General features: G+C 37.0%; 1 protein-coding gene, 1 non-coding gene and 1 pseudogene across 2 annotated transcripts; 2 read left to right on the forward strand and 1 right to left on the reverse strand.

Moving 5' to 3' along the window:
* Positions 1–10,729: 10,729 nt before the first annotated feature.
* LOC133691918 (uncharacterized) lies at positions 10,730–12,305 on the forward strand (the record flags this gene model as incomplete). The annotated part of the gene is made up of 1 exon (XM_062112542.1): positions 10,730–12,305. A coding segment is annotated over exon 1 (1,533 nt), but the record flags the coding sequence as incomplete, so codon positions are not given.
* A 6,543-nt stretch (positions 12,306–18,848) lies between these two features.
* LOC133691747 (uncharacterized) lies at positions 18,849–29,454 on the reverse strand (annotated as a pseudogene).
* A 32,231-nt stretch (positions 29,455–61,685) lies between these two features.
* Positions 61,686–61,789, forward strand: LOC133693055 (small nucleolar RNA R71). The gene has a single exon (XR_009842067.1). It is a non-coding gene; the product is annotated as a small nucleolar RNA R71 (small nucleolar RNA).
* Positions 61,790–72,089: the final 10,300 nt, after the last annotated feature.

A 72,089-nucleotide genomic window follows, 5' to 3' on the forward strand; every position in this document is an offset into this window, starting at 1 on the left:
CCACTAAAATTGAGAAGACAAAGGGAGGGTTGCTTAAGAAGAAAATTCTAGTTAAGTTGGTTCAATTCAAATAAGAACACCATTTGGTTATTGTGTCATAACTAGAGCTGTAAACCTTGAATTTAGACCTAGTTTATCTTGATGGAAAGCTAAGTGTTCCAATGTCGCGGTCACACAAATTAATTACCCTAACTTAAAACACAACACACAAGATAATATAGAGCAAGCAAGGGGTCCATCCCACGAGGAAGGTTCAAGTCAGATTTTTATGCTAGATGATATGCAATTTGGGGGGTTTGGAATTATCTAGGCTAAAGCAAAAGAAAACAGAAAACTATCAAGCGAAATTAAATAAAATCAGAAAATTATCAAGAGAACAAACCTTAGTCGTAAGCACACATCCACCTACAGAAATCAGAACTGATCATGGAAACGAAACATCAATTTATATTCTAAATATTTATCTCTTCTTAACATTGGTTAGTTAATGGATCCGCTGTATAACTAACCCTAACAAACAAACAACCAAAGTGTCCGCACTAGTAATTTAATTCAATGACATTCTTAAGAACTAGATAAGTTAATTAATCAAGAAAAGATAATTGTCTGCAGTCTATGTTTGATTTGATTGAATGTTCTCCCTAAGATTAATAACGTAGATCCGCCACAATTATTAATGTAAATCCCGAGAAAAAAAAAACCAAGGCTGGATTAAATTAAAGAAAATAAACTAAAATAAAAAGAAGTGGGGGCAAGAATGAATACACTTAAAGAAAATAGGGCCTAAATGCAAATAAGAATAATTATAGAGCATAAATATTCCTCTTCACACCAAAAACAGATTTGCAGCTACGTAAAGAAAGAAAAGAGGGAGTTTTTATATCTATTTTTACAAATCAAGAGAGAAACACCAAAATTTCAAAAAAAACCCATCCCAAATTGAGGGTTATAGGTAAAATAAACCCTGGTGGGAAAGGGAATAACAAGAAAAATTAAACAAGAAGAGAAGAGGGGAGGGTCGGCCGTCATTAGAAAGAAAAGGAGGGATCGAAGCCTTGATTCGCATCAGGTAGGATATTCTAAACCTGGTCTTATGAGTCATTTCAAGTCGATTATGAATTGATGCCTGGATGTTAATTTATATATTGAGTTCTTAGACTTGAATTGAGGAAAAAGTAAGAGTTGTTAAAGTAAAGAACTTCATGTGTTGTGTGTAAATGGAAAGGTTGATAAATCTGGACAGTTTCGTCTCTTGACCTTCAAAGAGATTTTGGGTAGGAGAATGAAGGAATTAGGATCAAATTCCTTCATAGAAATTATAGTTTTGGATGTTTGTTAATGAGCGATTTTGACTACCTTAGAGGCAGAACTGGGTTCTTCCCAGAACATAGAATTTGTAGCCTCATGTCTTACCTTTCCAACGCCATAAATTTCGCTTGAATCGGAGTTCTATAACTCCAGATATAGTTAAAAATCTGAGGAGAGGTCAGACAGTAACAGTTCAAAAATGGATAGTAACAGTTGGACAATAACAGTCCAAATGTTTGTTAATGATCGATTTTGACTACCTTAGAGACAGAACTGGGTTCTTCCCGAAACATAGAACTTGTAGACTCATGTCTTACCTTTCCAATGCCATAAATTTCGCTTGAATCGGAGTTCTATAACTCCAGATATAGTTAAAAATCTGAGGAGAGGTCAGACAATAACAGTTCAAAAATGGACAGTAACAGTTGGACAGTAATAGTCTAAATGTTTGTTAATGAGAAATTTTGACTACCTTAGAGGCAGAACTGGGTCTTCCTAAACATAGAACTTGTAGCCTCATGTCTTACCTTTCCAACGCCATAAATTTCGCTTGAATCGGAGTTCTATAACTCCAGATATAGTTAAAAATCTGAGGAGAGGTCAGACAGTAACAGTTCAAAAATGGACAGTAACAGTTGGACAATAACAGTCCAAGTGTTTGTTAATGAGAGATTTTGACTACCTTAGAGGCAGAACTGGGTTCTTCCTAAAACATAGAACTTGTAATCTCATGTCTTACCTTTCCAACGCCATAAATTTTGCTTGAATTGGAGTTCTATAACTCCATATATAGTTAAAAATCTGAGGAGAGGTCAGACAGTAACAATTCAAAAATGGACAGTAACAGTTGGACAGTAACAGTCCAAGTATTTGTTAATGAGAGATTTTGACTATCTTAGAGGTAGAACTGGGTTCTTCTCAAAACATAGAACTTGTAGCCTCATGTCTTAGCTTTCCAACGCCATAAATTTCGCTTGAATCGGAGTTCTATAACTCCAGATATAGTTAAAAATCTGAGGAGAGGTTAGACAGTAACAGTTCAAAAACGAGGCAGTAATAGTTGGACAATGATAGTCCAAATATAAAGAAAGGAATGATAACTAGGATTGAACAAAGAACAACAGTAATAATGAGTGAAATGAGAAAAATATAAAGTACTAAGAAATGACTAAAAGAAAGACTTATTGGTTGTTGATATGGTTATTATAAAACATATCCTTGAGTGAGGAAAATTTATGAGATAAACCTGTGATTTGCCGGAGGGACCATAGACGTGGTGCAACAGCAGCAGCAGGGGAGCACGAGTAGAGCTTCTATTGCAGGTAGGTGATTCACACCTATGCTTTCTAGTTAAATTCCATGATTTAATATATTTTGATGTGAAATGTGAATTACTGAATGTATGTGGATTCAAGGTGAAAAGTTGTTATGTGAATTGCCAAGTGATGAAATTATCACTGACACAGGAAATATGAGAAGTGTGATTTGAGGCATAAACTAGCATACATTGAGTGTATGTTAGGATCCCGGGTAAGGGGATCACCTTGTATTGGCTAGCATACATTTAGTGTATGTTAGGATCCCGGGTAAGGGGATCTCCATGTATTGGCTAACATACATTTAGTGTATGTTAGGATCCCGGGTAAGGGGATCACCATGTAATGGCCAGCATACATTTAGTGTATGTTAGGATTCCGGGTAAAGGGATCGCCTTATATCGACTCCTATGGGGTGGTGATGACGATACCAGTGAAATTGGTATCGGTAATGTGATAAGCAAAAGTAATCACGTTGATCTTATAAGGTCTAGAATGAAGGTTGATAGTGGCAGAGGGAATGATTTTTAATAGTTTGAATAAGGAAGAGATTTTAAAAAAAAAACCAGAAGGGAGAAGTAAATGAAATATGAATGCATGTTACCCTGTTGAAATTATTAGATATTCATATTGTTATATTTATGGTGATATTCACCTTGCAATAATATGTATTTTGTTTCAGGATCATCGCATGCACGATAGGAGTAGATCCTAGCTTATGTTCCCTTTTTGAAGTCTAAGTTCTAGGGAGTATACCCTTGTATTTTGTAAACATGAAAATGGTTGTATAACTTAATTTGTATAATAAATGTTTAAACTTGATTGGATGAATTTAACGTTGTAGTTTATATAACCATATTTCATGTCTATGTATTTATATTTATTTAAATTATCCATCCATAATGATATTTTTGTTATATCATGCATATCATAAATATTATGGTTGATAGGTGTGAGTATAATTGTGGAATTGAAACCCAAGTTGATTGGGTCGAGAATTAAGTTATGAGATGTGAACTGTTAGAAGTGTAAACAGGTTACATGTCAGTAATTTGGGACCTTCCGGTATAGGGGGGACTCCGTCAAAATTCCGGTAGATGTTAACACGAAGACCATGAATATGTATATATATATATATATATATATATATATATATATATATATATAATTAACTACTCTGTTTTTCTATTGAAATGAGATTGTGGTTTTATCCCAGAAATGGGGGATGTTACAATTAAACTCAATTGCTTCACAAGTTCATATACCACAACTCTGGTTTTGAAATCAAACTTAGCAATAGATTATCTACAATAATAACTTAGAGTCCGCTCTAGCAATTAAAATAAACAATCATAGGAAAAATAAGCATAGGAAAACAAACATATTTATCATATAAACAAAAAAGAAAAGGTAAAATAAATCTCACAGTTCTTGAAATTCGAAGGTTTCCGTGTCTTTACAACCAAGAAAAAGTGTTTAGCCTTGCATGTTTGTTGAACAACTAATCAAAAAGAAGGAAGAATGCATAATTTTGAATTTCTTAGAGGAGGGGGGGCATTTTTCTCCTCTTGGCTGGCTGCTCCCCTTCTCTTCTCTCATTCTTTTTATATCCTAGGAAACCCTAGTCTCTATTTTACAAAATAGTCCTCCCTTAAGTAGACAGTTTACATTTAAGTACTTCAATAACTATTTTCCTAAAAAAGAAGAAATAGCCTTGCATGAAATCTTCAAACTTTGACTTAGAGGAGCTAAATTGCTGAAATAAAAACTTGGATATCAGTTTAGATGCTTCGGAACGTAATTTGGACACGTTTCTTCACGAAACCTGTTTGCTGGCAGAATTCAGTTGTCATCTTTGAAAGAACATATCTCCCTCATATGACATCATTTTTGGATGAAATGTGGAGAGTTTATAAACCTTTGAGTCAGGAATCGAAAAAAATTGAGTTTGCATCAATTGGAATTCTGTAGCTCCAGATATTCAAGTTGGAATGGCCGAAGGTCAACACTGGCAGATTGCAAGATTTGATTTTGAAAGCTGTGATTTCCATGCTCTTCTTCATTTTATTTTCTTTCCTTAGATGTACAGAAAAGTATGGATGTTAACTTTTTAATGCCACTAGAATCACTTCATTTCGACCTCTAGAGCTCACGCTTTGCACAAAACATCGACTGAAGGTCAAATCTGCCAATTATCTTCAATTTACTCCTTTTTGCATCTTTCATCCAAAAGTGCTTTCAAAACATAAAACAAAGAATATTAAGGCATTTTATATATAAAACATAGGTAAAACACTAGTTAAATATGGGTGAAACTATCGAATAATATGGTTGCATCACCTATCATTCAACCTTCTGATTGATCATTGCCTTTTGAAATAATGTGTGATGTTAATGATTATGTAATGGGTGTTGTCTTGGGACAAAGAAAAGATAAGAAACCTTATGTGATTTACTAGGTAAGTAAAACTTTCAATAATGCTAAAATAAATTACACTACCACTGAAAAGGAATTACTTACAGTAGTTTTTGCATGTGAAAAATTTAGATCTTATCTTGTTAGCTCACCTATTATTTTTTTTAGTGATCATGCAACATTAAAATATCTTCTTTCTAAGAAGGATTTTAAGGCTATATTGGTACGATGGATTTTGTTACTTTAAGAATTCGATATCATAATTAAGGACAAGAAAGACACCAAATGTTGTCGCTGATCATTTGTCAAGATTGACAATAGAGTCAACATATGACATCACACCAAACAATGATTACTTTCCTGATAAATCTTTACTTTATGTTGCTACAATGCCTTGGTTTGCTAATATTGTCAATTTTCTTGTAATATGAAATTTGCTAGCTCATTGGAGTACCCAAGTGATGTAACCATATTATTCGATAGTTTCACCCACATTTACCTAATGTTTTGTCCATGTTTTATATATAAAATGCCTTGATATTCTTTGTTTTATGTTTTGAAGGCATTTTTGGATGAAAGATGCAAAAAGGAGTAAATTGGAGGTAATTGGCAGATTTTACGTTCAGTCGATGTTTTGTGCAGAGCGTGAGTTCTAGAGATCGAAATGAAGTGATTCTAGTGGCACTAAAAAGCTAACATCCATACCTTTCTGGAAATGTAATGCAAGAAAAATAAAAGGAGAAAAATCATGGAAATCACATCCTGCAAAGTCAAATCTCGCATTCTGCCAGTATTGACCTTTGGCCCTTCAAAATTTAATATCTGGAGCTACAGAAGTCCAATTGATGCAAACTCAATTTTCTTGGATTCCTAATTCAAAGACCTATCCACGATCAAAATGTCAGCCAAAAACGATGTCATATGAGGGAGATATGATTTTCCAAAGATGACAACTGAATTCTGCCAGCAAACAGGTTTCATGAAGAAACGAGTCCAAATTACATTCCGAAGCATCAAAACCGACATCCAAGTTTTAATTTCAGCAATTTAGCTCCTCAAGAACATCAATCCAGAATGTCAAGGAAGGCTGCCACCAACCTCAAGCCACCAACCTCAAACCACCAACCACAAACCAGCTGCCAGCCACCAGCCACCAGCCGCCAGCCGCCTTCACACCACCACCATCTCTTGATGTTCACACTTGAACTTTGATTTTTCTTACTTACAATTTGTGTATAAATAGGCAGCTAAGTTTATGCTATGAAGAGAGCCAAGAGAGAGGGAGAGAGAGTGCAGTAGAATCAAAGAAAGAAGGGTGGCAGCCATAAGAAAAGAAACACAAACTCTCCCCTCTACAACCCAAAAATCATGTATTCTTTCATCTTTAGGAGTAGTTGTTCAATAGATATGCAAGGCTAAGCTCGTTTTCTTGGTTGCAAGGACGCAAACACCTTCAGATTTCAAGAACTGTGAGATTTATTCTTCCATTTATTTTCAGTTTTTATTATGAATGTGTATGTTTGTTTTCCAATGCATAGTTTCTATGATTGTTTATCTTAATTGCTAGAGCGGACTCTAAGTTATTATTGTGAACAATCTATTGCTAAGTTTGATATCAAAACCGGAGTTGTGGTATATAAACTTGTGAAGCAACTAAGCTTGATAATTGTAGCGGAACTACGTTATTAAACTTAGGGAGAACATTCGATCAAAGCAACACAAGCTGACAACTTGGTTGTTAAGATTAATGAATTTATCTAGATCTTAAGGCTGCCATTGGATTAAATCATTAGTGCAGACACTGTGATTGTTTGTTGGTTAGGGTTAGTTATATGGCGGATCCGTTAATTAACTAACATTAAGAAAAGATAAAAAATTCAGAATATAAACTGAAGTTTCATTTCAAGGATCGGTTCTGATTTCTGTAGGTGGATGTGTGCTTGCGACCAAGGTTTGTTTTCTTGATATATTTCAGTTTTAATTGATTTTGTTTGCTAGTTTAATTGCTGCCATAGTTTAGATAATCACAAACCAAATCCCCCCAATTACATAACATACAACATAAAAATCTGACTTGAAACTTCCTCGTGGGATCGACCCCTTGCTTGCTCTATACTATCTTGTTTATTTTAAGCTAGGGTAATTAATTTGTGCGACCGTGACATCGCAACACCAAGACAAAAGAAAGTTTTTGAGCGAAGTGAAGCACTTTTATTGGGATGACCCTTACTTATTCAAGTATTGTCCTAATCAAATATTTTAAAGATGCATTTCTGATAATGAGGTAATATTTCAAAGGTTTTATGTTTTGTTTTGCTTGAGGACTAGCAAAATCTAAGTTGGGGGGTGTGATTGTGCATCAAAAGTATCATTAAGTCTCTTATTTTACATATGTATTTATTGTTTTTATTTGGGTTTTTTATAATAATTGATGTGCTTTTTAGTAATGAAGTTTCTTTTAATGTTTCGATAGGTTTTTGGAGCTTAAATGAATTATTTCAGAAAAGTCAACGTCGGAATTCGGAACAAAGAATTGAAGAGAAATTTAGTTGAAGATTGAAGCAAATCTTAGTTCAAATAAGTGCTCCAAATTTGCCCCAAAAATCAATTCTATTCCAATTCTAGAAAAGAATATCATATGATCTATTTCAATCCCAAACTTGCCTTATGTTGTGTGCAAACTTCAACCATCAAACACTCAAGGTTTCAATGTCAATCTTAGCCCAAATAAAAGGTATATTTGTATCCTTATTTGATGCTTAAATTCAACCCCAAATCAGCCCCAAAATCAGCCCCAAATCAGCTCCAAATCATCCTCCAAATCAGCCCAAACACAATCCATGATCCTATATGTCCACAAAACAAATAACATTGATTTATTTGGGTAATTCATTGATCCAAGAGGGCAAGAACATGGATGGAAAGCTGGAGGGGACATTGTGACATTATTTTGGGTCAAAAGAAGAAAGAGACAACTCATAAAGGAGGAAGAAAAACGTGCACCAAAGTGTTCTCCAAGCTGGCCTGGTTTGATTTTCCAGAAAACCTTTCGGTGTTTTGTCCATAACTTTTGACTCAGATGTCCAACTGAGCTGTTCTTTAATGATCTAGAAAGCTAACAGAATGTCCTATAAATATGTCTCTAATAGCCATCTCCAAAAGAGGCTTCGAAGAGGGTCGAATTGCTGTCCAAAGTTAGAGTCAGATTTGTGTCCGAATTTTTACTGAAATTGTGTTGTGTTCTTCTTTATAGATTTCGGTTCTTTAGCTTGTAAAACTCATTATTTCAGTTTGATTCAAGTTATTTTATGTTTATTAAAGTGTTATTATATATAATCATGGTTGGCTAATCTTCTTATTGGATCCAAATCAAGGATGATGGTGGTTGAGGTGAGTTCTTTAAGATATGAATGAATCTTAATGTCTATCTTTTCATTTTCTTCATGAATGTTTATTATTGCAAAGAAATTTTAGAAATCATTTAGGTAATGTTATAATCTTGAATTTTTATGCACAAACCTTAGTTTTGGTATAGAGATTGCTTGATTCAATGTCTTACTTAATATGAAAATACTTGTTCATTCTTAAGCAATAATCAATCTTCATCTTTTTAAACTTCATTGTAATATCTTCCGATCTAATATCACCATCGTTGATATTAGGTTGAGTTATCTTATATATGTTGAAGGAATCACCAATACATCACCATTAAAATTGATTTGGACCAAGACTTACTTTTTCTTGTCATTTAAAATCTATTTACACTTTTTCATCTTTGAAAACAAATCCATCAATCATTTTCAACCAAGTTATTGTTAATTTAATTTCTCTTGAGTTTGGTTTTGTTACCTAGCTTAATTTCCAGATCTAGCTCTCTGTGGATATGACCTCGATCTTACCGAGTTAATTGCTACATCGCACACTCGTGCACTTGCGAGTTAAAACAAGCCGATCATAAAAAGCGGTCAAGCAATTTTGGCGCCGTTGCCAAGGAGCTAGCAAGCAAAGGTAACAAATTTATATTTGATTATTGGAAAACAAAAAAAATACATAAAAATAAAAAATCAAATGGCTGGTTTTACCGCCTAAAAAAAAAAAATTTGACCTCAACTTTTGGGATATTGGATTGTGGACTGGACTATTAATTGTTGGATTTTGGTTGGTTCAACCATTTTTCTTTTATTGTCTATTCTAATTAGTTTCTAATATTTATTGTTTATATTATAAGGCTGGTTTTACCGCCTCTTGTTTATTTTATTTTATTTTGTTGTTTATTGTTGTTATTTTTCTTATATTTATTGTTTGAAGTGCTTGGCCGGTATTACCGCCTTTTTATTCATGCTTGTTATAATTATCTTTTAATGTTTATTGTTGTTAATATTGATTATTAGTTAGAGAGTGAATTTCTTAAATTTTTGTATTTTTATTTTTGAGCTATTACTTTATCTTTTACGTTTCATTTACTTTTATTTGCAATCTTTTTTTTCTTTTTCTTTTTCTTTTCCTTTCCTTTCGTATTCATATAATTGTTATATTATTGTTTTTTTTTTATCATGGCTAATGTTGAAGATGTAGAGGGTGAAGGGAGTGTTCAAGGTAATGGACCTCCACAATTCAATGATCAACCTAATTTTCGAACTCTTAGAGAGTATCTTCACCCGGCTAGACAAAGTACACCTTCATGTATTATCTTACCTCTTAACCAACAAGCTTTCAATTTGAAACCGGGCATGATTCAACTTCTTCCCACATTTCACGGTATGGATTCTGAAAATCCATACATACATATTAAGGACTTTGAAGAGGTATGTAATACTTTTATTGATAGAACATGCACCGAGGAAACCATTCGGCTTAAATTGTTCCCATTCTCTCTAAAGGATAAAGCCAAGCTTTGGCTAAACTCCTTGCGTCCTAGGTCTATAGGTACATGGAGAGAAATGCAAGCTGAATTTTTGAAAAAATACTTCCCCACTCATAGGACGGCAGCCTTACAACGTCAAATGATGAATTTTTCTTGTAGTCCAAATGAGTCATTTCACCAAGCTTGGGAAAGGTTCAAAGACTTGTTAAATGCATGCCCCCACCATGGCTTTGAGATGTGGAGGTTAGTGAGTTTCTTCTACGACTCTCTTACCGCAGATTTTAAAAAGCTAGTGTCAACCATGTGTAATGGTGAGTTTTATGACAAAGAACCAAGTGAAGCCTTTGATTTCTTTGATCAATTGGCTGAAAACACAAAGCAATGGGAGACTTCTCTCCCACTTCATGTTGAGTCTAGAAACACCATTTCTCATTCAAGTGGGAAGTTCCAATTGAAAGAGACTGATGACCTCAATGCTAGATTAGCCTCATTGGCTAGGAAAGTAGAGTCTCTTGAGATTAAAAAAGTGCATGTCATGAGTGAACAACAAGAGGAAAGTTGTGTTGTTTGTGAGAGCAAAGGGCATAGGACAACCGAGTGTCCTACCATTCCAGCCTTCAAGGAAGTGTTATATGGCCAAACTTCTTATTCAAGTAATGGTAGAAAGCCATTTTCAAACCAAGTAGGCAATCCCTACTCTGAGACCTACAATCCTGGATGGAAGAACCACCCAAATTTTGGATGGAGAAATGAGGGCCCTTCAGTACCTCAAACATTTCAACCTCCACCCCAACCATTTCATGCTCCCACAAATAATACATACCAACCACCTCATAAGAGATCCCTAGAGGATACTCTTCAACAATTCATGCAAACACAAGGAGGAATCAACAACCAAGCTTATAAATTTCAAGACCAGACCAATAGGACCTTAGATGACATTCGAAGTCAACTAACCAAGTTGACTCAATCACTAAGCATTCAAGAGAAGGGAAAGATCCCAGCTCAACCAATGCCAAATCCTAGAGGTCAGGTACACATGAGTGAATCCTCATCTAGTGAACCTTCAAACCATGAACAAGTCCAAGCCATCACTACCCTTAGAAGTGGAAAGATTGTTGACAAAGCTATAGGTTTTGGGATTCCTAGAAGTATTGTGGAGGAGGAATCTAGGGAAAGTGAAGAGGAAATCAAAACACAAGTGACAAATGAGAGCTTGAGTGACAAAGAAGGTGAGATAAATGAGAAAGAGATGAGTGAGAAAGGAGATGATTCAAGCAAAATTGGAGTCAAAGTGAGTGATTTAGAATTTGTTCCTAGAGCACCATTTCCACAAAGGTTAGGGAAACCTAAACATGATCTTATGAACTCGGAAATCTATGAATTGTTCAAACAAGTGAAAGTCAACATTCCACTCCTTGATGCAATTAAACAAGTCCCCTCTTATGCAAAGTTCCTCAAGGACTTATGCACAGTCAAAAGGAGATTGAATGTGAAAGAAAGAGCCTTTCTAACTGAACATGCTAGTGCCATCATCCAGTTTAAGGCCCCTCCCAAATACAAAGATCCTGGTTGTCCTACCATTTCATGCATTATTGGAAATCATAAGATAGACCAAGCTTTGTTGGATTTAGGAGCAAGTGTGAATTTAATACCCTACACTGTTTACGAACAGTTAGGTTTAGGAGAAATCAAGCCTACTCGAATCACCCTTCAATTAGCTGATAGGTCAATCAAGATTCCCAGGGGTATTGTTGAGGATGTGTTGGTCCAAGTAGATAAATTCTACTTTCCTGTTGATTTTGTAGTGTTCGACACTGCACCAATTCAAGGTTCTAATGCTCCCATCCCAGTCATCTTAGGTAGACCTTTCCTAGCTACATCCAATGCTTTAATCAACTGTAGGAATGGGGTGATGAAATTGTCTTTTGGGAACATGACTGTGGAGATGAACATATTCAATGTCTCTAAACAAATTGGTGAACATGAGGACATTAGAGAGGTAGATTTGATCCAAACAGTTTGTCAAGAACACTTTGAGAGAGAGTGGATCAATGATCCATTGGAGAGAACTTTAATTCATGATGAAAGATTTTGTTCTTTGGAATGTGTTGATGAGGAAGTAAGAGAACTCGAGACTTATTTAAATCCAATGCCTATTATGTCAATAGGTCAATGGACCCCATCGTTTGAGCCTTTGATTTCACCCCAAGTGAAAGCTGAGGCATCTCTTGTCCAACCTTATAAACCAGAAAGGAAGCCTTTACCGAGTGATCTTAAGTATGCATTTCTAGGGGAAGATGAATCATATCCTATTGTGATTTCATCAAAACTTAGCATAGAGCAGGAACAAGAACTTTTGAGAGTGGTGAGAAAACACAAAAAAGCAATTGGGTGGACTATTACTACTTGAAAGGAATTAGCACTCTTTTATGTACACATAGAATCTATCTTGAAGAAGAGGCTAAAACTGTGAGGCAAATGCAAAGACGATTGAACCCAAACATGAAAGAAGTAGTAAGATGTGAAGTGCTTAAGCTACTTGATGCGGGTATCATTTACCCCATTGTAAACTCAAAATGGGTTAGTCCAACCCAAGTTGTCCCAAAAAAATATGGAGTCACGGTAGTGAAAAATATAAATAATGAGCTAGTACCAACTAGAATCCAAACTGGATGGCGTATGTGCATTGATTATCGTAAGTTGAACATGGTGACTAAGAAGGACCATTTTCCGCTTCCATTTTTAGACCAAGTGCTTGAAAGAGTAGCCGGAAGAGCTTTCTATTGTTTTCTTGATGGATACTCAGGTTACAACCAAATTGAGGTTTCTTTAGAAGACCAAGAAAAAACCACTTTCACTTGTCCTTTTGGTACCTATGCTTATAGAAGAATGCCTTTTGGCTTGTGTAATGCACCAGCCAGTTTTCAAAGGTGTATGATGAGTATCTTTAGTGACATGGTGGAAAATTTTTTGGAAGTTTTCATGGATGATTTTTCAGTTTATGGGGATTCTTATGAGTTGTGTCTAATGCATTTAGAAAAAGTTCTTGAAAGGTGTGAAGAGAGCAATCTTATACTCAATTGGGAGAAGTGTCATTTATGGTGACACATGGCATTGTCTTAGGTCACATTGTCTCTTCAAAAGGGATAGAGGTAGATAAGTCAAAGGTTGAAGTCATTCAAAAATTACCTACCCCTCGGAGTGTGAAAGATGTGAGATCCTTTTTAGGACACGCTGGTTTTTACCGAAGATTCATTCATTCTTTTAGTACCATTGCCAAACCATTGTGTAACTTGTTGTCACAAGATGTTCAATTTGATTGGACATCAAAATGTCAAGAAGCATTTGAAAAGCTTAAAGGGTTGTTGACCACTGCACCAATCATGCAAGCTCCTGATTGGTCTTTACCATTTGAACTGATGTGTGATGCTAGTGATTTTGCGGTAGGGGCTGTTTTAGGGCAAAGAAAAGATAAGAAACCTCATGTCATTTATTATGCTAGCAAGACTTTGAATGATGCTCAATTGAATTACATTACAACTGAAAAAGAACTTTTAGCTGTGGTCTTTGCATTGGACAAGTTTTGGTCTTATTTGGTTGGATCTCTTGTTATTGTTTTCACTGATCATGCAGCATTGAAATACTTGCTCACAAAACAAGATGCCAAGCCACGTTTGATTCGATGGATCCTCCTACTCCAAGAGTTTAACCTTGAAATTCGAGATAAAAAGGGAGTAGAGAATGTAGTGGCTGATCATTTGTCCCGTCTTTCAAGCTATGAGACCATAATTGATGAATCTCCAATAAATGAATTCTTTGCTGATGAAAATTTATTTTGTGCAGGTACTGTTTCCTACATTGGCTCTCCATGGTATGCCGACATAGCAAATTACCTAGCCACAAGTCAGATTCCTTCTCATTGGTCTAAACTTGAGAAACAAAAATTCTTGCGCAACGTGCGTACCTTTTTTTGGGATGACCCCTACCTATTTAAATACTGCCCTGACCAAATTGTGAGGCGGTGCATTCCTGATCATAAAATTCCAAGTGTCATTAATTTTTGTCATGCATTAGCCTGTGGTGGGCATTTCTCTTCCAAGAAAACCATTGCCAAGATCTTGCAGTGTGGTTTTTATTGGCCCACCATGTTCAAAGATGTGCATGCCTTCTGTGTTGCATGTGACCGATGCCAATGACTAGGTAACCTTACTAGGCGTAACATGATGCCCCTAAACCCCATTCTTGTTTTGGAAATATTTGATTGTTGGGGGATTGATTTCATGGGACCTTTTCCAAGTTCATTTGGTTACCAATTCATCCTTGTAGCTGTTGATTATGTGTCTAAATAGGTGGAGGCCATTGCATCTCGAACTAATGACCATCGAGTTGTGATCAAATTCTTGAAAGAAAACATTTTCTCTCGTTTTGGCATGCCCCGAGCTATGATTAGTGATGGTGGTAAGCATTTTTGTAACAAGCCCGTTGGGATTTTGATGAGAAAATATGGTGTAATTCACAAGGTCAGTACCCCCTATCATCCACAAACTAGTGGCCAAGCTGAGTTGGCAAATAGGGAGATCAAGAACATTCTAGAGAAAACAGTCAATTCAAACCGTAAAGATTGGTCACTACGACTAGTTGATGCTTTGTGGGCATATCGCACTGCTTACAAGACCTCTTTAGGAATGTCTCCTTATAGGCTAGTTTATGGAAAGCCTTGTCATCTCCCTGTTGAGATTGAGCACCGTGCATATTGGGCCATCCGACAATTCAATGATAATGAAAACGAGGTTGGCAAAAATAGAAAGCTTCAATTGGATGAATTAGATGAACTGAGAAATGATGCATTTGAAAATGCAAAAATTTCAAAACATAAGATGAAAACCTTGCATGATAAACATATTATTAGAAAATCCTTCAATGTTGGTCAAAAGATTCTCTTGTATAATTCACGATTACATCTCTTTCCTGGGAAGTTGAGGACAAAATGGATTGGTCCATTTGTGATTAAATCCATATCTGAGCATGGTGCATTTGAGGTAGAAAATCCTAAGAATGGAAATGTTTTCAAAGTAAATGGTCATCGATTGAAACCTTATCTTGAAAACTTTGTGGCTGAAGTTGAGACATTGGATCTTGAAGATCCAATACCATTGTAGTGTCAGAAGTAATGAGTTTTTATTTTTATTTTTTCATTTTTATTTTTATTTTTTTTCTCTTTCTTCCATCTCTTATATTTTCTTGTTCATGCATTAGGGACAATGCATTATTTTAAGTTGGGGGGTGTGAGGTTCTTTATTTTCAAAAAAAAAATCAATCTTTTCTTTTAGTTGTGATATGCAGGTAAAAAAAAAATCAAGCAAGAAGTCAGCTCATGTCCAAATCAATCAGACATTCATCCATGAGAACAAAAGGGGAGTAACAGTTTTCTAATCTTTATACTTTTCTTCTCTTTCCTTTTTTTTTACATTGAGGATAATGTAAAACTTAATTTTAGATATTTGATTAGGTTGAATGCTTGAGATGACCATGCTTGTTAGAAAAAAAAAATCACATTCGTATGTGAACGAGTCTTGTTTAGGATCAACATTACATTTTTTGGATTCATTATTGTGTTGAACATTCCATGCTTTAATTTGGGATGGATAATATCTTAAAAAGCAAGATATAGCATACTTTTTTTTAAAATTATTGAAGTACATCTTTCCTTGTAAAAGTTGTGTGAGTTGTGTGATTATGCATGAAAGATGAGTGTGATGCTTTACTTGTGATTATCCCTTTTGATCTAGTCCTAAACAAGGTTTAAGTAAATAGAGTAATCAATATTACACAAATGTGTACAAAGTTCTATCTACTCCAATGTTTTGAGTTGCTCAGTAACCAGGGGTATTCATCACAAATGTTTATCTTTACGTCAAACGGCAGCTTGAAATATGAGTATGCAAAGCACTTTAAGTTTGTGACTTTGTGAGTAACCGGGTGCATTCATCACAAATATTTGTATTCGCATCAAAAGGGAAGTGACCACACAACAATAACTCCTTTGTGATATTCATATAAACATTCATGACAATTTACATTCAGTATAATACAACAATAGATCCTTTGTAGTCCTCATACGACTATTGGTGATAGTTAATGTTCAGTATAATACAACAATAGATCATTCGTAATACTCATATAAATATTTATAACAATTTAGCATTTTATATAACATAATAATAACTCCTTCGTAATATTCATATAAACATTCGTGACAATTTACATTCAGTGTAATACAACAATAGATTCTTTATAGTACTCATACAACTATTCGTGATAGTTAATGTTAAGTACAATACAACAATAGATCCTTCGTAATACTCATACGATCATTCATGACAGTTTAGCATTCTATATAGCACAATAATAGATCCTTCGTAATAAATTCACTTTAGAAACTCATGTTACGCTAGAAGGGGGTGGAGATCACCTACTTGTTCCTCTTATAGGGTGCCCTTACCCGGTCGAAGGTCCATTCCCGATCACACCACCTAACACATCAATGGTCATAAATCAACACATCTGTATTCTGAAATCACATGACTCATCACCATACATTTTTCAAGAATCCACATGTTCACACAATGCAATCATTTTAGTCATTGGACCAATTCAGATACGTAAATTTGCTGTAGAAATTAGTTAGCAAAAACTGGTTTGCTAGTGACATAGATTCACCAGCGAATTGATTCGCTGAAACTTAGAATCATCAGTGAAACTGGTTCGCTGGTGATGCCATAATTCGGCAGTGAAAATGAATTTGCTGCTGATTGACACAATCAAAGAGTTGATGTCTTATCCCAAGTGCAGGAGTGTCAAAGTAATAAAAAAAACCCGACAAGACCGAGGTCGATCCACAGGGAGGTCAACTATATAAATTATATATAATTTAACAAAGAGTTAAAGAGATCTTTGAGATGTGAGATTAATGTGAGGATTAAACCATGACAAAAACAATTGTCAAGGTTAAAGGATCCACTAATGGTATTTCAAATAAGTATAGTATAAACTCTTTTTATTACTCAACTAGAAACCACACATAAAGGACGTTCTAATCAGATGATTTATCATTGATAGCTCATTATAGATTATTAACATGACCATATTAATTATCTTATTTAAGTAACACCAATATTTATAAATTTTATCAGGTATTCATGATGCTAACTTATGTTAACAACAAATCAAGTTACTTTCATAACAACAATGTCGGCCGACGACTATGAAGGATCAAACATTTACTGTACCAAGTGTTATATAATACAAATCTAGATTAACCATTTAACAAGTAAGGTATTAAGAATTGGTAAGATAGAAATGATAAGACATGTTAATAACAAACTTTCTTGGATATAAGCATTGAAGTCCATGTTAAGTTTATATTATACTTATTATAACACCATTAGTGAAACCTTTTCACCTTAACATAATTAACTTATCTAGACATAATGAAGAAGAAGAACATAAATAAACAAGATAAGAACATAATTATGATATAAGTTAACTAAGAGTAGTAAAGGAAATTAAAAGTATGAACAAGAGATTAATGAAAATAAAACATGAAATAAAACTTGAACATTACAAAGAGAGAAAGCAAGCAAGAAAATGATCTTGATCTGAAAACCAAGATGCATAAATGTATGGAAAATGAATCTTTTTATAGGCTAAAAAGAACTATTCATTTGGTAATTAACTATTGAATTAGTGGCCAACTAACGACTTAGTGGACTTAGTGGTTTAGGTATGAATTTGTTTTTTGGATGAAATGTCATTGCTACGATCCAAATTTGGCAAAGTGTTCTTCATGAAAGTTGTAGGAATCTGTCTCATCTTTCCAGCTTTCCATATAAAGAAGAATGAGCTCGTTTTGACTTCTAAAACTCGAGATATGGACTGAACACTGAACAATATTTAGGCTGCAGGACAGATTCAGACTTCTCTTTTATTGCTAAGATGTGAACTTCAAAACGACATATTTGAGTCTTGGACTCTTCATGAATATTTTAGGCCTATGTTTTAGCTTTCTATCCATATAAACCAAACAAAAATCCAAAATATATAGCTCTAGATATGATCCAATGACGGAATGGTGTTTCAGTTTGAATTGAACCAGCATCTCTTCTCTAAGTCTAGCCCTTCCTTTGTCCTTTTATTTTCAATAGTTAATCACATCAATCAATCCTTTAAATTATGAGATTTGCTTGCATTTAAAATGAGCATTGACCATAAATTAAAGTTATCTTATACTATCAGACTTGTTATTATAAAACATGCTTAAGTCAGGGAATTTAATGATACTAAAAGTGCAATATGATTATATAAAACCTTAATGAAAATGCACTTTTAAATACTAATCACACCCCTAACCAGCTTATTACTAGTCTCTAGTAATTAAAGCATTAAAGTAGAAAAAACAAATTACAAAATCCAGAAAGCAAGGCATTCATCATTTAACTTACATTAATCTATTCAAACAAACAAACTCTCATTAAATTTATATATTTACTTCATGCTTTTTAATCAAGATATTAATAAATCTTCATTTTGTACTCAATATATCAAAACATAGTTATGGGGCTTTTCTTGGAAGAATTCAAAATTTTGTTCTAATGTTTAAGGTTAACTTCCTTGGGTTGAGATTTTTATCTTTTTTTTTTATAATAATTTATAACACAATGTATCTTCAACCCATGTAATGAGCTTTAGGCTAATGACTCCCAGACTAGTTGGTCTTAGGGCATTAGGTGTTGAGACACCTCTTAGAGCTTAGTAGCTTGGGTTGCTGACACGACCAAAAGATTTGATGTCTTCTCCCAAGTGTAGGAATGTCGAAGTAATAAATAACTCGGCAAGACCATCAAATGACTTGGAATTGCCTCTATCCATTTTGAAATATAATCTACTGCGACTAATATGTACACAAAACCAAATAATGGAGGAAATGAATCCATGAAATCTATACCCCAACAGTCAAAGATCTCAATGACAAGAATAGGATTTAAAGGCATCATGTGACATTTTGAAATAGATCCCAACTTTTGATAATTTTCACAAGTCTTGTAGAATGCATGTGAGTCCTTGAACATTGTGGGCCAGTAAAATCCACTTTGTAAGATTTTTGCAGTTGTCTTTCTTGATGAGAAATGACCCCACATGCCTTAAAATGACAAAATTTAATAACACTACTTACCTTATTGTCAAGAATGCATCCTTAAAATATTTGATCAAGATAATATTTGAATAAATAAGGGTCATCCCAATAAAAATTCTTCACTTTGTTCAAGAACTTTCTTTTGTCTTGGGTACTCCACTGAGCTGGCAAATGTTCTGAAACAAGAAAATTAAAAATATTAGTAAATCAAGGCATTGTAGAGACGGAAAGTAAAGATTCATCAGGAAAGTAGTCATTGATTGGTGTGATGTCAGATCTCGAATTTGTTGTCAATCTTGACAAATGATCTGGGACAACATTTTCGGTGCCTTTCTTGTCTTTGATTGTGATATCAAATTCTTGAAGTAACAAAATCCACCCAACTAATCTAGCCTTGGAATCTTTCTTAGAAAGAAGAAAGACCTGAATTTTTCACATGCAAATTGTAACAACCCGATTTTTCAGGCCCAAAACAATAGTAATTTTTTTTTATATATATATACCTAACACACATGGTGCCGGAAATCAGCGAACCTGATCCCTCACATCATCAAGATACAATCCATACAATCAACATTTCATTTAAAAGTGAATCTTACATAAACACGTAATATTATGGTTGCATGATTAGAAGTTCATATTAAAAATATACATACATAGACATGAGTTTGCATTCCTATCCTACTAATAGCCATTACAAATTTAAACAAAAGGATCTAATAAAAGTTAAACATTTAGTACATTGATTCCTACAAAATACATTGTGATTTAGAATGCATCTACATGATTCCTTGCAAAAGTAGGTTGCCGTGTATCGGGTTTCCTAGACGTCTCGTTGGTGTGACGTCCTTGCAGCAGTACAAAACATTTAAGAGAATGTAATTACTTAATAATAATAATAATAATGGTAACTAAACGGTCTGGCAGTTAAATGAAGCATTAACATTTATAATTTCTTCATGTACTTGGTATAAATAGCTTGTAGTACATATAGATGCACCAATTTTTGGCAATCAACCATAATCCTAAACCCGGCTATCCTCTTAAGGCATCATTTGCTGAGGTTAACCGTTCACTCACCCCGGTCATCCACTTCGGATGCCATTAGCCAAAGCTAATCAATCGTTCATCCCGGTCATCCGTTCGGATGCAATTAGTCGAAGCTAATCATTTGTCCCGACCATCCATTCAGATGCCATTAGCCGAAGCTAATCATTCTTTATCCCTGCCAAAGCAAATCAATCATTCGTCCCGGTCATCCGTTCGGATGCCATTAGCCGAAGCTAATCATTTGTCCCGGTCATCCATTCAGATGCCATTAGCCGAAGCTAATCATTCTTTGTCCTAGCCATCCATTCGGATGCCATTAGCCAAAGCTAATCAATCGTTCGTCCCGGTCATCCATTCGGATGCCATTAGCCGAAGCTAATCATTCTTTGTCCCGGCCATCCATTCAGATGCCATTAGCCAAAGCTAATCAATCGTTCGTCCCGATCATCCATTCGGATGCCATTAGCCAAAGCTAATCATTCATTTCTCAACATTTAAGCGTCCGACAATCTAATATCGGTTCTAACACAATATGGTAATATTCATGTTAAAGTATTTCATTATTCAACATATGAAAAAGGAAGGTGCAAGTCACCTACCTGCTCCACCTGTGGGTTGTTCTTGTCTTGACGATGGTCCAATCCCGACCGCACCACCTAAAACATCAATGGTCACAAATCAGTACATTTGTATTTTTGAATCACATTCGTCACCACACTTATTTCAAGAGTTCATATGTTCACATTCAAGTGTTCCATATTTTACACCATCATACCATAAAGTTGTTACTAGCATTTAAGTCATTTCTGCCTAGGATGCTTATTGTAGAAATCGGCAGCGAGAACGGGTTTGTTGCAGGTTGCCCAATTCGGCAGCGACAACTGTTTCGCTGCTGGCGCCACAGTTTCGGCAGCGAATCACAATTTCACTGCAGCCAACTCAACTTCGGCAGCGATTTGCTGCAGACAACTCCACTTTGGCAGCGAATCGCAAGTTCGCTGCAGAACACGCCACTCGGCAGCGAATTGTTAACGCGCAGTAGACGACACAGTTTCGGCAGCGAATCACAATTCACTGCAGAACACACACACAATTCGGCAGCGAGTTTCATGACCCATACCTTTTGAATCTAACTAAGTTTGAGGAAGGTTTGACACTATTCTTCCTCTTCTCCTGCTGGTTCTCCTCCTTTTTCTTCCTCTCACGTTTTCTAGCCCTTTTTTTCCTTTACTCTAGGCAGTTGACCAATCTTCTCTTAAGGTCTCATCGTTCCCTCACACGTTCACAAAGCACTCTCTACTAGTTTGGTTTAGGTTTCTGTTATGAAAAAGGAAGGGAAGAACAACATGCAGCTGCTGTTTTTGGGAAGAGGATGGATCATCCTCTCTCTCCTCCTTGTATTTATTCTCCTCATGAAATGAGGTGGGTTGTTTGGGGTTGGTTTAGATGTATTCTTATCCTTGTTTTGGTCTATCTAAAACCGGTTTTACCCCTCCCTCCCAGCTCCTTAAGTTAATTAATTTTTTTTTAAACAAAAATTGTGTCGCTGCCGATGCAGAAATCGGCAGCGAAAACGGTGTCCCTGCCGATCATGAAATCGGCAGCCAAAACTGCGTCGCTGCTGATCACGAAATCGGCAGCGAAAACTGTATCGCTGCCGATCACGAAATCGGCAATGAAAACCGCGTCGCTGCCGATCCAGAAATCGGCAGCAAAAACTGCTTCGCTGCCAATGAAGAAATCAGCAGCAAAAACTGCGTCGCTAAAGATGTAGAAATCAGCAGCGAAAACAGCGTCGCTGCCGATCAGGAAATCGGCAGCGAAAACTGCGTCGCTGCCGATGCAGAAATCGGCAGTGAAAACTGCATCGTCAATTCATATATGTGTGTGTGTGTGTGTGTGTGTGTGTGTGTGTGTGTGTGTATACATTTCTCTTAGGTGTTTACATTCTCCCCCCTTAACATTTATTTCGTCCTCGAAATTTAAGAGGTTTCACACTCCATACCTGGTAGTTCAAATAAATTGGGGTACTTTTTCCTCATCTCAGCCTCTCTCTCCTAAGTTTCCTCTTCTATTTGAGCATTTCGCCATAAGATTCTGACGATGGGGATCTTTTTGCTCCGTAGCTCCTTCACTTCCTGATCTAGTATCCTTATGGGCCTTAATTCTAGTGTTAAGTCTTCCTTGACTTCTACTGGAACTTGGGGTTGAACTCGGGCGGGGTCCACGTCAGCCTTCCTTAACAAGGAGACATGGAACACATCATGGACCTTGGCTAACTGTGGGGCAAGTCCACTTTGTAGGCTACTGGTCCTACTCGTTGTAAGATTTTGAAGGGTCCGATGAAGCGGGGAGTTAACTTCCCTTTCAATCCAAACCGTAACATGTTCTTCCATGGGGCTACCTTCAGGAACACCTGGTCCCTTGTACTGAACTCGAGAGGTCTTCTCCTCACATCAACATACTTCTTCTGTCTATCCTGAGCGGCTTTGATGCGATCCCTGATAGTTCTCACTTTCTCCGTGGTGACTTGGACCAACTCCACGCCATATAACTTCCGGTCCCCAATTTCCTCCCAACACAAAGGAGTTCTACACCTCCTACCATACAAGGCTTCATATGGGGCCATCCCTATTGTGGCTTGGTGACTATTGTTATACGTGAACTCCACCAATGTCATGTGTTCCTCCCGGTTTCCTCCAAATTCTAGCACACAGGCTCGTAATAGGTCTTCCAAGACTTGGATGACTCTTTCTAATTGGCCATCCGTTTGAGGGTGAAACACAGTGCTCATGTCCAATCTTGTCCCCAAGGCATGTTGTATGCTCGGCCAAAGTCGAGAGGTGAACCTGGGATCTCAATACGATACAATGGACACCGGAATCCCATGAAGCCGTACCACCTCATTTATGTAGATCTTGGCAAGCTTGTCCACCGAGTCGGTCATCTTTATAGGCAAGAATAGTGTGGATTTCATCAACCGATCTATGATGACCCATATCGCGTCATTTCCTTTCCTCCCTTTGGGAAATCCTGACACGAAATCCATGGTGATCATCTCCCACTTCCATTCTGGAATTTGTAATGGTTGTAATGGTCCCGCAGGCCTTTGGTCTTCAACCTTGACTTGTTGACATATCCCACACTTTGACACATACTCAGCTATTTCCCTTTTCATATTAGGCCACCAATAGAGGTGTTTCAGGTCTCGATACATCTTAGTGCTGCCAGGATGTATGGAGAACTTGGACTCATGTGCTTCTTGAAGAACCATTCGTTTGACTGTTTCGTCATTAGGCACGTACAACCGTTGTCCCATCATCAAGGATCCATCATCCGCTACTCAGAATTTCATTTCTACCGCGGCCTCCATATTCTTCCTAATCTTGGACCCAACCTTGTCATGGAATTGGGCATGTAGTATCTATTCCCGATACGTTGGTTGCACCAACAGTTGGGCTACTAACCCACCCCGACATTAATGTCCAAATCTACACCCATCTCTTTCAATTCCGCCAATTGCCGCTCCTTTCCCACTATTAACCTTCCCAGGGTGGCTTCAATTTTACGACTGAGGGCATCTACCACCACGTTTGCTTTCCCCGGGTGGTATTCTATGGTGCAATCATAATCCTTAATGAGCTCTATCCACCTTCTTTGTCGCATGTTCAACTCCTTTTGCGACATCAGATACTTTAGGCTCTTATGATCAGTAAAAATTTGGGTTTGAGACCCATTCAAATAGTGTCTCCATATCCTTAAGGCAAATACTACGGCAACCAACTCCAGGTCATGCACCGGGTAGTTCACCTCATGAGTCTTTAACTGTCTTGATGCATAGGCAATCACCTTCCCATGTTGCATCAGAACACACCCCAATCCCTTCTCCGAAGCATCACTATATACCACAAAACCCTCGGTCCCTGAGGGAAGGGTTAACACTGGAGTAGTGGTGAGCCTCCTCTTCAATTCTTGGAAGCTTTTCTCACATTCTTCCGACCACACCCATTTCTTATCCTTCCTAGTTAGCTGGGTCAAAGGGGTTGCAATCAGGGAAAAACCTTTGATAAACCTCCGATAGTATCCTGCAAATAGGACCGGTGCTCCCCAAGGAGAATTGTTGTGCCGTATGAACCCTTTGTCTAACAATTCTTGTAATTGAGTCTTTAACTCGTTCAGTTCTGCTAGAGCCATCCAGTAAGGTTGTTGGGCTATGGGTGGGACTCCAGGAAAAGTGTCTATAGACACCTCTACCTCTCGCTCCGGGGGTAGCCTCGGTAGTTCTTCGAGAAACACATCTGGGAATTCCTTCACCACAGGAATATCCTTCAGTCGTGGATCTTCATCATCAGAGTTTAAGATGTATGGGAGGTATCCTATACATCCCTTTCTTAAAAGTTTTTGGGCTGTTACCATCGATATTAAGGCAATCGGTTTGAGAATTCTCTCTCCTTCAAAAATCATTCTCTCACCCTTAGGGGTTTGGAAAGTAACAGTTTTAGCATAACAATCTATTAGAGCCTTGTATTTACTCAACCAATTCATGCCTAGGATTATGTCAAAATCATGCAACTCTAAGGGAATCAAGTCTACTTCTGTTTCATACCCAGATAGACTAACCCTCACATCCACATACATAATATTTGTTTCAACCATGTTTCCCATTGGAGTTCCAATTAAGAATCCCTTCTCTACTATTTCTACCCCCTTTCTCAGTTTAGCGACAATTCTCTTAGTAATGAATGAGTGGGTGGCACCCGGATCAAACAACACATGCACATTAAAATCATTCAATAGTAGTGTACCTGCCACCACATCCGATGCAGCCCTGACCTCCTCCTGTGTCAGGTGGAAGACCCTCCCCGGGGTCCGATCATTTTGTGCTTTCGGTCTCCCTCGACTAGAGTTTGCTCCTGATTGAGAAGATCTCACTGGCCTATTCACGGTGACTGACTGTTGATGGCTCTGACTGGGCTGCCTCTAGCTTTGTACCTGTCCAGTGTTCCTTTTAGGGCAGTCCCTCTTGAAATGACCTCTTCCACCACAGTAATGACATCCTTGACTCAAATATTGGCAATTCCTTCACCTATGACCTTCTCCTCTGCACACAAAGCATCGCCCAGGGGAAACTGTGCAGTCCCCGGGGTGTTTTTGTCCACATTTTATACAAAAAGGATAGTCAACACCCTTGCGGTCATCGATCCCAGTTGAAGAGTTTTCCCTTGAGTGTGACTGTTCCACCATCACTCTCCCACTTAACTGTTGGTGGGGCGGTAACATGAAACTCCCCTTTTTCCTGTACTGCTCAAACACTCCACTTTTTCCTTTCTTCGGGAGTGGTGGTTTGCCGCTGAAATAGTCCCCATCTCTCCTTTTGCCTATACCCTGATGAAATGAGGTGGGTTGTTTGGGGTTGGTTTAGATGTATTCTTATCCTTATTTTGGTCTATCTAAAACCGGTTTTACCCCTCCCTCCCAGCTCCTTAAGTTAATTAATTTTTTTTAAAACAAAAATTGCGTCGCTGCCGATCAGGAAATCGGCAACGAAAATTGCGTCGCTGCCGATCAGGAAATCGGCAGCGAAAATTGCGTCGCTGCCGATGCAGAAATCGGCAGCGAAAACTGCGTCGTCAATATATATATATTTTCTCTCTTAGGTGTTTACACAAATACTACTGCAAGTAATTCTTTTTTAGTGGTGGTGTAATTTATTTGAGCACTATTTAAAGTTTTACTTGCATGGTAAATCACATAAGATTTCTTATCTTTTCTTTGTCCTAAGACAACACCCACGACATAATCACTAGTGTCACACATTATTTCAAAAGGAAATGACCAATCAGGAGGTTCAATGATAGGAGCAGAAGTAAGCAAGTTTTTAAGTTTAACAAAGGCTTCTTCACAATGTTCAATCAATTCAAAAATATTATCTTTTGTTAGAAGGTTACTCAAGGGCTAAGATATTACACTAAAATCTTTGATAAACCTTCTATAAAAACCAGCATGTCCTAAGAATGATCTAACATCTTTAATAGATTTTGGTGTGGTAAATTAGCAATTAACTCGATTTTAGATTTGTCAACCTCAATTCCTTTTGATGAAACAATGTGACCAAGGACAATGCCGTTTGCTACCATAAAGTGACATTTTTCCCAATTTAGTACAAGGTTCTTCTTTTCACACCTACTCAAAACCTTTTCTAAGTTAGTCAAACAATCATCAAATGAATTGCCAAAAACAGGAAAATCATCCATAAAAATTTCAAGAAAATGTTCAACCATATCACTAAATATACTGAGCATGCATCTTTGAAATGTGGCTGGTGCATTACATAATCCAAAAGGCATCCTTCGATATGCAAAAGTACTAAATGGACATGTGAAAGTAGTCTTCTCTTTATCTTCCAATGCAATTTCAATTTGGTTGTAACCTAAATAACCATCTAGGAAACAATAAAATTCATGACCTGTAACTCTTTCTAGGACTTGATCCATGAAAGGTAAAGGGAAATGATATTTTCTAGTCATCGAATTAAGTTTCCTATAGTCAATGCACATGCGCCAACCAGTAATAGTCCTAGTTGGAATTAACTCATTTTTCTCATTTGTTATCACAGTGACTGCAGACTTCTTGGGTACAACTTGAGTAAGACTTACCCATTTACTGTCAGAAATAGGATAAATGATTCCATTATCTAGAAGCTTAATGACTGCATTTTTCATTTATCAGCTTAATGATTCCTTTGTTGCATTTATCTAGAGGGTTTAGCATTTTCCTCCAAATAAATCCTGTGTTTGTAAATCAAAGGACTAATTCCTTTTATGTCAGCTATGGTCAATCCTAATGCATTTTTGTGCATTTTCAGAGTTTGTAATAACTTACCTTCTTGATGTGCATTAAGTTTACAAGAGATTATCACCGGAAAAGTTTCATTTTCTCCTAAAAATGAGTATTTGAGATTGAATGGTAACGACTTCAAATCAGGTTTTGATGGTTGAACACTTGAAGGTATGGACTCAATTGATCGTGGTGGCAATTCCTTAATTTTTGGTCTCCAACTATTTGCCTTTGATTCTTCCTGAAAATAAACCATTTGCAAATCGTCAGATTCATCAATCTTTTTTTTTTTTATCAAATGTAAGTATTGTATAGATAAAAAAGGAGCAAGGCAAGCTTGCAGTACAAGCTGGAAACCAGCAGAACATTACATGAACCAGCAAAGGGAACAGACTCCCTTGAACAAACCTTAGCAAACACAAAAGGCGAGTGCTGGGGAACATTCTCCCCAGCACAAGCCAACCCGAGAAAGGGAATAGAATCCCATAAACCAAAGCATGAACAGCCCCATGTAGGGCAAATAGAAATCAAAAGGCCTATGAGAACACGCTCCCACTAAGCCGAACAAGAAGCAAAATACAACCAACAACAAAACAGCAGCAAGACAGCCTTGACCATTGTCTTCAGACCAAAAGCATAGAGCAACTGAAGCCCCATGACTAGGCACACAACCAAGGGGAGCAGCAACGGAAACAAACCTCATCAACAAACTGGCCATCCGCTTATGACAGAGAGGCCAGCCAAACCAACAGGCCTCGGCCATCATAGTAGCAGGCAAGAAAGATCCAGCAGAATGAGCAGCAACAACCTGCAACCCAAACCAGCAAGACGAAATATCACAGTAACAGGTAGAACAATGACTGCACCAACAGAAAGACAGGCCTACAAAGGCACCACCAGAACAGCATCCAAGCTACCCCAACAAGCAGCCCGAAACCAAAACAGGCTTCCCAGAAGGGAAAACTCCCATAAAGCTCAGGACCCAGCAGTCAGAAACCAGAGGCAACAAGCCAACAATAAAATGTAAAGCCAGCAAACAGAACCAACAGAGGGAAACAGTCTTTAACCAACTGAAGGAAACTGAAAAGGAACCAAACCGAGAGGCTATAGACAGGGTTCAAATAACCCAAAACAGCAAAGCAATACAACACAGCATAAACTGCAACATATAAGATATGCCTATGAAGGTAGCCAGATTCATCAATCTTAGTTTCACTGGAAGTGGTTTGAAATTGATCATGAACTAATTTTTCAATAAAGTCCACTTCCTGTAAATCATTATCACCTCCAGGTTGCTTGCAAATGTTAAAAATATTCATCTCCAATGTTTCCAAATGATAGCTTCATCAGTCCATTCCTACAATTAATCAATGCATTAGAAGTTGCATGAAACGGACATCCTAAAAAAACAGGAAATGAATTACATGCTTCAACAGGTTGTGTATCCAAGACAATAAAATCCATAGGATAAATGAATTTATCAACTTGTACTCACACATCTTTAATTATTCTTCTAGGTACTTTTACAGATCTATCAGCAAGTAAAAGAGTTACAGAAGTTGGTTTTAACTCACCTAGATTGAGACTTTGAAAAACCGAACATGGAAGTAAATTCACACTAGCTCCAAGATCAAGTAAAGCTCTTTCAATTTTATGTTCTCTAATAAAGCATGAAATTGTAGGACACCTAGGGTCTTTATATTTCAAAGCATTATTGTTTTGAAGAATAACACATACTTGTTCGGCTAAAAAGACTTTCTTTTTCACATTCAGTTTTATCTTCACGGTGCATAAGTCTTTCAAAAATTTAGCATAAGAAGGTACCTGTTTAATAGCATCTAACAAAGGTATATTGATCCTTACCTGCTTGAAAGTTTCAAAGATTTCAGAGTTGTGATTGACTTTCCTTTGTTTGGCCATGACATGAGGAAATGGAAGTGCTGGCGGGGAATCAGTCTTTTCTTTGCAATGTTCAGATTCAACCCTTTCCTTACCCTCAGAGATTGACTCATCATCTTTCTCTCAAGGTTCAAGAGTGGGTTTTTCAATAACCTTACCATTGCGAAGAGTGATGACTGATTTGACTTGATCTATGTGTTGGCTTACGGAACTGTGGTTGAGATGGAAACTTACCTTTCTCTTGAAAACTGAGAGCAGATGTGAACTTTGCAAAAGTATCTTTAAAATCTGTCATGCTTTGAGCAAGTTGAGTGTTGATTGTCTCTTGCTTTTCAATGAATGCATGCAATGTTTCCTCAAGATTTCTTCTAGGAGGTGGAGCATAAGAAGGTACATATTCATGAGAATTTTGGAAATTATGGTGTGCTTGAAACGATGGCTGTGAAGTTTGTGCATTACTCTTCCAACTGAAATTTAGGTGATTTCTCCAACCAGGGTTGTATGTTTGCGAGTATGGGTTATGATTGGGCCTTTAGAAACTGTTTAAAGCATGGGCTTGTTCATGGAGGCATTTCTTGAAAGAAGGCAAAGTTGGACAATCATTTGTTAAGTGTTCATTGGTTTCACATATTTGACATACAATTTCTTGAACATATTTTAATTGACCACTCTTTTTCAATTCTAGTGCCTCGACTTTTCTAGCTAAAGATGCAAATTTGACTTGGAGGTCATGATCTTCCCTAAGGTACATTCCTCCACTAGATGTATGAGGTTGAGTTTTACTTGGTGCCTTATAAGTGCCTGTAGTGTCCCAATTTTGAGCATTTTCAGCTAGCAAGTTTAGGTACTCCATTGCTTCATTAGGGTCTTTATCTTCAAAAGTTCCATTGCATATCAATTCCACAATTTGTCTATCTTTATGTGTTAACCCTTCATAACCAAACCATGATGAAGGCAAGTGTTAAGTAAATCTCGATACGTATCCTAACATTGGTAAAATATTTCTCCTAGTTTTTGAGTGAAAGTGGTGATTTGTCTTTTGAAAGAGTTTGTTTCGTGAGATGGAAAAAACTTCTTTAAAAATTATTGTTGCATTTCATCCTAAGCACAAATGGATCCTGACCTAAGATTTTATAGCCATGTTTTAGCTTTATCTTTTAATGAAAAAGGAAAACATTTTAATCTGATGGTATTCATGCTACAATTTAAGTCATTACAGGTGTTACAGACCTCCTCAAATTCTCTCAAATGCAAGTATGGATTTTCTAGATCTAAGCCATAAAAAGAAGGTAAAAGTTGAATAATGCCTGACTTAAAATTAAAATGAGATGCATCAGGGGGGGAAACTATGCATAAGGGTGCATTTGTTCTTGTGGGATTCATGTGGTCTCTAAGTGTTCTAACATGGTTATTCTCATTATGAAGCGATTGGTTATCTTCTTCGGCCATATTTTCTGAAAATGATGAGGATACCCTACAAACTCTACCACTTAATGTACGTGATCAAACTCTCATGCACGTGTAGGAAGAGAATAAAAAGAACAAAAGAAAAGAAAAGGAAACAAAACAAAACAAAACAAAAGAAACAAAAGTTAGATAAAATTAAAAGTGAAAAGAGAAAATAAAATAAATATTATAATTTATACAAGAATTTACCTCCCCGGCAACGACGCCAAAAACTTGACACGACCAAAAGATTTGATGTCTTCTTCCAAGTGTAGGAGTGTCAAAGTAATAAATAACTCGGCAAGACCGGGGTCGAACCACATGGAGGTTAACTGTATAAACTACAAATAAAATTATAAACAACAAATGAAAAGGAGTTGAAGAGAGCTTTAAGATGTGATATTGATGTAAGGATTTAAACAAATATAAAACAATTGTCAAGGTTAGAGGGTCCACTAATAGTATTTCAAATAAGTATAGTATAAACTCTTTTTATTACTCAACTGGAAACCACACACAAAAGAGGTTCTAATCAGATTATAAATTGTTAACATGATTACATTAGTTATCTTATTCGAATAATGCTACTACTTGTAAATGTTGTCAAGTATTCATGTTGTTAATTTATGTTAACAACAAATCAAGTTCCTTTCATAGCACAAGTGTTAGTTATACCATATAGTTAGGCTATGAAAGTGTCAGGTATTTGTTATACCAAGGGTTATACAACATAAATCTAGATTAACCATTTAACAAGCAAAGTATTAAGAGTGAATAAGATTACAAATACAAAACATGTTAGTATCAAACTTTAAAGTCCATATTGAGTTTATATTATACTTATTCTTACACCATTAGTTTACCTTTTTCACATTGACATGATAAACTTAGCTAAACATAATGAAAAAGAGAAACATAAATAAACAAGAGAAAAACATGATTATATAAGTATAGTAAAGGAAATGAAAGGCATAAACAAGAGATTAATGAAAGCAAAACTTAAGCATTACAAAAATATAAAGAAAGAGAGCAAGAACATGATCTTGATTTGAAAACCAAGATGCCTAAATGCATGGCAAATGCCTCCTTTTATAGGACAAAATTTGAAACTATTGATTTGATGACTAATTGTTGAGTGGGTGGCCACCTCTTGTCTTGGTGACAATCCTTATCTTCTTGTCTGAACAAAATGTCATTGCTATCGTCAGAATTTGAATAGATTGTCTGCATGAAAGTTCTAGGAAATTGTCTCAGTTTTCCAACAAAAAAAGAATTTGAACAGACTTCTCTTTTGATGCTAAGATTTGGACTTCCAAACAGTAGAATTGAGTCTTAGACTCTCCTAAATGTTTTAGGCCTATGTCTTAGCTTTTCTAGCCATATAAACCAAATTGAAATCCAAGATCTACAGCTCCAGATATGACCCAATGACTAAATAGTGTTTCAGTTTTGACTGAACCAACATCTCTTTTCTAAGTTTAGCCATATCTTTGTCTTCTCAATTTCAGTAGTTAAACTCGTCACTCAATCCCTTCATTTATGTGATAGACCTGCATTTAAGATGAACATTTACCATAAATTAAAGGTATCTTATAGTATTAGACATGATATTATAAAACATGCTCTAGTTAAGGAGTTATTGATACTTTAAGTGCAAAATGATGATATAAAACCTTGATAAAAAATGCACTTTTAAGTACTAATCAGTTGCAAATACTAAAACATAGATAGTGCAATGTTTGATTCCCTTAAGCTTTCTCCTCAACCCATATAACAAACACTAGGCCAATAGCTCCCAAGTCAGTTGACTTTAGGGTATTAGGCGTTAAAACACCCCTTTAGACTTAATTGCTTAGGTTAGGGAGACTACGAAATCAAACTTATCTACATTCTTATTTATTTATTTTATTATCATGGTTTCTTTTTACTATCCCTTTTCCCTTAGTTGTTACTTTTAACAAAAAAAACATAAATAATATAATAATTCAATGTGCAACCCACAATTATATGTTAAAGTGTGTGTGTGTGAAAATGAAGGTTTATGAATATTTGTTAAATGAGTATATGAGCATAATCAAGTGATAATAATGCGAGAATTTGTAAACCTAAATATTTCAAGAAATGTGTGATAGACCTTGTAATGAATATTTACTAAGATGCGTCTCAAGAGTCAATATAATTCCTTCTCACTCTGCCATCCTAATAACAATTATGTCAAATTAGTGTTTTTTTTAATGTTCAAACTACCCTCTCCCCTCTACCAAAACGAAACATTGTCCTTAATGTTATATGGTAGAAATATAGAGTATAAAAGACATTACCTAAAACAACAACTACCAACAAACTTGAAACACACTTAAACAAATATGAGACTTAACAAAACAAAATATTATGCTAAAAACCAAAAGACACAAGTTTTTACAAACGAAGGCTTAAATCCAATCTAAGCTTTGTACAGTTGTCCATGGTTGACCCGTGTATGCGACTCACAGAGGAATCAATTACAGGGAGGAAAGATTGTAGTTGATCAATCAATTGTTTAGCAATAGTAGCAGAGATTATGATTTGTCATGCCGAAGATGTTAGAAATTTTTGTTCCACAACATGATCAAGAAAAGACAATAAATTATCATAAAAACCATTAACATTTAACAAACTTATAGGTTTTTGGTGAATGTTTGGTTGGGCCCAAGATGAAATATGAAATATTTCTTCTAATATGCTTAGACCACCTAGTAAGGCAATGAAAGCGTCAGCATATTCAAACATTGTAGTCAATCGTTTAGACATTGAGAAGACATGTAGTTCCTCTCCAACTGTTTTTCTAATGAGATCCACTTTGGCTAAAGCTTCTGAAATGACACCCAAAACTTGAGTGCCTCCTAAAAATGCAGTTGTTGACACACTCCCCATTAACCCAAGGTTGCCTCCCCATATACTAAAGGAATCTTTCTCTTAACTAGTACTTGATCAAGATGATTTGCTGATTCTAAAAACTCCTTTTCTTTTCTAGTACTGGATCCACAAAAAACACAAATATTTTTAATTTGATGACTTGAAGAACATGCCATTTCTACACACTTCTATATCTCTTGAATGTATGGGTTGAGTAGAAATGAAGGGAGGGAAGAAAAGAATTTATAAATAGAAAATGGAAAATGTAATCATATTACCTATATGTAGGCTAGCTGGAGTCTCTCTCTCTTTTTTTTTCCAGAACACGTGTATGTACAAGTAGTTGTGATTGTGGCTCACATCTTCCCTTAGTTTTACGTCCAAGAATGGCTTAAACGCCCTCGATGGGTCGAGGATAGGCTTCCCATCCAGTTTTCTTAAAAACTGGCGAACATGGTCTTTTTTAGTCAAATTCCCAAGACTATGTCAAGCATGTTCTTTATGAAATTAGGGCCATAAATCATGAATTGCACGATGCACATCTCCACTAGAATGCATCTCAAGAGTTAATAGAAGATTATCTAAAGACTCTTTACTCAGGCCATCTTGAATGAATTGTATTTTATCTTTATAGTTTACAGATATCATTCCTAAAGAATGAAATTTTGCATTACAAGTCCATCTAGCACATCTGTGACAGACTTTCAGTCATTTTGCACGATGTTTCTTTGCAGAAGTGTTTTTACTTGTCCTAGGCATGTATGAAATAAAAGAATTAGAAGACTCACCTGATAATCAGACCTTTGCTTCAATTAGCCAGAGAATATCTTCAGGAATTCCATGGTTCATCAACAACCTCAATCTTTCACATCTAGCAAGATAAATTTGTGTAATCGTATTTTGAGGCAAAACAGGAATATACTTTTTCAGGTTTTCAAAAGTGGTGTCCATTTTTCAAATAAGAAGTGGAGAAGAGATGCAAAGAAAAGAGAAGGAATAAGGAATTGAACAAATATATAAACAAATATCAGTTATCATGGGAAACTGAAAGAACCAACTTAAGAGTCACGAAGTACCGTTATCTGCCATTTGATCGAGGTTGGAGAAAGACTAGCAAAACAAGAGTCACACCAAAAAGAAACACAAAACAATGTGAGAAAAAAACAAAATATTCAATCTTTATAAACAGGATAACCCAAACCAATAGACTCATCTTCACTAGAAAAATTATCAAAGTAAGCTTTCAAACGATGTCCATTTACCTTAAAAACATTGTCATTTGTCATTCTTTGGATTCTCAATATCAAAGACCCCATAAGGATACACATGTTTCACGATAAATGGACTGCTCCATCTTGATCTTAGCTTTCCAAGAAATAAGTGGAGTCGAGAATTATAAAGTAAAACTTTTTGACTAACATCATATGCTTTTCTCAAGATTCTCTTTTCATGAAACTTTTTTATTCTTGCTTTATGAATTTTTGAATTCTCATATGCATCATTTCTTATTTCCTCAAGCTCATTTATTTGTAACTTACGCAGCTGGCTAGCATCATCAAGGTTTGAATTGAAAGCTTTAATAGCCTAATAAGCTTTATGTTCAAATTCAACAGGCAAGTGACAAGGTTTTCCATAAACCAACCTATAAGGTGACATACCTAATGATGTTTTAAAAGCAGTTTGATAAGCCCAAAGTGCATCATTAAGTTTTAAAGATCAATTCTTCAGGTTAGGGTTCACTGCTTTTTCTAAGATATGTTTGATCTTCCTATTAGGAAGTTCTACCTGTTCACTTGTTTGAGGGTGATAAAGAGTGGCAACTTTGTGTGTGATTTCATATTTCTTCATTAAAGACTCAAATGGCTTGTTGCTGAAATGTGTTCTACCATCACTTATCATGGCTCGAGGGATTCCAAACCGACTCAAAATATTGTCTTTCAAAAACTTGATTACTGTTTTGTGATCATTGTTTCGACTTGGAATTGCCTTTATCCATTTTGAAACATAATCTACTGCGACTACTATGTACACAAAACCAAATGATGGAGGAAATGGACCCATGATATCTATACCCCAACAATCAAAGATTTCAATAACAAGAATAGGATTTAAAGGCATCATGTAATGTTTTGAAATAGATCCTAACTTTTGACAATTTTCACAAGTTTTGCAGAATGCATGCGTGTCCTTGAACATGTGGGCCAATAAAATCCACATTGTAAGATTTTTGCAGTCGTCTTCTTTGATGAAAAATGACCCCCACATGCCTCAGAATGACAAAATTTAATGACACTACTTACCTCATTGTTGGGAATGCATCTTCGAAATATTTGATCAAGACAATATTTGAATAAGGGTTGTTGTAACCCATTTTTGGGTCCCTACACAAAAATAAAAATAAAAATAAAAATAAAAATAAAATAATAATAAATAATAATAATAGATAAATATATAGCCGGAAGAAATTAGAAAATATATATATATATATATATATATATATATATATATAATAAAAGGCGGGGATGCTCAGAAAATGGTCAGAAAAATTGATTAAGGAAGTTAAAAATACAAAGATTGAAATTTTAACAGTATATTCTTGAATGATGAGAGCCCTGTTGGAAAAAAACGACGTCGTTTCATGCTTTAAAAAAGAAGAAGAAAGGGAGCAATCAGTGTCGTTTTGAGCGAAATTGTTCCTCTTTCTTCTTCCCCTGGACGTGCAGCAGGGGAAGAATGGAACTTTTGGTTTTTTCTCTTTAATTCTTCCTGCCTCTCTCTCCCCGCATGCTTCTGCCTAAAACCCAAAGCCCCACGCACGCCCCCTCATGATGAAAAATCATCGAGGACGTGCCCTGCAAACCCACGCCCGTTGGCTGCCTAGCTTGGCGCCGTGGCAGGGCAGGTTGGCGTCGCTCCCCACGCACAGCGATAGGGCAGTGATAGGGACGCCCCTGCTCCCCTTTGCCCTATAAATACCGCATTCAACGCCAACAGAGAAGAGGAGAAAACGAAGAGGAAAAGGACCGAAAAGAGAGTAATGAAATAGAGAGAGAAAGGAAAGATTAAGGGGAAGCTTGAGATGAGGGAGGAAAGATTATTTAAAAACAAAACCAAGAGGACAAAGAGAACCACTGGTAAATGAAACAGAGAAAGAAAGAACAAAAAAATAGAAGAGAGGGGAAGAGAAAGAATCTTTCTCTTCGCCACTTGAAACAGCAGCACCGCTGCTTGGAGCCGCTGTCCGTGAGCCACAACACCGCCACATCGCCAGCGAAGCAGCCAGACCAGCAACGTGTCGCCTCCTCCGCGCTCGGTAACTCTTCTTTCCCTGCCACTTTTAGTTAATTCTTGGCTTCGTCTCCTCCTGCATGCAGAAGGAAATATCGTTCTGCATGCAGGGGGATGGAGGGGAAAATAATTCCCCTCCATGTTTCTACCTTCCTGGGCCAGGCCGGTTCTGGCCCAGCCTTTATGTATGGGCCGGGTCCGGCCCATACCCGAAAAAGCAAAGTAACTGTTGGGCCGAGATCGGCCCAATCCTTTTGGGGCTGAGTCCGACCTAGTTAGTGCGCCGGCCCAGCCCAATCCACCTAGCATTATATATTATATATTATATTGTTTTAGTATTATTTATATATATAGATATATTACAAAAAAAATTAAAAAAAAATCTGAAAAATCCTTAAAAATTTTGTTGATTTTCCTGCATATTTTTATCAAAAAACTTTTAATATTAGTTTGTATTTTTATACCGTAAAGATACAAATCCAATATTAAAAATGTCTGGTTTTCGTCAAGATATCAAAAAATAAAAAAAAATAAAAATGTTTTGTTTTCATGCATACGGCCTAGTCTCTCCAAAATATATAGATATATATATATATATAAAAATCATCACATTATATTTTCATACAACATAGAAAAATTTCAAAAAAAAAGGGTTTTAGCATGCACTTTAGCTTTAATAACAAGTTTGTTAGAGCCATGAGAACTAGGCCAATATTTCAAATATTCTAAAAAAATCTTTTTGTCTTCTTTTAGTATCTGGATTACGAATTTATACGTAAAATGTATTCCTAATATTAAAAATATATTTTTCATATAGACGTTAGAACGGTTAGTTTTTTTACCCAATAAGATAAGGACCTCCTTACTGAGGAGGACTTTTCTTAAACCATAGACAGACCAACAACTAGAAATACGATAACACCTTAGCTTTTTATCAGACAATCAAATAATGCAGCTTATCTTAGGTAAGGTGTATTTGGGGTGCTAATACCTTCCCTTTATGCAACCAGTCCTCGTACCCGATCTCTAAGACCAGTTATGGTTCCTAGTGACCAAAATACTAGGTGGCTACTCCCATTCCATTTTTCACTAATAAAAGACAAGAATTTCTTGTCTCTCCATATTTGCCAGATAGAGATACATTTACATTTTAGATTTAAAGTGGACTTAGCTTTGTTTTTGTCTGATTTGTTTGTATTTTCGTGTGTTTATTGTTAATATGCCTTTCATGTTGTTATCTACTTATATGCTTTAAATATTTTACACCTACTGTTCATGCATTGAATAGAACTGTCTCATGCATCACATACTTTGATTTTTGAGAAGCACACACAAGCCTTAAGTTAGGTGGGGTATTAGCGATTTGCCCTATGACTATTGGTCAGGGTTCAAATGTATGAAACACCCAACTCATATCCGAGTGCCTGCTTGGTAATGGTGGGCATACGTGCCTTAACTGTTCCTTGCAACGCCTCCATACTGTCTTTATGAAGAACGTCACTGGCAGATATGAGACCCCTTCAAGACCAGATAGAAAACCTACCCGTTCTCACTTAGTAAATAGAGGTTGTCCTTAGGATGTGTATCCTACTTTCATTTGCATCAAGATCAATAATGTTAAACTCATCAATACAGGTTTTTGAGCTGAAATCATCTTTCTTTGTAAATGTGTTTTAGTAAGCTGCTATGATAAGTACTTGGCAAACCCTTCCTTACAGTAATCAGATCGACTCAGAAATCTTGCCTAAAGGATTAAAAAAGTCATGAATTAGCTCTAAAAAATACACATCACATGTGCATCATATTTTCATCACGCATTTTGTTTTTAATTTATCATATGCATTCCAGATCGTGAAACATAGGTCCCACATCTAAAGTCCATCACACCCGGTCCAGATCAAGGATGGAGAACGAAGAAAGAGTTCACTTAGAGTCACATTATCAGACCGAGTTGGAATCTGTAAAAAATGAAGTTGCTCGGCTGACTGATCTACTTGAGCAACTTTTAACAACTAAGAATGGAGAGGGAACATCAACACAACAACCTGAAGGAGCGTCAACAGCTCATATCCCTCAAGCATCTCAAAACCATGGGGCAAACTCGACCAATGAACAACATTTTATGCCTATCACCCCTATCCAGCCAACCCATGCTCCAATCACTGTTGACTTAACGGCAGAGGGAACCCCGGATAATAGGTCTCCCAGTTTGATAGACCAGGACAAACTGTTTGCTTTAGAAGAAAGATTAAGGGCAATTGAGGGTAATGACTGGTTTGACCCTATACGTGTAGCCAAAGTATGTCTGGTACCAAACATTGTGGTGCCAAAGGATTTTAGGATACCAGATTTCGTTAAGTACACCGGTTTGGAATGCCCAAACACTCACCTTCGATCCTACTGCAACAAAATGGCAAAAGTAATTCGTGATGATAAATTGCTTATCTATTTCTTTCAAGATAGCCTTGCAGGATCTGCTTTGAGCTAGTAAATGAGGTTAGACAGTGTTAGGATCAGGAGCTAGAGAGATTTGGTGGAGGCGTTCCTTAAGCAGTACAAGTTTAACCTAGAAATCACTCCGGATCAAACAAGTCTAATGTCAATGGAGAAAAGAAGCCAAGAGTCAGTAAGGGCATATGCGCAAAGGTGGAGGGATGGGGCAATGCATGTCCAACCCCCTTTAATAGAAATAGAAATGGTGACTTTATTTGCCAATACCTTCAAGGCACCATATTATGAGCATTTAATGGGTAGCTCATCTCAACATTTCTATGATGTTGTACACATAACGGAAAGAATAGAGCAAGGGATTAAAGCTGGACGCATAGTTGAGCCATCGCAGACGAAGGGTTTTATTGGAAGAAAAATGGAAGGTCACATTAACAACTTCGAAGGTGGGTCCAAGGGCAAGATAGAGGATTCATATAACCCATAAATACCTACCTCTCATGTTGCCCACATAAACTTTAACAAACCTTTTTCCTCTAATCGAGCAAATAACCAGTCAAACAACCACCAAAGACCAAACACAAGATACATTTCAGAACAACTACTGCCATTACCCATGCCTTTGAAGGACATGTATGCCAAACTATTAAGCATTGGACAAATAGCGCTTATCCCCACATTACCACTACAACCACCATTCCCCATCTGGTACAAACCCGAGTTGACTTGTGAGTACCATGCTGGTATTCCCGGGCATGGTCTTGAAACGTGCTACACCTTCAAGGAAAGGTTGTTGGAGCTCATCAAGATAGGATGGGTGTCATTTGAAGACACACCCAACGTCAATTCAAATCCATTGCCTAATTATATTGTAAGTAATAGTGGATAAAAGATTGGAAGACCTTGGTCAAGAATTGTCAGTAATGAAGAAGGTGAGATTGAAGGAGATGACAAGAAAACATAGGCGGGGAAGGAAGATGAAGCACTGCCACGACTGACTGTCCACACACTAGAAGAAGTCTCTACCAGGACCTTTGTGCGCAAGTTGGCTCAAGGTGAGAAGTTTCAGAACGGGGTGACCCAAGAAGCTCCCGTAGTTTTCAAAATGTAAACCAACTTTGTTTGCCTTAGCATGCTTTTGTCATTGCTTTTATTTGCTTTTATTTTCTCTAGTTGACAATCAAGGCTTGTGATGTCAGCTAGATTTTGCATTTGTCTTTGAGCCCACCTTTTCTTTAAATAAATGATGAGATTATGCGTTTTTTAAACAAGGTTGAGTGGTTACAAGGAAGGTATCATAAAACGGTCAAAAAATGAAATACAACCTTACCCCTAGATAGCATAATGAATTGCATAGATAAATGGTTAGGTGGTCACTCTATAATCACCTGTAAATTTCTTTCAAGTTAAGAACAAAGTTTATCAATCCTAACAATATACATTTTGAAATGAGAAAAATTCATTATCCCTTCACTCTCTAAAGAGTTTATCGTTGGTGGTCCCCTTTAAGCTGGAATGAATTTCTTCTTTATAAAAGCCCGGACTAGGACCACACCCTTATACTGGGGGCAATAAAAGATATTTTATGAAAAGTTTTACGTGATTTTAAAACGGGATGAGAGCCCGTAGATTTGAAAAAGATAAGTTAAAGCATGCGACAAAAGCATGACAAAGAAGGCAATGACAAATCCTAAATTTTGAAAAAAAAAGCTACTTGTAAAAAGTCGAAGACTTCTTCTCAAGGATATGATAGGTAAAACGAGGTAGCACGAAAAATGAATCCAGCATACGACTTCGAAGGCAAGCTCATGTCAAGAGAGAGTTTCATGAAATAAAAGAAGATGATGGGACCTATGTTTCAAAACCAGGTAAGAATGCATGCATGACATCTAATCATAAATCATTGCATGTATGTTTTTTTTTAATCGTTACAGGAGGAATCCTTAATGTAATCCAGCAAAATTGTAGACGGGGAAAGAATCATTGAGTTAATGGTGGCAAAGAATCACGTTTTTTTATTTTGGAACAATAATAAAATGAGAAGAACCTATTAGGAAATTTTCAAAATAAAATGAAAGGTTCAAACCCTGCCATCAGGAAGAACGACATCAACATCAGCTTTGGTTAAAGGGAATCGCCAGATGGGATTCCAGGTTAACCGAGCTACAAACATAGATTTTTGGTTCTGGTTAAAGGAGGTCACCAGAAGGGATCTCATGTTTCAGCTTTGGTCAAAGGAGGTCGCCAGAAGGGATCTCATATTTCAGCTTTGGTTAAAGGGAATCGTCAAATGGGATTCTAGGTTGACCGAGCTACAAATATAGTTTTTTGGTTTTGCTTAAAGGAGGTCGCCAGAAGGGATCTCGTACTTCAAATTTGGTTAAGGGAGGTTGCCAGAAGGGATCTCATATTTCAGCTTTGGTCAAAGGAGGTCGTCAGAAGGGATCTTATATTTCAGCTTTGGTTAAAGGGAATCGCCAGATGGGATTCCAGGTTGACTGAGCTACAAAAATAGATTTTTTTGGTTTTGGTTAAAGGAGGTCGCCAGAAGGGATCTCATGTTTTAGCTTTGGTCAAAGGAAGTCGCCAGAAGGGATCTCATATTTCAGCTTTGGTTAAAGGGAATCGCCAGATGGGATTCCAGGTTGATCTAGCTATAAATATAGTTTTTTGGTTTTGCTTAAAGGAGGTCGCCAGAAGGGATCTCATGTTAACCCAACCGTAACACAGATATTAGCTTTGGCTAAGGGAAATCGCCAGATGAGATTTCAGGTTGGCCAAACTATAAATATAGATTTTTTAATTAAAAGAGATTGCCAGAAGGGATCTCGGATGGAATTCCATGTTAATCAAACCGAAGTTAGAATTCAGAGGATCGCCAGATTGGGATCTCGAGATGACTAAGTTTTGATTTCATCATAGTTTTTGGGCTGAGGAGGATTGTCGTAAAGACAAAGTTTCAGATCGATCAAGCTTCGACAAGTTCAATTTTGGAAGTTCAATTTTGGTTTATCTTTATAAAACTTACTGCGCAAAACCCCTGCTCTGTAAGTATTATAAAGAGGGGGCATCTGTTGTAACCCATTTTTGGATCCCTACACAAAAATAAAAATAAAATAAAAATAAATAATAATAATAGATAAATATATAGCCGGAAAAAATTAGTATATATATATATAGGGGGCGAGGACGCTCAGAAAAATTGATTAAGGAGGTTAAAAATACAAAGATTGAAATTTTGATAGTATATTCTTGAATGATGAGAGCCCTGTTGGAAAAGAAAATTTAAATTTGAGGAGAAAAGCCCAAAATTGGATGTTTATGGACTTAATTGGATTTTAGTGAAGGTTTAATTGAATTTATAGAGGGTTTGATTGCAAGAAAAATTGTTTTTTAAGTCAATTTTAGCTTTCATTGGAAGCAATTAAAGTTCTGGGGGCAAATTATAATTTTTAAGAGTTGATTTGGTCAAATCAGGGGCTTAATTGCATAAATATTGAAGTTTAATGGCCAATTAGGGACCTAATTGAGGAAATCCAAAACCAAGGACAAAATTGGAAAAGGCGCGTAAATAGAGGGGCTGTAATTAACCAAATCAGGGGCCACATTGAAGAAATTGAAAGTTTATTGGTCAATTGAGGGTCAAATTGCATAAATTAGAGACCAAGGACCAAAGTGAAAAAGGCAGCCAACTATAAGGGTGGCGATTGAAGTTGACAGGGATGCAATTGAAATGAAAAAAAGATTAATTAAGGACTGATTTGGAAGTTGACATGTTGGCACCATATTTAAATGAAACGGCGCATTTTGTCCAAAACAACGCCGTTTCATGCTTTTCAAAAAAAAAAGGGAGCAACACAGTGTCGTTTTGAGCGACATTGTTCCTCTTTCTTCTTCCCTTGGGCGTGCAGCAGGGGAAGAATGGAACTTTTATTTTTTTCTCTTTAATTCTTCCTGCCTCTATCTCTCCCGCATGCTTCTGCCTAAAACCCAAAGCCCCACGCACGCCCCCTTATGATGAAAAATCAGCGAGGACGTGCCCTGCAAACCCACGCCCGTTGGCTGCCTAGCCTGGTGCCGTGGCAGGGCAGGTTGGCGTCGCTCCCCACGCACAGCGATAGGGTAGTGATAGGGACGCCCCTGCTCCCCTTTGCCCTATAAATACCGCACTCAAAGCCAACAGAGAAGGGGAGAAAACGAAGAGGAAAGGGACCGAAAAGAGAGTAACGAAATAGAGAGAGAAAGGAAAGATTAAGGGGAAGCTTAAGATGAGGGAGGAAAGATTTTTTAAAAACAAAACCAAGAGGACAAAGAGAACCACTGGTAAACGAAACAGAGAAAGAAAGAACAAAAAAATAGAGGAGAGGGGAAGAGTAAGAATCTCTCTCTCCGCCACTTGAAACAGCAGCACCGCTGCTTGGAGCCGCCGTTAGTGGGCCACGACACCGCCACCAGCCTCCACCGCAACATCGCTAGCGAAGCAGCTAGACCAGCAACGTGCCGCCTCCTCCGCGCCAGGTAACTCTTCTTTCCCTGCCGCTTTTAGTTAATTCTTGGTTTCGTCTCCTCCTACATGCAGAATGATATTTCGTTCTGCATGCAGGGGGATGGAGGGGAAAATAATTCCCCTCCATGTTTCTACCTTCCTGGGCCAGGCCGGTTCTGGCCTAGCCTTTATGTATGGGCCGGGTCCGGCCCATACCCGAAGAAGCAGAGTGAACTGTTGGGCCGAGAACGGCCCAATCCTTTTGGGGCTAAGTCCGACCCAGTTAGTGGGTCGGCCCAGCCCAGTCCACCTAGCATTATATATTATATATTATATTGTTTTTGTATTATTATATATATAGATATATTACAAAAAAAATTAAAAAAAATCTGAAAAATCCTTAAAAAATTTGTTGATTTTTCCTGCATATTTTTATCAAATTTTTTTTAATATTAGTTTATATTTTTATACCGTAAAGATACAAATCCAGTATTAAAAATGCTCGGTTTTCGTCAAGACATCAAAAAATAAAAAAAAATAAAAATGTTTTGATTTCATGCATACGGCCTAGTCTCTCCAAAATATATAGATATATATATATATAAAAATCATCACATCATATTTTCATACAACATAGAAAAATTTCAAAAAAAGGGGTTTTAGCATGCACTTTGGCTTTAATAACAAGTTTGTTAGAGCCATGAGAACTAGGCCAATATTTTAAATATTCTAAAAAAATCTTTTTGTCTTCTTTTAGTATATGGATTATGAATTTATACGTAAAATGTATTCCTGATATTAAAAATATATTTTTCATATAGACGTTAGAACGGTTAGTTTTTTTATCCGATAAGATAAGGACCTCCTTACTGAGGAGAACTTTTCTTAAACCATAGACAGACCAACAACTAAAAATACGATAACACCTTAGCTTTTTATCAGACAATCAAACAATGTAGCTTAGCTTAGGTAAGGCGTATTTGGGGTGCTAATACCTTCCTTTACGCAACCAGTCCCCGTACCCGATCTCTGAGACCAGTTAGGGTTTCTAGTGACCAAAATACTAGGTGGCGACTCCCATTCCATTTTTCACTAATAAAAGACAAGATTTTTTATCTTTCCATATTTGCCAGATAGAGATACGTTTACACTTTAGATTTCAAATGGAAACTTTCGCCGCGACGCTGCACACGTGCGACAAGGGTCATCCCAATAAAAGTTCTTCACTTCGTTCAAAAACTTTCTTTTGTCTTGAATATTCCAATGAGTTGGCAAATCTCTTGTTGCAAGAAAATTGACAATATTAGCAAACCAAGGCATTGTAGAAATAGAAAGTAAAGATTTATCAGGAAAGTAATCATTAATTGATGTCACGTCAGATGTGGAATCTACTGTCAATTTTGACAAATGATCCGCGACAAGATTTTTAGTGCCTTTCTTATCTTTGATTATGATGTCAAATTCTTAAAGTAACAAAATCCACTGTACCAATCTAGCCTTAGAATCCTTATTAGAAAGAAAATATTTCAATGCTGCATGATCACTGAAAACAACAACAGGTGAGCCAACAAGATAAGATCGAAATTTTTCACATGCAAATACTACTACAAGTAATTCCTTTTCAGTGGTAGTGTAATTCGTTTGTGCACTATTTAAAGTTTTACTTCCATAGTAAATCACATAAGGTTTCTTATCTTTTCTTTGTCCTAAAACAGCACCCACGACATAATCACTAGCATCACACATTATTTCAAAAGGTAATGACCAATCAGAAGGTTGAATGATAGTATCAGAAGTAAGCAAGTTTTTAAGTTTATCGAAGGCTTCTTCATAATGTTCAATCCATTCAAAAACATTATCCTTTGTTAGAAGGTTACACAATGGCTTAGTTATTACACTAAAATCTTTGATGAACCTTCTATAAAAACCAACATGTCCTAATGATGCAACCATATTATTTGATAGTTTCACCCACATTTAACTAGTGTTTTGCCTATGTTTTATATATAAAATGCCTTGATATTCTTTGTTTTATGTTTTGAAGGCAAGAAAATTAAATAAGAAAGAGCATGGAAATTGCAACCTTCAAAGTTAAATCTCACAATCTGCCAATGTTGACCTTCAACCATTCCAACTTGAATATCTGGAGCTATAGAAGTCCAATTGACACAAAATTAATTGTTATGGATTCCTAACTCAACAAACTATCAACGCTCCAAATGTCAGTCATAAATGATGTCATATGAGGGAGATATGATTTTTCAAAGATGACAACTGAATTCTGCTAACAAACAAGTTTTGTGAAGAAACGAGTCCAAATTACGTTCTGAAGCATTTAAACTGACATCCAAGTTTTTATTTTAGCAATTTAGCTCCTCTAAGTCAAAGCTTGAAGATTTCATCCAAGGCTATTTCTTTTTTTAGGAAAATAGTTATTGAACTACTTAAATGTAAATTGTCTACTTAAGGGAGGACTATTTTGTAAAATAGAGACTAGGGTTTCCTAGGATATAAAAAGAATGAGAGAAGAGAAGGGGGGCAGCCAGCCAAGAGGAGAAAAATGCCCCCCTCCTCTAAGAAATTCAAAATTATACATTCTTCCTTCTTTTTGATTAGTTGTTCAACAAACATGCAAGGCTAAACACTTTTTCTTGGTTGCAAGGACATGGAAACCTTCGGATTTCAAGAACTGTGAGATTTATTTTACCTTTTCTTTTTTGTTTATATGATGAATATATTTGTTCTTCTATGCTTATTTTTCATATGATTGTTTATTTTAATTGCTAGAGCGGACTCTAAGTTATTATTGTAGACAATCTATTGTTAAGTTTGATATCAAAACTGGAGTTGTGGTATATGAACTTGTGAAGCAACTGAGTTTAATAATTATGGCAGATCTACGTTATTAATCTTAGGGAGAATATTCAATCAAATCAAACATAGACTGCAGACAGTTATGCTTTCTTAATTAATCAACTTATCTAGTTTTTAAGGCTGCCATTGAATTAAATTATTAATGCAGACATTGTGGTTGTTTGATGGTTAGGGTTAGTTATACGATGGATCCGTTAACTAACTAATGTTAAGAAGAGATAAATATTCAGAATATAAATTGATGTTTCATTTCCATGATCAGTTCTGATTCCTATAGGTGGATGTGTGCTTGCAACCAAGGTATGCTCTCTTGATAATTTTTTGATTTTATTAAATTTCATTTGATAGTTTTCTCTTTTCTTTTGCTTTAGCCTATATAACATCCAAACTCCCCCAAATTGCATATCATCTAGCATAAAAATCAGACTTGAACCTTCCTCGTGGGATCGACCCCTTGCTTGTTCTATACTATCTTATGTGTTGTGTTTGAAGCTAGTATAATTAATTTGTGTGACTGCAACATAGCAACACCTAAGAATGATCTAACATCTTTAATAGATTTTGGTGTTGGCAAGTTAGCAATAAACTCAATTTTAGATTTGTCAACCTCAATTCCTGTTGATGAAACAATGTGACCAAGTACAATGTCGTTTGTTACCATAAAATGACATTTTTCCCAATTTAGCACAAGATTCTTCTCTTCACACCTGTTCAAAACCTTTTCCTAGTTAAACAATCATCAAATGAATAACTAAAAACAGAAAAATCATCCATAAAAATCTCTAGAAAATGTTCAACCATATCACTGAATATGCTAAGCATGCATCTTTGAAACGTGGTCAGTGCATTACATAATCCAAAAGGCATCATTTGATATGCAAAAGTACCAAATGGACATGTGAAAGTAGTTTTCTCTTGATCTTCAAATGCAATTTTAATTTGGTTGTAACCTGAATAACCATCTAAGAAACAATAAAATTCATTACCTGTGACTCTTTATAGGATTTGATCCATAAAAGGTAAAGGAAAATGATATTTTCTAGTCATTGAATTAAGTTTCCTATAGTCAATGCACATGCGTCAACCAGTAGTAGTCCTAGTTGGAATTAACTCATTTTTCTCATTTGTTATCACAATGACTCCAGACTTTTTAGGTACAACTTGGGTAGGACTTACCCATTTGCTGTCAGAAATAGGATAAATGATTCCATTATCTAGAAGTTTAATGACTTCATTCTTTACTACTTCTTTCATATTAGGATTAAGCCTTCGTTGCATTTCTCTAGAGGGTTTAGCATTTTTCTCCAAATAAATCCTGTTTGTGCAAATCAAAGGGCTAATTCCTTTTATGTCAGCTATGGTCCATCCCAATGCATTTTTGTGCATTTTCAGAGTTTGTAATAACTTATCTTCTTGATGAGCATTAAGTTTGGAAGAAATTATTACCGGAAAAGTTTCATTTTCTCCCAAAAATGAGTATTTGAGATTAAATGGTAACGACTTCAAATCAGGTTTTGGTGGTTGAACACTTGAAGGCATGGACTCAATTGATCGTGGTGGCAATTCTTCAATTTTTGGTCTCAAACTACTTGCCTTTGATTCTTCCTGAAAATAAACATTTTGCAAATCTTCAGATTCATTAAACTCAATTTCACTGGAAGTATTTTCAAATTGATCATAAACTAATTTTTTAATAAAATCTACTTCCTGTAAATCATTATCATCTCCACGTTGCTTGCAAATGTTAAAAACATTCATCTCCAATGTCATGTTTCCAAAACATAACTTCATCAATCCATTCGTATAATTAATCAATGCGTTCGAAGTTGTAAGAAACGGACATCCTAAAATAACTGGAATTGAATTACATACTTTAATAGGTTGTGTATCCAAGACAACAAAATCCACAAGATAAATGAAATTATCAACTTGTACTAACACATCTTCAACTATTCCTCTAGGCACCTTTACAGATCTATCAACAAGTAAAAGAGTTACAGAAGTTGGTTTTAACTCACCTAGATGGAGACTTTTAAAAACCGAATATGGAAGTAAATTCACACTAACTTCAAGATCAAGTAAAGCTCTTTCAATTTTATGTTCTCCAATAAAGCAAGAAATTGTAGGACAACCAAGTTTTTATATTTCAAAGCATTATTGTTCTGAAGAATGACAATTACTTGTTCGGCTAAAAAGGCTTTCATTTTCACATTTAGTTTTCTCTTCACGGTGCACAAGTCTTTCAAAAATTTAGCATAAGAAGGTACTTGTTTAATAGCATCCAACAAAGATATATTGATCCTTACCTGTTTAATATACCTTTGTTGGAATCTTTGAAACTTACTTTGAAATCTTTGAAACTTTCAAGCAAGTAAGGATCATTATACCTTTGTTGGATGTTATTAAACAGGTACCGTCTTATGCTAAATTTTTGAAAGATATGTGCACTGTGAAGAGAAAACTGAATGTGAAAAAGAAAGCCTTTTTAGCCGAACAAGTGTCATTCTTCAAAACAATAATGCTTTGAATTATAAAGACCCTAGTTGTCCTATAATTTCTTGCTTTATTGGAGAACATAAAATTGAAAAAGCTTTATTTGATGTTGGAGCTAGTGTGAATTTACTTCCATATTCGGTTTTTCAAAGTCTCAATCTAGGTGAGTTAAAACCAACTTCTGTAACTCTTTTACTTGCTGATAGATCTGTAAAAGTGCCTAAAGGAATAGTTGAAGATGTGTTTGTACAAGTTGATAAATTCATTTATCCTGTGGATTTTATTGTCTTGGATACACAACCTGTTGAAGCATGTAATTCATTTCCTGTTATTTTAGGAAGTCTGTTTCTTTCAACTTCTAATGCATTTTTTAATTGTAGGAATGGACTGATGAAGCTATCTTTTGGAAACATGACATTGGAGATGAATATTTTTAACATTTGCAAGCAACCTGAAGATAATGATTTACAGAAAGTAGATCTTATTCAAGAATCAGTTTATGATGAATTTGAATATACCTTGAGAGTAAAACTGAGTTTGATGAATCTGAAGAATTGCAAATGATTTATTCTCAGGAAGAAATCAAGGACAAGAAAGGAACCGACAATGTTGTCACACATCATTTGTCAAAATTGACAATAAAATTCGACATCTGACATCCCACCTATCGATGATTACTTTCCTAACGAATCCTTACTTTCTCTTAGTCTAATGCCTTGGTTTGCTAATCATATCAATTTTCTTACAACAGGAGATTTGCCAGCTCATTGGAGTACCCAAGACAAAAGAAAGTTTTTGAACGAAGTGAAGAACTTTTATTGGGATGACCCTTACTTATTTAATTATTGTCCTGATTAAATATTTCAAAGATGCATTTCGGACAATGAGGTAAGTAGTGTCATTAAACTTTGTCATTCTGAGGTATGTGGGAGTCATTTCTTGTAAAAAAAGATGACTGCAAAAATCTTACAATATGGATTCTATTGGCCCACCATGCTCAAAGACATACATATGTTCTGCAATGCTTGTGAAAATTATCAAAAGTCAGGATTTATTTCAAAACATAAGGAATCTTTAGATAATCTTCTATTGACTTTTGAGACGTATCCTGGTGGAGATGTGCATTGTGCAATTCATAATTTATAACCCAATTTTCATAAAGAACATGCTCGACATAGTATTGGGAATTAGACTATAAAAGATCTTGTTTGCCAGTTTTTAAGAAAACTGGATGGGAAGCCTATCCTCAACCCATAGAGAGTGTTTAAGTCGTTCTTGGATGTAAAACCAAGGGAAGATGTGAGCCACAATCACAACTACGATTTAAGCCTTAGTTTGTAAAAATTTGTGTCTTTTTGTTTTATTAATAGCATAATATATGTGTTTTGTTGTTTCTTATATTTGTTTAAATGTGTTTCAGGTTTGTCAGTGTTCGTTGTTTCAGGTGATGTCTTTTATATTCTATCTTTCCATCTTAGGACATTGAGGACAATGTCTCATTTTGGTTGGGGGGAAAGGGTAGTAGTTGACATTAAAAAAAAAAACTAACTTACTAACTGTTTTTGCTATTATTAAAACCATTTGACAAAACTATTATTAGGATGGTAGAGTAAGGAGGAATTTTATTGACTCTTGAGACGCATCTTAGTAAACATTATTACCAAGGTCTATTAGAATACTTCTTGAAATATTCAGATTTACAAACTCTCGCATTGTTATCACTTTATTTGCTTATATACTCATTTAACAAGTATTCTTAAACCTTCATTTTCACACACACACTTTAACATATGATTGTGGGTTGCATATTGGATTATTACATTATTTATATTCTTTTGTTAAAGGTAACAACTAAGGGAAAGGGATAGTATATAATTTGCAAAAAAAAAAACAAACAAATTGATAATATTGATGATAATAGAAACGTAGATAAGTTTGGTTCTGTAGCCTCCCTAACCTAAGCAATTAAGCCCGAAGGGGTGTTTTAACACCTAAAACCCTAAAGTCAACTCACTTGGGAGCTATTGGCCTAGTGGTTGTTACATGGCTTAAGGAGAAAAGCTTAAGGGAATCAAACATTACACTATCTACGTATCAGTATCAGCAACCTGAGTTACTAAGCTCGTAGGGGTGTCTCAACACCTAATGCCCTAAGACCAACTGGTCCGGGAGTCATTAGCCAAAAGCTCATTACATGGGTTAAAGATGCATTGTGTTTTAAGTTATATGTATATACATTTAAAAAAAAAGAAAAAAAAAGAATAAGAAAAAGAAAATAATCCCAATCTAAGAGAGTTAACCTTAGAAAAACATTAGGACATAATATTGTTTTCTTCCAATAAAAGCCCCATCATTTATGTTTTCATACATTGAGCACATTAAAAGAAGGTCTATCAATATCTTGTTTCAACAGTATGGAGCAAACATATAAATCGAATGAGAGTTTGTTTATTTGGATAGATTAATGGAAGTTGAATGATGAATACCTTGCTTTGTGGAACTTACAAATTGTTTTTCTATTTTAACACTTTGATTACTAAGGACTAGTAATAAGCTGGTTGAGGGGTGTGATTAGTACTTAAAAGTGCATTTTTATCAAGGTTTTATATCATCATTTTGCACTTGAAGTATCAATAACTCCTTAACTAGAGCATGTTTTATAATAACATGTCTGATAATATAAGATACCTTTAATTTGTGGTAAATGTTCATCTTAAATGCAGGCCTATCACATAAATAAAATGATTGATTGATAAGTTTAACTACTGAAATTGAGAAGACAAAGAGAGGGCTAAGCTTGGAATAGAGATGCTGGTTCAGTCCAAACTGGAACACCATTTCGTTATTGGATCATAAATGAAGTTGTATAACTTGGATTTAGGTGTGGTTTATATGTATGGAAAGTTAAGACATAGACCTAAAACGTTCATGAGGAGTCCAAGATTCAAAAGGACCGTTTTCAAGTTCAAAATGCAGCAACAACAGAGAAGTTGAAATCTATCCTGCAATCCAGATACTATTCAATGTTCAGCCCATATCTCGAGTTCTAGAAGTCCAAATGCACCAATTCTTTTTTTGTTGGAAAGCTGAGACAATTTCCCAAAACTTTCATGAAGACTATCTACTCAAATTCTGATGTTAGCAATGACATTTTTGACAGACAATAAGATAAGGATTGTTACCAAGTTAAGATGCAGTCACCCACTCAACAATTAGTCATCAAATCAATAGTTTTGAATTTTGGCATATAAAACGAGGCATTTGCCATGCATTTAGGCATCTTGGTTTTCATATCAAGATCATGTTCTTGCTCTCTCTTTATATTTTTGTAATGCTTAAGATTTGTTTATATTAATCTCTTATTTATGCTTTTCATTCCTTTCCTTTACTTAGTTAACTTATATCTTATTAATTTATGTTCTTATCTTGTTTATTTATGTTTCTCTCTTTCATTATGTTTAGCTAAGTTTATTATGTCAAGGTGAAAAGGTTACACTAATGGTGTAAGAATAAGTATAGTATAAACTCAACATGGACTTTAATGTTTGATACTAACATGTTTTGTATTTGTTATCTTGTTCACTTTTAATACTTTGCTTGTTAAATGGTTAATCTAGATTTATGTTGTATAACCCTTGGTACAACAAATACTTAGCACTTTCATAGCCCAACAGTATGGTATAATCGACACCTGTGCTAAGAAAGGAACTTGATTTGTTGTTAACATAAGTTATAATCATGAATACCTGACAACATTTACAAGTATTAGCATTATTCGAATAAGATAACTAATGTAATCATGTTTACAATTTATAATCCGATTGGAACCTCCTTTGTGTGTGGTTTCTAGTTGAGTAATAAAAAGAGTTTATACTATACTTGTTTGAAATACCATTAGTGGATCCTCTAACCTTGATAATTATTTATCCTTGTTTAATCATTATATCAATATCACATCTCAAAGCTCTCTTCAACTCATTTTCTCTTATTATCTATTTCTTTATTTGTAGTTTATACAGTTAATCTCCCCGTGGTTTGACTCCGGTCTTCTCGGGTTATTTATTACTTCGACACTCCTACACTTGGGAGAAGACATCAACTCTTTGGTCGTGTCAAAGAACAAGTACCCATTCCATGAATAGATAATTTGTTTGATCAGTTGAAGGGTGCTAAGGTTTTCTCTAAGATAGAATTGAGATCTAGATATCACTAGTTGAGAATTAAGGAACAATACAGACAAAAGACTGCATTTCAAACCCGCTATGGACATTATGAGTTTTTGGTGATGCCTTTTGAGTTAACTAATACTTCGGCCATATTTATGAACTTGATGAATCAGGTGTTTCGGTTGTACCTGGACCAATATGCAGGGGTAATTATTGATGATATCTTGGAGTATTCAATCTCTTACTTGGAGCATGAACAACATCTAAGGGTTGTTCTACAGACTGTAAGGGAGAATCAATTATATGAAAAGCTGGATAAGTGTGAGTTTTGGCTCAAAGTAGTATTTTTGAGGCCATGTAATATCCGCAGAAGGAATATTTATGGATCCAAGAAAGGTTGAGGCCGTGTTGAAATGGGAAAGGCCTATCAACGTGATAGAAATCCAGAGTTCTTGGGTTTTGCTAGGTATTATAGGAGGTTTATTGAGGGGTTCTCCACCATAGCATCACCTTTAACTAAGTTGACCTGCAAGGAAGTCAGGTTTGTTTGGTCAGAAGAGTGTGAAGCGAGCTTTCGAGAACTAAAGGAGAGACTCACTTCTGCTCCTACGCTAGCCCTTCGATCAGGAATAGAAGGGTTTGTGGTATATAGTGATGCCTAAGAAGAAGGGTCTAAGATGGGTGTTGATGCTCACGGGTGTGTGATTGCTTATGCATCAGGACAACTAAAGTCGCATGAGGTGAATTACCTAGTTCATGACCTAGAACTTGTAGCAATGGTGTTTGCCTTAAGAGTATGGAGACATTGTTTGTGTGGGTCACAAGTTTAAATCTTTACAAACCATAAAAGTTTGAAGTATTTGATGTCATCGAAGGAGTTAAATATGTGACAAAGAAGATGGGCAGAGTTAATAAAAGATTTCGATTGTGTGATTGACTACCATCTTGGTAAGGCTAATGTAGTAGCCGATGCATTGATTAGGAAGGGAAAAACAATGATGAATGATATGGAGATTAAGGAACAAGGAAGTATAGTGGAATTGAAGAAATTAGGCTTGCGGCTAAGTGTAGGGCCTGAAGGATCACTATTAGCTCAATTAAAGATCTGATATGTGCCTCGAGACAAGGTCTTGGTGGCTCAACAGGTAGATAAAAAAAGGTAAAGGATATTAAGGATAGTGTAAACCAGGTTATAGAGAAAGTGTAAACACCCAAAAGAATATATATATATATATATATATATATATATATATCTTGGTGGCTCAACAGGTAGATAAAAAAAGGTAAAGGATATTAAGGATAGTGTAAACCAGGTTATAGAGAAAGTGTAAACACCCAAAAGAATATATATATATATATATATATATATATATATATATATATATATATATATATATATATTGTTGGTTAATTTCGCAAGTGCACGAATCGTAACAAGTAATAAAGTGATGAGTAGAGTATCGTCCCACGAGGATTTGTAAAAATTACTACTAATTACCAAAGTCTTTTAAATTATGATCTATTTGAGGAATCGAATGAGATAGTTTATGAAACAAAAATTAATGATTAAAAAAAAAAACAAACAACCAAATAATTAAATATTAATAAATTCAATTGTACTGGTTCTAGGATTTCTGACTTACCGTAACTATGCTTATGTGAACTTTCTCGATTAAATTAATTACTCCTAATGTTGATAATCAGGTTTTCCTAATGTAAATATTAATCTCTCTCGAGCATCAATAAATTATTTCGACAAACAAATTTCATATACTCTATGAAAGTCCTAAACTTGTCGAAATTTATTAAGTACTGTAAAACCTGTATCGATTACAAAAGTTCCTAGGATATCTCTATCCTATAGATTTCTTAAGGTATTTCAAACAATAGCTAAAACAATTATCACTTCTCAGTTTCAAATTGAATTCTAAATCGTGCAGATGTTGGCCAAACACTCGCAAGCATTACACATAGAATGAAATACTCAACATCTTAATATAATAATTCAATCGAAGAATTTGTTCACATATTCATAGTAAGGTTACATCAAAAATCCCAGAATAAAAGTCTACTCCATAGTTAAATTAAAGAGAAACAAACTTGATACGATGAACATCACTCAAAAGCAGAGAATTTCAGTGGAAGAGATAGGTGTCCTCCCGGTCTTCAATATTTTTGCCTCTGTTCTTGTTGTTCCTGTTGGTGCCGCCTCCTCTATTTTTCTTTGCTATGTTCAGGGTTTCTAAGTGTCTCCCACATGTTTTTCAGACCCCTAAACTCTTCTTTTATACTGTGGCTTTTCTACCCCTGCAGTCATGAGGAAATTTCCTTTTTTGCATTGATTTCTCCTACCCAGACATTGCGGGCCAGATTTGAGGTAGGAAACGTGCGAATTCAAAGATCTTTATTTCTGGAGAAATTGTAGAGAATCAAATTTTCTTTCCAACGACACTGATCGTGCAATTTTTGGACCTCTGAGCGTTGAGATATGGGCTATAAACCGAAACAGTCTTTGCAGTGCAGGAATTTCGGGCTGGTTCAATCCTTGTTTTTCAACTCGCTTTTTGGGCTTCGAAACAACAAAACTGAGTTATATGTCCTTCATATGTTTTGTAGACCTTCATCTCAGCTATTTGAAAATGGTTACGAACATCCGGAACTAAATTGTATAGCTTCTTTACAGCACATAATGAATCACTGTTCAGTTTCACTGCCCGGCTCTGCCTGTTCAGTAACCTAAGATCTGAAAACATATTAATTTCCCACGAGGTCAATAGTTCAAAAAGAGATTCAAAATTCTAATTGTCTTGTGCAACATATCCAAAATATTTAAAAATCAAGCATGAATAGCAGAAAATATACATGCTAAAAATTCCCTTATCAAATACCCCCAAACTTGAATGTTTGCTTGTCCTCAAGCAAAAAGGAAACCATGAAAGCATAGTGCTAACAGCTCATGATAAGTTCAACTTTGACATTTAAAAGGCTCCATCATGCAGCATTCACTTCTTGACTTAGCTCATAGACAATATTAGATAATGGAAAACTAAGCATTCCTACTCTCTGTGCAGACCGTTGTACAAACTTCCAACTCATCCATGTGTTTCATGTTTTTAGCATCCTTGAACCGTGCACAGTCATTCTGCCTTTTTTTTGTTTTTGTTTTTTTTTGTTTTTTTTTTTGAACAAGGTAGCCAACTTTAGGAGTAATAACACACTTTTACTTGTCTTTTGACAAGGGTGACTTTTTTAAATTTATCACTTGTCTTTTGACGCGAATACAAATATTTGTGATGAATGCACCCGGTTACTTAACAGGTCATAAACTTAAAATGCTTTGCATACTCATATTTTAAGCTGCCGTTTGACGTAAAAGTAAACATTTGTGATGAATACTCCTAGTTACTAAGCAACTCAAAACATTGGAGTAGATACACATCATATACTTATTCATTCACTTTCATACTCATTATCACTCCTTGTTTTGATATTTTTCTTAGAGGGTAATAACAAAAAAGAACAGCACACTTATCTCTTATGCATAACTACACAATTCACCTGACTGTGCTGGAAAAGTGTACTTCAATAATTCAACAGAAAATAGTCATGCTTAATCCAACTTTATAAGATATTATCCACTCTAAGCCTAAAAATATCATGGATACATCATGAAGCACCTAAAAATGTCAAAGTTGGTCTTAAATGCATATCACTTTTCACCCTCTGTTTTCATGGTTCTAGTGTGCAGTGTCTTTCATAGTCAAAGCATGCAATGTCTCCCCCAAACTTAAATATCACATTGTCCTCAATGGAAAAACAAAGAATAGAAAGGCTTACGAATACTTCCTTTTGACTATGTGGGTATGAGTTTGTTGTTGCTCCTGGTTATTTGCTTGTATGATCAATCCCTGCACAACTCAATAAAACAAATAAGGTTTTTGTTTTTTTTTTGGTTTTTTTTTGGTTTTTTTTTGTTTTTTTTTTGTTTTTTTTGGGTTGCCTCCCAATCAGCGCTTAGTTATAGTCATTAGCTTGACTTTTCCATTTAGCTAAGATGAAGTGAGAGGGATATCATCCCTTTTTCCAATAGACTCTCCATTCCTATAATGCTTCAGACGCTGCCCATTCACTATGAATGTTCCCTTTTCATCATGAGTGACCTCTACTGCTCCATAAGGAAATACCTTCACAACCGTAAATGGTCCTGACCACCGTGATTTGAGGTTACCAGGAAACAATCGGAGCCGTGAATTGAAAAGTAATACCTGCTGACCAGGGACAAACTCCTTGCGTACAATATGTTTGTCATGCCATGCCTTGGTTCTTTCCTTGTATATCTTGGCATTCTCATAGGACTCATTACGAAATTCATCCATCTCATTAAGTTGCAGGATTCGTTTCTCACCTGCAACCTGCAGATCCATGTTCAGTTGTTTCATTGCCCAGTATGCCTTATGCTCTAATTCAACAGGAAGATGGCATGCTTTTCCAAAAACTAATCGATACGGAGACATTCCCAATGGTGTTTTGAATGCTGTCCGATATGCCCACAATGCATCATCTAGCTTTCGTGCCCAATCTTTCCGAGAATTACTTACTGTTTTCTCTAAGATTTGCTTCACCTCTCTATTTGATACCTCTGTTTGGCCATTTGTCTGAGGATGATAAGCTAATGCTCGTTTGTGTCTGACTCCATACTTAGATAGCAGTGCTTCAAACTGCTTGTTGCAAAAATGAGTTCCTTCATCACTGATGATGGCTCGAGGAGTACCAAATCTGGTAAAGATGTTCTTTCGTAGAAAATTAAGTACCACCTTGCCATCATTTGTAGGCGTTGCAATTGCCTCGATCCACTTTGATACATAATCCACTGCTAAGAGAATGTATTTGTTGTTATATGATGAAGGAAAAGGTCCCATGAAATCGATGCCCCAAACATCAAATAATTCAACTTCTAGGATATTCTGCAGTGGCATTTCATTTCGTCGTGATATATTCCTAGTATGCTGACATCTATCACAAGCAGTAACAAAAGCATGAGCATCTTTAAACATAGTGGGCCAATAAAAACCTGACTGCAGAACTTTGGCTGCAGTACGTTGGGTTCCAAAATGCCCCCCATATTCAAGTGAGTGGCAATGCTTCAATATGTTTGTCATTTCCTCTTCTGGAACGCACCTCCTGATGACTTGATCTGCACAATGCCGATAGAGTATCGGCTCCTCCCAGAAGTAGTGTTTGACTTCAGAAAAAAATTTCTTCTTTTGCTGGTAAGAAAAATCTGGTGGTATGATTTTACCTGCAAGAAAGTTGACATAATCTGCATACCAAGGAAAGAATTTGTTAGTGGAAATTGCTAAGAGTCTTTCATCAGGAAAACATTCATTTATAACCGTGAATTTAGGCTCCACCTGCTATGCCAATTCCAGCCTTGAAAGATGATCTGCCACCACGTTCTCAGTCCCCTTTTTATCTTTAATTTCGACATCAAATTCTTGCAGTAACAGGATCCAACGGATGAGTCTAGGCTTGGCATCTTTCTTAGACACTAGGTGTCTAATTGCAGCATGATCAGTATACACCAGCACTTTGTTTCCCATTAGGTAAGGCCGGAACTTATCAAATGCATAGACCACAGCAAGCAACTCTTTCTCAGTTGTGGCATAATTGAGCTGGGCATCGTTGAGTGTTCTGCTGGCATAGTATATGGTGTGAAACACATTATTTTTTCGTTGCCCCAGTACTACTCCAACTGCATAATCACTTGCATCACACATAAGCTCAAATGGTTTCTCCCAATCCGGTGCAATTACAATTGGAGCTGTCACTAACTTCTTTTTCAACAACATAAAGGCTGTCTTGCATTCCTCATCAAACTGAAACTTTGTGTCTTTTAGCAGCAGACTGCATAACGGTTTGGATATTTTAGAGAAGTCTTTGATGAACCTCCTATAAAATCCCGCATGACCAAGGAAACTCCTAACCCCTTTTACTGTAGTTGGTGGCAAAAGCTTGTCTATTGCTTCAATTTTAGCTCTGTCTACCTCTATTCCTTTTTCTGAAATCCGGTGCCCCAATACTATACCTTCCTTTACCATGAAGTGACATTTTTCCCAGTTCAATATCAAGTTTGTCTTTTCACAACGCTCCAAAACCAACGCCAACTTTGCAAGGCAGTCATCAAAAGAAGTTCCAAATACAGAAAAGTCATCCATGAAGATCTCAATGATTTGCTCCACCATATCTGAAAAAATAGCCATCATGCACCTCTGAAAGGTAGCTGGTGCATTACACAACCCAAAAGGCATTCTTCTGAAAGCAAAAGTACCATAAGGGCAGGTGAAAGTGGTCTTCTCCTGGTCCTCAGGTGCGATGGCTATTTGGTTGTATCCTGAATAGCCATCTAGGAAACAGTAGTATTCATGCCCAGCTAACCTGTCCAGCATCTGATCAATGAATGGTAGGGGGAAGTGATCTTTGCGAGTTGCCTTGTTGAGCTTTCGATAATCCATGCAAATCCTCCATCCAGTTACCGGTCTAGTAGGTATCAAGTTGTTGTTTGCATCCTTTACCACTGTCATTCCTCCTTTCTTTGGCACAACTTGAACTGGGCTCACCCATGAGCTGTCAGAGATTGGATAAATAACACCAGCATCTAACCATTTCAAAACTTCTTTTCGGACTACCTCTTTCATGGTCGGGTTAAGCCTTCTCTGATGTTCTACTGTTGGCTTGACTTCATCCTCCAACAGAATTTTATGCATGCAAATAGAGGGACTGATGCCTTTGATATCTGCCAATACCCACCTGAGAGCTGCCTTATGTTTTCTCAACACCCTCAATAACTTTTCTTCCTCTGTTTTGGTCAGCTTTGCAGAGACTATCACAGGATAGGTGGAAGCTTCTCCAAGATATGCATACCGAAGGTGTTCTGGCAGAGGTTGCAATTCCAGAACCGGTGCTTGTTCACTGGTTGATTTTATTTTTGGTGCTGGTTGTCCCAAATCTTCAAAGTATCTTCTGCGGTTAGGTTCAAAAGAGTCCATCCAACATGTATATTCTGCTATTTCAGCATCCTCTTCCAGTACATTATTTACCAAACATGCTTCCAACGGGTCAGTTGGAAGCTTGACTTTGTCATTAATTAAAGAGTCCACCACTTGAATGCTGAAGCAACTCTCCCCCATATCTGGCTGTTTGATGGCTTTGAACACATTGAAAATCACCTCCTCTTCATTCACCCTTAACCGCAGCTCCCCTTTCTTCACATCAATTAACGCACCTCCAGTGGCCAAGAATGGCCGGCCAAGCAAGATAGGAATCTCATTATCCTCCTCCATATCCAGTATGATGAAGTCTGCTGGAAAGATGAACTTGCCCACTTTCACCAGTACGTCTTCAATTATTCCCCTTGGATGCTTCAATGACCTGTCAGCTAGCTGTAGTGTTACTGTGGTTGGCCTTGCTTCACCTAAACCAAGCTTCTTAAAAATAGATAAAGGCATGAGATTAATACTTGCACCTAAATCACATAAAGCTTTTTCAAATATAGAATTTCCAATGGAACACGGTATAGTAAAACTCCCTGGATCCTTAAGTTTAGGAGGCAGTTTCTTCTGCAAAATGGCACTGCATTCCTCAGTAAGAGCAACAGTCTCATATTCCTCTAGCTTTCTTTTGTTTGAGAGGATGTCCTTCAAAAATTTCACATAGCTTGGCATTTGTTCAAGAGCATCTGCAAAAGGAATGTTAATATGCAATTTTTTAAACACATCAAGAAATTTAGAAAATTGCTTATCAAGTTTATTCTTCTTGAGACGTTGTGGAAATGGAATTCTCTGCATTATTTCTTGTGTTGGTTCTGGCAGAGGATCAGATTTTTTTATATTTTGAAGTGGTTTGGCCACTTGCTCCTCCTCTTCTCTTCCTGCACTCTTGTTTCCAGCAGTCTGCTCCACCTCTTTTCCACTTCTTAAAGTTATGGCCTTGCATTGCTCCTTAGGATTAATTTCAGTTGTGCTTGGTAGATTTCCTTGTTGTCTACCTGTGAGCATGTTGGCTAACTGACCAACTTGAACCTCCAAATTTCGAATAGAAGCTGCTTGGTTCTGCAGATTAGTATTTGTTTCAGTCATGAATCTGCTGGTGTTGTTTGCTAATTGTGTCATAGCTTCTTCAAGTTTTGATTTCTCTTTCATGTGCTCATTTGAAGATGGCATGGCTGGATTCTTCATGACAGTTTGATTGTTCCAAGAAAAATTAGGATGATTTCTCCAACCGGGATTATATGTTGCACTGTAGGGGTTGTTCTGCCGGCTGTAGTTTGACACAAAATGAGCATGCTCTACTTGAGAGAATGAGTTCCCAACCTGACACTCTTCACTTGTGTGATTTCCATGGCAAAAATCACACGTTGTATGGATGGCATTTGCTGACAGTTGAGTGGTTTTCAGTTGCTGAGTTAGTGAATGGACTTGAGCTGTTAATGCCGTGATTGCATCAATTTCGTGCACCCCAACAGTCTTCTTCCGTATGCTTCTTTCATTTGGCCATTGGTAATTGTTCATAGCCATTTCTTCCAATAAGTTATAAGCATCATCCTGTGACTTACTCATGAAAGCTCCTCCTGAAGCTGCATCAATTAGTGTTCTTGTGGAGGCATTCAATCCATTGTAAAAATTCTGCACCTGCATCCACTTCGGTAGTCCATGGTGGGGGCATCGCCTGAGCAAATCCTTGTATCTCTCCCATGCCTCATACAATGGTTCACTCTCAAGTTGGGCGAAGTTAGCTATCTCAATGCGCATTTTTGCTGTCTTGGCTGGTGGAAAAAATTTAGCAAGGAATTTTTGAGCTAAATCTTCCCAGCTGATAACTGAATCTGCAGGCATGGAGTTTAACCAGTTCTTCGCTCTATCTCGCAGAGAAAATGGAAACAGTCTGAGACGAATGGCATCATCAGTAGCGCCATTATGCTTAAATGTGTCGCAAATTTCCAAGAAACTTGCAATATGGGCATTAGGATCATCATTTGGCAGCCCATAAAACTGAATTGAGGTCTGAATCATCTGCAGTATTGCTGGTTTGATCTCAAAATTATTGGCCTCAATCCTTGGTTTCCTGATAACAGAACGGATTCCTGTCACCTGTGGGAGAGCAAAATCTCTCAATGCCCGTGTGTCTTGCTCAGGATTTTCATTGTCTGCCATGATGCCTGAACTGTTTTGAGTCTCTCGCGTTTTCTTTCTTAATCCCCTTGCAGTTCTCTCAATCTCAGGATTATAAGGTAGCAACGGCTGGTTTTTGTTGCTTCTCATGCACTAGACAACACACCTAAAGAGCTGAAGACAAAAGGCAATCAAATTAGATCAAATTTAATTTATATTGATATTATTAGTAATTTTATCTAAAATCCCCGGCAACGGCGCCAAAAACTTGTTGGTTAATTTCGCAAGTGCACGAATCGTAACAAGTAATAAAGTGATGAGTAGAGTATCGTCCCACGAGGATTTGTAAAAATTACTACTAATTACCAAAGTCTTTTAAATTATGATCTATTTGAGGAATCGAATGAGATAGTTTATGAAACAAAAATTAATGATTAAAAAAAAAAACAAACAACCAAATAATTAAATATTAATAAATTCAATTGTACTGGTTCTAGGATTTCTGACTTACCGTAACTATGCTTATGTGAACTTTCTCGATTAAATTAATTACTCCTAATGTTGATAATCAGGTTTTCCTAATGTAAATATTAATCTCTCTCGAGCATCAATAAATTATTTCGACAAACAAATTTCATATACTCTATGAAAGTCCTGAACTTGTCGAAATTTATTAAGTACTGTAAAACCTGTATCGATTACAAAAGTTCCTAGGATATCTCTATCCTATAGATTTCTTAAGGTATTTCAAACAATAGCTAAAACAATTATCACTTCTCAGTTTCAAATTGAATTCTAAATCGTGCAGATGTTGGCCAAACACTCGCAAGCATTACACATAGAATGAAATACTCAACATCTTAATATAATAATTCAATCGAAGAATTTGTTCACATATTCATAGTAAGGTTACATCAAAAATCCCAGAATAAAAGTCTACTCCATAGTTAAATTAAAGAGAAACAAACTTGATACGATGAACATCACTCAAAAGCAGAGAATTTCAGTGGAAGAGATAGGTGTCCTCCCGGTCTTCAATATTTTTGCCTCTGTTCTTGTTGTTCCTGTTGGTGCCGCCTCCTCTATTTTTCTTTGCTATGTTCAGGGTTTCTAAGTGTCTCCCACACGTTTTTCAGACCCCCAAACTCTTCTTTTATACTGTGGCTTTTCTACCCCTGCAGTCATGAGGAAAATTTCCTTTTCTGTATTGATTTCTCCTACCCAGACATTGCGGGCCAGATTTGAGGTAGGAAACGTGCGAATTCAAAGATCTCTATTTCTTGAGAAATTGTAGAGAATCAAATTTTCTTTCCAACGACACTGATCGTGAAATTTTTGGACCTCTGAGCGTTGAGATATGGGCTATAAACCGAAACAGTCTTTGCAGTGCAGGAATTTCGGGCTGGTTCAATCCTTGTTTTTCAACTCGCTTTTTGGGCTTCGAAACAACAAAACTGAGTTATATGTCCTTCATATGTTTTGTAGACCTTCATCTCAGCTATTTGAAAATGGTTACGAACATCCGGAACTAAATTGTATAGCTTCTTTACAGCACATAATGAATCACTGTTCAGTTTCACTGCCCGACTCTGCCTGTTCAGTAACCTAAGATCTGAAAACACATTAATTTCCCACGAGGTCAATAGTTCAAAAAGAGATTCAAAATTCTAATTTTCTTGTGCAACATATCCAAAATATTTAAAAATCAAGCATGAATAGCAGAAAATATACATGCTAAAAATTCCCTTATCATATATATATATATATATATATATATATATATATATATATATATATATATATATATATGGAATTGGTGATTCCATCATCACTACCGATTTAGAAATCAGCAGCGACATAGTTTTTAAATTATCTTAAGGAGCTAGGAGGGAGGGGTAAAACTGGTTTTTGGAGAGACCAAAACAAGGATAAGAACACATTTAAACCAACCCCAAACACCCCCACCTCATTTAATGGGGAATATAAATATGAGGAGAGAGAAGGTGACCTTTCATCTTCCTAAAAGTTGTCTGCAGCAGCTGTATGTCCAGGTGCACGTTGCTCTTCCCTTCCTCCTCCCTAATAGAAACCTAAATCAAACCAGTAGAGAATGCCTTGTGAACGTGTGAGGGAGAGTTGAGACCTTGAGAGAAGAGTGGACAGCTGCCTAGAGGAAAAGAAAAAGGGGGCCATAAAATGTGAGAGGAAGAAAGAGGAGAACCAGCAGGAGAGGAGAAAGAATACTGTCAAACCTTCCTCAAACTTAGTTAGATTCGAAAGGTATGGGTCATGAAACTCCCTTCCTCTTCTCCTTAAGACCCAGAATCGGAAATGAAGAAGAAAACCCTAAGAAAATTAACCTAAGACCTAAGATAGCTGAGAAGGAAACTGAAATTAACTTAGAGGACAAGGGAACAGAAACGAAATGAGGTTAATTCCCAGAACATCGAACAAAGAAAAATAAATAAAATGGAAAGAATAAATCATGACAGAGGGTTGGCCTTAATTATGGGGTTGGCCAGCATGCATGTGTGTGTTCTGCTAGAATTTATTGAAAGATTATATGCTGGAATTGATGGTTTCAATGTGCGTGTTCTGCTGGAACTTAGTGACAGGTTATGTGTTGGGGTTGTTATAGCATGTGTGATGTGTGTTCATGCCAAAATATGTGTTGGGTAGCGAATGCCGAAACTGTATCGTCTAAAGCGAATAAGCACTCGCTACCGAAACTGAGTTCCTGCACCGAATTAGCATTTGCTGCCGAATCATGTGTTCTGCAGCGAAGTTGTGATTCGCTGCCGAAGTTGAGCGGTCCGCAGCGAATTTGTGATTCGCTGCCGAAACTGAGTCATCTGCAGTGAATTAGCATTCGCTGCTGAATTGTGTGTTCTGCAGCAAAATTGTGATTCGCTGCCGAAACTGTGTCGTCTGCAGTGAATTAGCACTCGCTGCCGAAGTTGTGTTGTATGTAGTGAATTTCTGATTCGCTGTCGAATTGTATGTTTCGCAGCGAAATTGTGATTCGCTGTCAAAATTGTGTCGTCTGCGGCGAATTAGCATTCACTGCCGAAGTTGAGTTATCTGCAGCGAATTAGCATTCGCTGCTGAATTGTGTGTTTCGCAGTAAAATTGTGATTCGCTGCCGAAAATGTGTCGTCTGCAGCGAATTAGCATTCGCTGTCGAAGTTGAGTTGTCTGCAGCAAATTTATGATTCGCTGTCGCAACTGAGTTCCTGTAGCGAATTAGCATTCGCTACTGCATTGTGTGTCCTGCAGTGAAATTATGATTTTCTGTCGAAACTAAGTTGTCTGTAGCGGATTAGTATTCGCTGCTGAAGTTGTATTGTTTGCAGCAAATTTGTGACTCGCTGCTGAAATTAAGTTGTTTGTAGCAAAGTAGCATTCTCTGCCGAATTTGTGGTGCCCGCAGTGAAATAGTTTTCGCTGCCGAATGGGGAGCCTGCAACGAACCAGTTTTCGTTGTCAAATAGGAAGCCGACAGCAAACTAGTTTTCACTGCCGAAGTGGGCAGCCGGCAACGAACCAGTTTTCGCTGCAGATTTCTACAATAGGCCTCCTAGGTAGAAATGACTTAATTCCTAGTAACAATTTCATGGTATAACAATGTAAAATGTAAAACACTTGAATGTGAACATATGAACTCTTGGAATAAGTGTGGTGGCGAAGGTGATTCAAAGATACAAATGTACTGATTTGTGACCATTGATGTGGTGCGGTTGGGATTATACCATCGTCAAGATAAGAACAACCCATAGGTGGAGCAGGTAGGTGACTTTCACCTTCCCTTTTCATACGTTGAATAATGAAATACTTTATCGTGAATGTTACCATATTGCGTTAGAACAAATATCAGATTATCAAATGCTTAAATGTTGACAAAGGGTCGATTAGCTTCGGCTAATGGCATCCGAATGGATGACCGGGACAAATGAATTATTAGCATCGGCTAATGGCATCCGAATGGATGACCGGGACAAATGAATGATTAGCATCGGCTAATAGCATCCGATTGGATGACCGGGACAAATGATTGATTAGCCTTGGCTAATGGCATCCGATTGGATGACCGGGACAAATGATTGATTAGCTTCGGCTAATGGCATCCGAAGGGATGACCGGGACAACGGTTAATTAACTTTGGTTGATGGCATCCGAAGTGGATGACTAGGGTGTGTGAACGATTAACCTCAGCAAATGATGCCTTAAGAGGATAGTTGGGTTTGCATTCTAACGAGGTGCCTAGGAAACCCAATACACGGGGACCTACTTTTGCAAGGAATCATGTAGTTTGCATTCTAAATCACAATGTATTTTGTATGAATCAATATACTGAACGTATAATTTTTTTATTAGATCCTTTTGTTTAAATTCGTGATGGCTATTAGTAGGATAGGAATGCAAACTCATGTCTATGTATGTATATTTTTAATGTGAACTTCTAATCATGTAAACATAATATTATGGGTTTATGTAAGATTCACTTTTAAATGAAAGGTTGATTATTGTTGATGTATGGATTGTATCTTCATAATGTGAGGGAACAGGTTCACCGATTACCGACATGATGTGTGTGAAGTATAAAAAAAAAAATTTACCATTGTTTTGGGCTTGAAAAGTTGGGTTGTTACAGTTGGTATCAGAGCACTTGGTATGGATCCTGAGGATCACTGATAATTGTGTTGTTATGGTGAATTTCAGGATGGTACGCACCCAATAAGGGACACGAACTGAGCCGCCCTCCTTAGAAAGGAGGGACGGGAACCAAGGTACCCAAGGTTGGCAAGATGAAGATCCCTTGGATGATACGACATCTCATGCTCTGATAATACCACCCGAAACCTTGCGGGGGGAAGCCATGGTAGCAGGGGAAGGCTAGAGGCCTAACCAGACAGAGGAAGTACCCCTAGTTGTAGTAGAGCAGCAAGAAAGATCAGAAGCACAACCGTCAACTATTCCAACTGGTGTGCCCCCACAATATGTAGATGCAGGACTCCTTGTACAAATAGTTAAAGCAATGATGGAAGGCATGGCTGGTTTGACAACACAAACAACTCCCACTACATAGATGCCACAGGCAGTCCCTATGACTAGCACGACCACGAACAACGTGGTGCTACTGGTGCGACTAGTCAAGAGTATGAGGGAAATGGGCTGTGAACCGTATATGGGGGAACCAAATGCAGGGATAGCTGGGAGATGGATTAGAAAGGTAGAAAAGACCATGATTCAAATAAGCATACCCGAGGGTTTGAGGGTAAATTGTGCAACCCAGTTACTGTCTGATAGGGCCATGACATGGAGGGAAATAGTTCAGTTGAGGCGTGCAACCGAGACACTAACTTGGAGTGACTTCAAGACAGAGTTTGAGAATCAGTTTTATTCCAGGTACCATTGTAAGTTGAAAGAACAAGAGTTCTTGGCATTAAGAAAGGGTGATATGTTGGTATTGGAGTGCGAAAGGAGGTTCCATGATCTCTCATTGTTCACCCTACACTATGTGCCAACAGAGGAACATATGATTGAGAAGTTGAGAGATGGTTTGCGACAGGATTTGAGACAAGGATTGATCGCCTTACGGTTTAAATCTGTGAGGGAGTTGATTGAGGCTGCACAAGCTCTAAAGGCTTATATTGGAGAAAGCCAATAGGGACATCAGGGTATAGGCAAAAAGAGAGATGGGGACTATTTCAGCGGCAGACCACCACTCCCGAAGAAAGGAAAAAGTGGAAGTTTGAGCAGTACAGGAAAAAAAGGAGTTTGATGTTACTGCCCCACCAACAGTCAAGTGGGAGAGTGATGGTTGAACAGTCGCATTCAAGGGCAAACTCTTCAACTGGGACCGGTGACCGCAAGGGTATTCACTATCCTTTTTGTGTAAAATGTGGACAAAAACACCCTGGGGACTGCTCCGTTTCCCCCGAGCGATGCTTTGTGTGCAAAGGAGAAGGTCATAGGTGGAGGAACTGCCAGTATCTGGGTCAAGGGTGTCATTACTATGGTGGAAGAGGTCATTACAAGAGGGACTACCCCAAAAGGAACACTGGATAGGTACAGAGCTACAGGCAGCCCAGTCAAAGCCACCAACAGTCAGTCACCGTGAATAGGCCAATGAGATCTTCTCAATTAGGAGCAAACTCCAGTCGAGGGAGACCAAGGGCACAAGATGATCGGACCCCGTGAAGGGTCTTCCACCTAACATAGGAAGAGGTTAGGGCTGCATCGGATGTGGTGGCAGGTACACTACTAATGAATAATTTTAATGTGCATGTGTTGTTTGATCCAGGTGCCACCCACTCATTCATTGCTAAGAGAATTGTCACTAAACCGCGAAAGGGAGTGGAAATAGTAGAGAAGGGGTTTGTAATTGGAACTCCAATGGGAAACATGGTTGAAACAAATGTTGTGTATGTAGATGTGGGGGTTAGTCTATCTGGGTATGAACCAGAAGTAGACTTGATTCCCTTAGAGTTGCATGATTTTGACATAATCCTAGGCATGAATTGGTTAAGTAAACACAAGGCTCTAATAGATTTTTATGCTAAAACTGTTACTTTCCAAGCACCTGAGGGCAAGAGGATGATTTTTGAGGGAGAGAGAATTCTCAAACCGATCGCCTTAATATCGATGGTAATAGCCCAAAAACTTTTAAGAAAGGGATGCATGGGATACCTCGCATACATCTTAAACTCTGATGATGAAGGTAAACAACTGAAGGATATTCCTATGGTGAAAGAATTCCAAGATGTATTTCCTGAAGAACTACCGGGATTATCCCCAGAGCGAGAAGTAGAGGTGTTTATAGACACTTTTCCTAGAGTCCCACCCATAGCCCAACAACCGTACTAGATGGCTCCGGCAGAACTAAATGAGTTAAAGACTCAACTACAGGAATTGTTAGACAAAGGGTTCATACGGCCCAGTAATTCTCTTTGGGGCGCACCGATCCTATTTGTAAGAAAGAAAGATGGAACTCATTGACTTTGTATTGACTATCGACAGTTGAACAAAATAACAATGAAAAACAAGTATTTGTTACCTTGAATAGATGATTTGTTTGATCAATTAAAGGGAGCGAGAGCATTTTAGAAGATGGATCTGAGATTAGGGTACTATCAGATGAAGATTAAAGAAGCGAATGTAGCAAAGACTGCTTTTAGAACTCGTTACGGACACTATGAATTTTTGGTGTTGTCGTTTGGGTTGACGAACGCCCCAGCCCTCTTCATGGACTTGATGAATCGGGTTTTCTAACCATACCTTGATAAATTTGTGGTGGTGTTCATTGATGATGTTGCTACCCAATTTTTGACCCATGTTTTCGGTAAATTTTCAGAAAAATCCAAAAATAGCAAAAAGCATTGAAAATCCAAAAAATACGTTTTTAATACAATTGCATCGTTTTTAGCATTTTCAGTGTCGTCTAAAAAAATTTTCAAAGGTCTTTCGAACACGTTCAACTTTTAACGTTCATTGATTTTTCTCATTGAGTCGACGCTGATATTGCTCGTTTTTTAAAAAATACAAAAATTAAAAAAAATTAAATTATACAAAAAAGAAAGTTCAGGGAAATTTTGAATATTGGAGGGAGAGGCAACACAAAAAAAGAGGAAACCCTAAGAAATGTTTCTTCTTCACCCGAAACCAGCCGCTCCCCCTGGCCCAAGACCATTTGATCCCTCTCTTTTGGCTAAAAATTAGGGACTCAGCCCCCCACCCAGGGTCTTCTTTTCCTTTTTTCCAGCTGACAATGGAGGTCTCTCCTTATGAGAAAGAACCCCTATTTCTTCTCATCCCCAGCTACACCAAAGTGGGGATTTTTCCATTTTCTTCTTCCTCACAGCCGTGGGCAGGGGCCCACGGTTCCCCAGTCCCTCTTCCTTCCCCGCTGAACCCCCTCCCCCTTGGATCACCATTTTTCCTTTCTTCTCTGCACAGAACCTCCCCACTGTCATTTCCCATAGCCGGCCATTTTCCCCCTGCCAAAAAAAACCTCACCCTCTCACACACGGCAGCCACCCCTCCAGGGAAACCCAACTCCCAGCCAACAAAAGCCAGCTGGCGGCCCTCAGCCTTGGAAAAAAGAGAACCAGTCGGCCATCTCACCCTCAGCACCATCTCACCCTCATCCCCCTCCCCTTGGATTTTCTGCTCCTCCCTTGCTCTCTGCCAAGACAAACCAGACCAGCCTCCCCTCACAAATCAGCCTCCACCGTAGCCCCATCTTCCTCTCCCCTCTCCCAACCGGTTCCACTCTCTCCAGCATCTGCTGACAGCCCTCATTTCCAGCTTCTTCCCCCAAACACAGCCGCCCTTCACCTCACCTCACCTCACCAGACCTCTCTCTCACAGAAACTAGCCGCCCCCCTCACCAGGCTCCCCTCTTCCAGCCAACAGAAAAGCTGCCGTCCCCCGGGGTCCTTGGTTGTTGTTTTCGGAACAGAGCCAATGACCCCCTGCCATTTCAGCTCTTCACCGTCGCCCTCTACCCACAGCACTGATCTTCCCCTCAGCCACAGCCTCTCCCAGCCATACCTTAACAGCCCAAAATAGCAGCTCTCTCCAGGCCGTTCCCCCATTTTCTTCTCCTTTTCCAGCCAACAACGCAACCCCCCTCCCATTGCAACAAACCGGAGCACCCACAAGAGACCACCCTCATAGCTCCTCCCCACAACAGCCGGCCACGACAGCTTCTCCTCCGATCTCCATGTCCGGCCACAGATCCACCATTAGCCAGCCGCGCCACCCGAAGTAGAGGAGAAGGAGATGAAATCCATAGCAGCAGACCCGAACGGGACGGATCCGGGAGAATAACCCGAGAACAGATCTAAAAAAACAACAAAGAAAAACAACTAAAATCAACTGCCTGTGTTGCGTTTTTGGTTGATTTTGCAGGTCACCATCGGCATAGAAGAGAAAAGGAGAAAGCAGGGCAGATCCGCCCATTTCCAGGCACTGTCAGCGGCGGCGCGTGAAGCCACGCGCCGCCACTGTTCCAGAACTGTTCAGGTAGTTCCAGAAGTGTCCCTCTGCAATTTCTGAAGTTTAGGGACTATTTTGTAATTTTTAAATTATGTAATGTAATTTTTGTTTAGTGTTTAAATTTTTTATAATTTTGTAATGTGATGTACAAAAAGAACAAAAAAGAAAAGAAAAGAAAGAAAATAATAATAGAAAAAGAGATGTGTGTGTGTTTGTGTATTTTTTTAATGTATGTTATTGAATCAAAAGAAAAAAAATGAATTTAATATTTTAATTTATATGCACAAATATCTAAAGGACAGATAAAATCATGTTGTATTTTCCATGAAAATGTAGAACATGTATCTACATATATTTTGGGAACTAATAACTGATTTATCAAAGCCTTAGAATTGGGCTAAAATTTTATTTTTGAAAACACATCAAGTCCACGAAGCAGCTTACCTCAGGTAGGGTGTGTTAGGGGTGCTAATACCTTTCCTAACCACAACCAGTCCCTTTCCCGTGAATCTCTGACAAGACCAGTACATCAGGTTTCCTAGTAGCCCTCAATAAATTAGTAGGTGGCGACTCTAACGAACCAATCAAATCAAACGAGAAATGAAAAATCGTCAACCGACGCCGCGCGGATTTTATGACGTGCGACAGATGATATACTGGTGTACTCGAATTCTTTTGAGGAGCATGAAGAACACTTGAGACAGACCATTCAAACCTTGAGAGATCATCAGTTATATGCAAAACTGAGTAAATGTGAATTTTGGCTGAAGAAAGTGATGTTTCTGGGACATGTCATTTCAGCCGAAGGTGTTTTCGTAGACCCCCAAAAAGTTGAAGCAGTCTTGAAATGGGAAAGACTGACTTCGATCACTAAAATACGTAGCTTCCTGGGACTTGCAGGATACTATCGAAGATTTATCAAAGGTTTTTTCCTGATTGC

Source organism: Populus nigra, chromosome 4 (assembly GCF_951802175.1).
Source record: "Populus nigra chromosome 4, ddPopNigr1.1, whole genome shotgun sequence".
Taxonomy (NCBI): domain Eukaryota; kingdom Viridiplantae; phylum Streptophyta; class Magnoliopsida; order Malpighiales; family Salicaceae; genus Populus; species Populus nigra.